The sequence below is a fragment of the Talpa europaea genome (genome assembly GCF_964194135.1).
Source record: "Talpa europaea genome assembly, chromosome: 12".
NCBI lineage: Eukaryota > Metazoa > Chordata > Mammalia > Eulipotyphla > Talpidae > Talpa > Talpa europaea.
In genome coordinates, this window is record NC_140079.1 from 91,463,335 (window position 1) to 91,532,780 (window position 69,446).

Here is a 69,446-nt window from a genome sequence, read left to right on the forward strand (position 1 = left end):
GTTTTTCAAAAGGGAGTTTCAAATAAGCAAATATCAGGTTCTGGGCTACTGCCGCTTCAAGGGCTATGGCTTAAGAAAAAAGGAATCAGTTTTGTTGTCTGGCAAATGGACATCATTAAAAGTTAGGTTGCAGGACTCAGTCTGTGGCTTGTGTTAAGTCTCTACTGTTCAGGTGTTTTCAGGGTCTCTTTCATCAGATGAGGAAAATGGCTTATGCTCGCTAGAAGCTTGAAATAGGTGCCCTTTGCACAGGGACTGGATAGGGGACGCCAGTAGGATCCCACAAAATCCGGTACCCCTCACCTGTCTGTTTAGTGGGAGACAGATTAAGTTAGCATCGGTCACACTGGTAAGGGAGTGATTAAATCCAGTAGACCCTATGCGAGGAAACTGTTGATCACTCACAGTTAGAGCTCCAAGTTTAAATGGAGGGACACCTCCGGTAAAAAGGCAGGGGAGAAGTGGATTGAGAATTGGGTTCAATTTGACCCTAAATCCATAATTTGACCTGTCTATAGGTTTTCTCCGCCTTTGGGGAAAGAAGCAGGTGTTGGACACCCGCTTTCATTCCTTTTTGCAGATGGGAGCCTCCTCGTCAGCCTTGCAAAAGAGGCATGTGTCTCTCCCATGCTCAGTGCTAATATTCTGACAATGCTCGAAAAAGTAGCACTTATGGGAGGGGGTAGTTACAGGTCAGACTTAACGCAGCTTGAGAGCAGAGATCTTAGTCCCTTTCAGTCCCGGTGCTTTAGGTGAGCTCAGTGTCTGAACAGCCTGGCTTTTCAGTAGGGTTTGCAAATTGATTAATATCTGGGGTGAATAGCAGATTCTAGAGGCATCTGGAAGAAGAGAGATTCACTCTGATAAAGCAGCCACCACAAGAAGGCAAGTAGGGTTTTCCTTGTGTGTATCTCCCACAACCATTTTTGCTGTTTTGGATTTAATTGAACACCAACATTCACCCCCTTCCCTCTAGGAAAACAAGTTACTTTGAAATTTAGGGCATGGGGAGAGATTGTAATCTGGCATATGGTGAGAGGGGGTGCAAAGCTTCTCCTAGTGCCTCCCCTCCCCAAAGCCAGGCCATGATCTCCCAGGATGCATGAACACTGAATGTAAAGAAATGTGCAAAACCCTCCCAGACTCTCATTTTCAAAATCAGCACTTGTGTGATGTTTACCAAATGCCAGGCATTGTTCCAAATACTTGACAGGAATTGACTCACTTAAGTCTTACAAAAATCCCCCCAGATAATAGCTGCTAGTAATATGTCTGTTTGTATTCAGGGGAACAGAGGCAGAGAGAGGCTCAGTTGGGCCTGCACAGCTAGTCGTAGAGCTGAGATTCTGGGCTGTCATCAGGCCACAGAGGCAGGCAGTGCTCCATAACTTTGTCTTTCTGCCTCTTCAGTATTAGTCAGAAGAAGTAATGCTGGCTTCTATGACAAACACTCCCTGCATCTCCCTACATTTCGACAATAGTTTATTGCCCGCTAACTCCCTGGGGTACAGTTCTGAGCCTCAGGTCATTAGGAATTTGGGTCCTATCTTCTTTTTTTTCTTTTAAAGATCTATTTATTTATGCATACAAGAATTGGGGTGTAGGCCAGAGGTATAGTGGGTGAGAGGATTCACCAGAGAGAGTGGGGAGCAGAACAGTTGGATCTACTGAAATACACTGCTGAGGGGAGCAGCAGGCGAGACAGGAGAGGTCTGCTGCGCCATGTGGGTTGCTCTCTGGCAAGCCAGGGATCAAACTCGTGCTTCAGTGGCTGGTGATAGCTTGATAGCACTATCTTTAACCCCTGCGTCAGGGAGGCCCAGGTCCTATCTTCTGGTAGCTTCTGACAGCTCCATTATTCCCTGCCAGTCCTATGCTGGTCTTCTGCCTTTGTTGCCCTTGCGCACCAGAAGCCAGGGGGCTGGTTCTCTTTCGCTGCTGAGTTCCAGAGCCTGACACCTAACACGCATCTCTCTTGCATTTCAGGATTCCTGGTGGTCTGGCCCATGCTCCTCCTGCCTGTCCTCCTAGCAGGGCTGTTCTGAGAAGTCACTGGGTAGCAGCCTTCACTTCCCTCTGGCCCTGGCTTCCCATCACCCTCTGGCTCTGCCGGTTCCCTCAGATCACATAGACAGTGTCAGTGTCCACAGACTCCAGGCTGGGCGAGGCTTGGGGAAAGCGGTCATCTTCCCTGGCTTAACTCTCTGCATGTCTTCCCTTTTTGCCCCCGTGTTGGGACCCTGCTGCCTCTCTTGGGCTGACTTCCTCATTCATTAGCAAGACCTTGAAAATAAACTTGCCAGGTGTCTCTGGCTCCATCTTCACCAGAAGCTGGCATGTGTTGTAACTCCAGGGCAGAGGTGTGAGGTTGCTGGAGGGCAGGGAGGGGGTGACACCTTCTCCAGTGCCCCATCCTGATGGCTGACACATTGAAGGGACTGATTTGCTTTCACCCTGATTCCTCTGATGCATTTCTGTCATGGTCACAAAGATTCCAATGGGAACTTATCGGGGGTCATTTTCACAGTCCCTGCTTCAGGGAAGACAGGTCTTCATTGCTCCCCGGGCCCTACTATACCACAGACATGCTTCACTGTGCCCACAGCTGCACTCCCTGCCCAGGGCCCTGGGTGCGGGGGCACTGCTGGCTGTGGGTGCAGGGACACTCCCCTAGCTGTACGCAGCAGGGCTTGCTCTGGAAGGTGAAGATGGGAGTGCCCATGGAAATCACCCATGGGGATGTAGCCACAGAGCTTGGGAGAGCAGACGCCCCTTTTGGAACTCTACAAAGTTCTTCACAAAGATGCCACAAACAGAAAATATTTCTTCTCACCTGCACATATGAGGCCCCTCCAAGTTGCTGGGAAAATGACAGGCTTGGGGTCAGGGCTTGGGAGGGGGAGCCTGTTTTTCATCAGGGGAGGACTCTGCAAGGTGCTTCCCTGCTCAGAGGAGGTGTGGCTGCAGAAAGAGGAACCACCTTTGCGCCTCTCTCTTCCTGAAACCACACAGCCCTCACTGCTTGTCCTGCATGCCCCCTTCACTTCGCCCTCCCTCTCACACCAGCTCTCCTTGTTGGCGCATCAGCTCTTGATTGGATAAAGACATTGCAGCTTCCCCTTGGTCCTCATCCAGGGACACAGAAAGCCCTGGTAGGCACACCCAGAGACCCCCCCGGGAGTCTGGTTCCCACTCACCCCAGCCAGAGCTTCCCTGGCCCATGTTCCAAGGCCCGGCTGAGTGGGATCACCCAGCACAAACATAGCGGGCCCTGAACAGAGGGGGGTGCTTCTTGGGCAGACACCCCAAGGCCACTGTGAGAGTCATCTCTTTAAAAGGAGGTTCCTAGGAGGCATTGCTTCCTGTTTCCCAGTGAGTTAGTGGGTTCACAGCTAGCACATCCCAAGACAGGGATTCCTGAGCAGGAGTAAACTAAGAGATGCCCAGAGGTCCTAACCTTCCGTCTCTGGGCCTCATCTTCTGCCTTCTGTAGAGTTAAGGGGTTTGGCCAGAACAAGATCCTCGAACATTTATTCTTGGATAGTTTTTACGTACATCTGATTTGTCCCAATTAAAGGCTGATAAACTCATGTTGATGTCAGGCAGGCCGCTCAGCTCCCCATTCTGAGAATCCCTGCCTCTACTCCAAACTCTTTTTCATAAAGGATTATAAATCACCTTTTATTTCTTTCCTAAATATCTGGGTAGAGGTTTCACTTTTGTAAGAAACATTTCCATGTATGTCTCTTGCAAAACTGAAACCTCTATCCAGCATTCAGAGCCCCTTCTTGCCACGGTCAGGACAGCCCATGCAGTTCTCTGCCATTAATGAAAACTCAGAGTCTAAATGAATTTGCAGCAGGGGGAGGCTGGGGAGAGAGCCGTCGAGAGTAGCTCTGCCTTTCACTTGCCCAGCCCAAGATTTTATTGAATATATGAAAAAAGGAACAAGAAAATAGCACGCAATTGTGTTTATACTTATACAGATTAATAAATTACTGCTGAAAACAAGTTTTCTAGTTAATAGGGAACATGTGCACAAGCCAGCATGTCCTCAGAGCCCAGGAGTCAATTCTGTAAGAAGTTCTGTTTGCAGAACTTTTAATGCCTGGAACTCCACACACAGAGTAGACAGGTCCTCTCCAAAAACTCCAGCTCCCTTCAGGGCAGCAGCCTCCCAATACCTTCTATAATATGTTTGCTATTTCCTAAAACCACCAGCCTAAAATAATCCTTATGGCAAAGAGACATTATTTCAGAGAGGCAAACTTTGCTCCCTTACACCTTCCAGCTCCTCCCTCTAGTGTAGAGCTGACCAAGTCCACTTTGTCAAGTCTTAATAGCACATTGTGGACAAGGAAACATACTTTTATTACTTCCTCTCTAAATTCTCAACTGAGACATGCTCTGTAATAAAAGACAGATTAACAGGAGAAAAACAAGCAGAAGTTTAATAATGTTAGGGAAGAAAGGAAATTTCCCTCACCCCTCTGGGTTCTTCTTGAGCTGGTCAAGCAATCCACATCAGACAATTTAGCAGGATAAAAGGACAAATTTGATTACATATGTATGGTGAATTCACACATAAGTGGATTCTAAAGCTATATACAGGGCTATATATCCTGAGCTAAGGAATGGGACAAGAGCTGGGTTTCAAGGTGAGAGGAGGAATCTCAGGAAGAGAAGAAGGTTTCACGTGACCAGATGCTCTGTAATTGAATGTTTGTCCTGCCATCCAGATAGGTTTCTCTGAAAGAAAGTCTGTATCTGGTAAAACAAAACAAAATTTGAAAATTTTCTTATAGGTTTTATATTTATATATAATTTGGTAATATACCAAATTTTCATTCATTTCATTAGTTAGGAGAGACATGAAAGTTTCTCATGAGCCTGCAGGGGTTCATTGACCTTAGCTATAAATAATCTACATATCAAATCGGCATGTCTTGAGGTGCATACTTCCATCACATGTATACCTCCTATGTTCCTGGGAAAGACCCCAGAAAAGGAAAACGCTACAAAGTAGCCCAAAAGAGTTGAGAAAGGAGGTTCATTGAAGGAATATCTATAAGATAAAGTCTCAGGGCTAATTAAAATTTCCACCAATAGTGGATATGTCAAATAAATCATGCATTTGGTGGGATATTGTGAAATTAATAAAACTTTTGTCATATAAGATTAGTTGATCTGTGAAAATCATGAGAAGTAAAAGAGCAAGTTTCACAATATCAGGTAGAAGTGAAAACACAATTTCATAAAACAGTATATATAAACAAAAAATAATAGAAGGAGATATACCCAAATATTAGCAGTGGGCAATAATTGCAGATTATGAGTGAAAAGAATTTTCTTCCTTGCCTTTTTCTGTATTTTTCAACATCTTCTATATTGAACATAGATCAGTTTTATTGCCATAAAGGCTGACTACATTATATATTTATGTTTAAGAATAATTAAAAGAAAATTCTCCATTAGAAGGAAAAAAAAGTTCTTCTTTGTAGAAAAATGCCACCTAATTAATGCATGAGGAATGGCAGTTTAAAATCACCATTTTGCATCCTGCATGTTAATAATTGATCCAGGAAAGAATCAGAAAATTACTGGATGACAGTTGATTGGAGAATAAGATAGTCATGGAATTTCACATGGTTACTCCACATATTACTTAATAATCATAAAAGAGGGGGAATGCATCTTGACAATGGAGAGAATTGGTAGTGAAAACCTTAACTCAAAGGATCAAAATTATCATGTTCCAAAGTGGGATAACACGAAGTTTCCCCAATTAGAAGAAATAAGAAATATGCAACATCACCTAAGTAATAGCCTTGCTAGAAAGGGATATTCCAAGTCTCATTATGAGGACACAATAGATAAATCTAGAATTAGGGACATTTAACAAGAAAACAGGTCTCTACTTTTCAAGAATGTTTATGTTATCAAAACCAAAAAAAAGGTCAGCTTTGTTTTAAGGCAAAAGAACTGGACACACGAAAACCAAATAAATGATCCTTGATCACATTTTGGATTTACAAAAACTTAAGATAAACAAAACTTTTGTAAACAAAGATTTACAAAAACTTGGATAAACAAAAAATTAAGAAATACATTTTGATGACAATGGGAAAAAATAGAAATATACAACAAATATTAGATAAAATGAAGGAACTGTATTTAATTTCTCAGGTAATGGCAATTCAGGACAAAGTGTTGTATTTGCACTGTCTCCCAAATAACTCTTCAAAATCATATAAATGCAAATGAGGCAAGATACTCACAATGTGTGTATAGCTGAGAAGCATGCAGGTGTTCATTGTGCTATTTTTAAAAAAATTTTTGTAGGGCCTCCCCTGGTGGCGTGGCGGTTGAGTGCTGGGCTGCAAAGCTGCCCGCAGGCTCTGCAGCCCTGGTTCGATCCCCGGCTGCCGGTATGGGTCCCACATGGCACGCAGACCTCTCCTGCTGTGCCCACTGGTCCCCTCAGCAGTGTATTTTGTCAGTCTGCCTGTTCTGTTCCCCGCTCTGGCTCTGGTGAATCCTCTCACCCTCCCGCTCTTCTGACTGTACCCAGTGCTTGTATAAATAAATAAATCTTTTTTTTTTTTTTTTGGTGGGACCCTCATCGGTGGCCGGGGAACAAACCGGTGCTGCAGAGGCTGCAGGCAGCCTCGCAGCCTAGCGCTCAACTGCTGCACCACCAGGGGAGGCCCAATAAATAAATAAATCTTTAAAAAAAATTTTGTAGATTTGACAATTTGCAAAATTAATGTTGACACAAAAGTATCTGGCAAATCATGCAATGGTCTAGATTGACGACACCATTATTGTAATGACAGTGGGAGTGTTTAGAGAAAGGAAAGTCTTCCTTACCATGTGTGGAAAGTACAGTGAGCTGGGTTGCTTCCACTGAACACGAAAGGCAATATTCCCTTCTTCTCCTGGAGGCAAGGTATTTGAGTTTTCATCCACAATCTGAAATTCAGAAACCATGAAGGGATTTTTCCTTGCACAACATTTGTTCTGTTCCTAAAACACCAGGAGCTCTAAAGCCAAGACTATCACCTCACTGTCCCCACAGGGATCTAGGAAATTGCTCGGTTGGTTGGTTGGTGTAGAGACAGCAAACTGAGAGGCAGTGGCTACTGCATCAGAGGGACAGAGTGGGAAAGAGCGGGGTTTGACTGTCTACTCTCCACCGCTGACATTGACAACCTGGATCCTTCAGTTCACTAAAGCTCAATTTCCTCATCTAGAAAATGAACACTCTGAATTTTATTCTGAGGATAAGATGAAATATCCAACTAGTACAGACTATTGGGAAGCAGGAATTGCAGGGAAAGAGCAGGTGTGATCATGGAGTGAAGTGGCAAAAGTTACATCCTGACCTCTACTCAGTGATTTTTCACCTCGTAGCAAGTATCTCCAGACTTCTGATAACATTTTGGAATAAATGTTAAATACACACCCAATTTTAAGGGTTATACCCTTCCAAGTTGTCACCTTGGAAAGAAATATTCATTCTTATTCTGAATTGTCCTTGCTGAATACTCTAGATTTTTTTCTATAGGAACAGCCAGCTCTAAGAGTCAGAAAGTCTCTGGGGCAGTAAGAAAGACTTCATGCCTCGAAGACAAACTTGCTTTATGGGGGAAAAACAGGTGTCCAAGTCTAGCAGACAAAATGAATTATCTGGCGAATCAATTTTCAAATGAGATTTGAGAAGTTGATTTTATGGTAAATGGAATTGTTTCCTTAATTTCATTTTTGGATGTTCATTGCTAGCATATGGAATTTGCTGATATCATTTATTACGTGTGTGTGTGTTCCTTAAAATGCTCTATTTGCAAATTGTTATCATCTTGAATTGAGATAGTTTCACTTCCTCTTTACCAATTTGTATGCTCTCTATTTCTTGTTCTAGTCTAATTGCCCTGGATAAAACCTCTGTGCTGAATAAAAGTGGTAAGAGCAAACTCCCTTGTAAATCCTGATCTTGGAAAATTTCAGTCTTTCACTGTGAAGTGTGATGTTAGCTTTGGGCTTTTTGTAGATGCTATTTATCCTGTTGAGAAACTTCTCCTTTATTCCTTTTTTTTAACACTTTTTTTGCATTAAGTTTATAATATTGGTTTATATGGTTATTTGTGTTTCCCTCCCTCCGCCCCCTTCTGCACACACTTCAAGTATTATTGCTATGGCTCACCCATCACCAAAGCACCTGGGGATCCACCACCTCAATCCACCCTGCTCCCTTACCACTTTATTCTCATCGCTCCCTTCTTTCTCTGGATTCCTCAGTTCTAGAACCAATTTTTCAGAGTTAGTTTTTAAGTTTGGTTTTATCTTTTCCTTTGTTTAGTTTCTCTATATTCTACTAATAAGTGATACCATCTGATATTTGTTTTTCTCCTTCTGATTTATTTAGCTTATCATAATCTCTTCCAGCTCCATCTGTGTTGCCAAGAGCAGCATCAATTTATCTTTTTTGATCGCTGAGTAGTATTCCATTGGATAGATATACCACCTCTTCTTGATCCGCTCATCTGCTTTTGGGCATTTAGGTTGTCTCCACATTTTGGCTATTTAATTAGTGCTGCTATGAGCATGGGAGAGCAATATTTGCTTTGAATTAGTGTTTTTGTGTTCTTTGGGTAGATACCTAGGAATGGCATTGTTGGGTCACACAAGAGATCAGTCTGCATTCCCACCAACAGTGTAAGAGTGCTTCTGTTTTCTCAACATCCTCACCATCATTGATAGTTGTAATTTATCAAATGCTTTTCTCTTCATTATAGAGATGATCATGGATTTCTGTTCTTTGATTCTATTAGTATGCTATGTTATATTGATTGATATCCATATGTTGAGCCAAGCTTGTATGTCTAGAATAATCCCACTTCCATGTGGAATATAATCCATTTATATGCTACTAGTTATGTTTGCTAGTATTTTGAGGTAGATTACTGTGTAGTTTTCTTTTCTTGTGAGCTCTTTGATATCGGCAGTTGGATTGTCCTGGCCTCATTTGATATTCTCACTTTGAGACCAGCCATCAAAACTCCCCCTCATATTTTTGGGAAGAATTTGTGAAGAATTGCTGTTAATTCTCCTTCAAATGTTGGTTGTCCTTACACCAGTGAAGTCATGATTGAAAGTGGAAGTTGCTACTTATTAGCTGGGTAATCTTGGTAAAGTTACTCTAACCTGTTAAGCCTCAATTTTGTCATCCATTAATTGGGGATAGTAATGATACTCTTGTGTTAGGATTGTGGCCATGAGCAAATGAAATAACATTGCTAAGTGGTAAGGACCTTGTTTGGCACTTAGTAAGAGCTCAATTAACAATAACTGTCATACTCATTACCTATGATTTCTTACCTGTACAATATAAGGTGGCAGTGGCTTCCCCAGAGAACCTGGCTTTAATTTCATTTGTTTGGAAGTGGCACAGAGCAGCCCCTGCATTAAAGAAATACAGAAAAGTTTTTGCCTTTAAAAAGGGAGTGAATAAATTGACCTAGCCATTAATCACCAATATCTGATGTCGCCAGGAAAAAAAAAAGATAACCACACCTTACATGCCTCCTGATGGAAGAATATTATATGACCTAAGAAATAGTATAGGAAAAGAAAAAAATAAAGCAGGGATATGATTACACCTCCAGATCTATCTACCAATTGTAAGGAAATACAGAGGAGCCCCAACATGTTAAACACCTTAAGGGTGCAACTAGCAAAACCCAGACTGGGAAATATTTGAAAGGACCAACATCTCAGCAATTTGTTACCCTTTTCAAGTAACAAATTACAAAGAGAAAAAAGAGATAATGAGGAAATCCAAAGACTAAAGATATGTAAGACTATCAACTCATCACAGCAGGTGGACCCGGAGCAAACACATAGCAAACAATAGAACATCACAGTTTCGCTTTCTCCACATCCTCTCTAGCACTTGCTGTTGGGTGTCTTTAAACATGTTCCTTTCTCACCAGTGTGAGAGGATATGTCATTTGCCCATAATCCTTTGTCTTATGATCAAAGAAGAGTCTCTCTAGTTTAAGCCATTTTTCTCCTCATGTATTTAAGATCCAGCTATCTGCACTTGCACCTGGTGCTTTGACCAAGTGTTTACATAGTAAATGGACAAGTGTGGTTAAATGACAGTATTAACTGACTGACCGGCCAGTATCAACCTACAGTTTCAGTCTTCGCATAGCCTTCGTAGATGTTCAACTTAGTGATGCATTTCCAGTTTGCTATCATCCCAGGGCTTATGGGTCCTCCTGCAGACACACAATGCTTCAGGCTCTTGGATCTGTAGCTGGAGGGTCATCACAAGTTATTCTTAGGCTTGGTGAACATTTCTACCAATAACAGGTCTCTTGTAAGGAAGACTCTTGCGAAAATGATACAGATATTGCCAAATACATAGGAGGTACTCATGAAGTGGTCTTGATGTTTTTATTTCTAGTTTATTAAATAAATCTATTTCAGACCTTCCACTTGGATCAGTCTCCATGAAGACTCTCATTTGTTTTTCTGGAGTAGAAGCATTAGTGTTAAAAGTGAATGGATCATTTAACTGATAGAAATGATTGACTGATAGAAAGTGGCCAGCCTTCTGAAGGAAGGTCTAAGGTACAATGTGGAGTGAAAAATACAGTGTGATACTCCCTATTTAATCTCTCACCAGAATTAGAATATATTTCTATGGAGGTAGATAGAGACATAAATTTATTTTTTAAAGGTCTAGAAGTATCTCTATTCACTAGAAGAGTTGGCCTTTGCTTTAATGCTGACCTATATTTTACATTCAATATATTTGTCTATAAAATTTATCTTGTTGAAGGTAGACATACAAATTAGTTAGCCACACCCAATCTTTTGATTACAATCAAGTCTTATATTCAGGAGCCAGAAGATATGGACTTTCAAAGTCATAAGGGAAGAAAATCCCTGTACTCCTAAATGGATTTATTGTTAAAAATGGCAACAAGAAAGGTGAATGAGTGAAGGGTAGAATTGGGTCTACTTTAATAAAGTGAAGGTTCCTAGTCTTGTTTGTGATACCCTGAGTAGACATGGACTCTCTCTGGGAAGGTCCTCTCTTACCTGATGAAATGTTTGTGTTGAAGCAATTCCTGGTATACCACTGGATTTCCAGATAGAGTGGTGATGGGAAATCTGTGCAAGGCCTGCACCCCAAAGAAAAAGCCAATCAACATGTAAAGATGGGGATGAGAATGTTGGAGGAAAAGTGTAGGGGAGAGGATCACGGACTTCCAGACTCAGCTGGGACAACTTCCTTATCTTGATGAGCTAAGGAAGAGAATCTCACTTTACCTTTTTGGATCTAAGAAACACTGTGTTCATCAGATGGTAACTGAATGGATACACAGCTAGACATTTACTTCTGGATCCCAGGAACCCCTTGTTTAGAATAATAGGCCTAGATGTTGCTAGTAAAACTTGGGATTGTGGAGGTAGTTTAGGGATCATGGGATAGGGTGCAACAGACCAGGGTTTAAATCCTGGTTTCACCACTATGATTATTTGAGCTAGTTACTCAATCTTTTTAGGCCTCAGTTTTCCTAGTCTCTCCCTCACTGTTGCTGGGGAGATGAAATGATGTTGAAATGAGTTTCAACAGCAGGTCAATAAATGATGGCTGATATTAATATTATATCATCTTTATCATTATTGCTTTTTGAAAGTTTATTTTTCGGTAATTCACTGAAGCAGCCAAGTCCTGACACCACACATGGCTCAGAGAAGTAAGAGGACATTGTTCTCAGAAGTAGTGAATATCTTCAAATGACATTCCAAATTTAATTCTTGGTTCACCCAACTTGGGACATTTGAGTCACTGGGTCGTTGCCAGTGCTTCCCTTCTGGCCCTTGCTCCAGCCCACACTGGGAACTGGTCTTACGTTTAGAACAGTCTCGGGGCAGAAGGTTGGCATGTGATGCAGAAACACGCAGGCCCCCCGGAGCCAAGCTCCCAGCACACTGCTCAGTGACAAGCTTCCGCTGAGGGCATCCCCCAGATACCAGAAGACATCTGTCGGCTGGAGGTCCATCCACTGTCTAAAGAAAATAAAAAAAAACTTCTGAGTTCCCCTGTGGCAGTACTAACAACAATATAATGATTAGCTATCAGGCGCTAACCACTCAAATGAGAATAAGTACAGGCTATTTATTCAGAGCCGTGGCAAAGGAGTCAGCCACCATCACCTGCATCTTGGCAGAGATGCAAAGGCTGGCAGAGGAGTGAGAAGGCTCTGTAGTGGGAAAGGGGAAGACTTCAGGCGTGCCCTGTGCCCTGGCTGGAGGAATTTGGGAAGGACAGGAGTGTGGGGGTGTGTGGGGGGGGGTGGGGGTGTGAGGGGTTGGGGGGGTTGTGGGGGTGGGGGGGAGGGAAAAGCAAGAGGTGGGTTAGCTAGAGGTGAGTTGTTCTGTGTGATTGGTGTGACTTTCTCTGCTGGTTCTAAGTTACAAGGGAGGAAAAAGTAAGGGAAGGTGTCAGTTATTAATCAAGTCTTGACCGTTTGGGGCTCATTATTACAGGGGTTATTTGACTCCCTGCCAGTAGGAGTCTGATGTCCTCCAAGCCTCGCTTAGAGCCAGCAGCTGGCTTCCTGGGCACGTTCTGCATTTGAAGGTTTGGATTCCTGAGTTGGTTGCTACAGATGCTGGGTCAGAGCCTTGTTTCTCTGCGTGGCCTGGCCACTGTCGACGTGTATGTGCAAGCTCTCACACCATGTACTGGTACTGTGACAAGTGCTTTACATGTGATAAGAAGCTGCATATTTTCCTCTCCACAAATAGCAACATGCTCAACACTCTCTCCTTTACTCCTTGTTTTCCTGGCCAATTCATACCAAAGGTCTTTGCATAGCAAGGAGATAGAGACATAATATTCCATTGGATAGTAATGCATTATTTCTTTCTCCAGCTGTCTAGCACAACCCTTTTGCTATTTCAGTGTTACAAGAATATCTTGTTCATGGAATCTTGACATTTTGGACATGTGGCTGCAAGTCTATGGCAAACATTCCTGGAAGTAGGCTGATGGTAAAAGGGCACGTGAGTTTGTAATCTTGAGAAATGCTGCTAACATTTACCTCCAGTAGACCTGATTCTTAAATAAAGCCTACTGGATTGGCATTTTGATAGATGCGGGAACGTCTTCTAGGTATGAAATAGCTCGTTCAAGGCAGTGAGTGCAGACTTGGGATAGGAACCCAGGTCTAGTGAATTCCATTGATAGTCTGGGTTCCATCAGTCTTGTCCATGTTATGGTAGCTACTGTGAATTCCGCTCCAACTACATGCCGGACACAGAGCTAAGCATGCTGTTTTAATAGCTCACTTAAATCTGACAAGTCTAGGAGGCAGATATACTGTTTTTATTCCATGGAAGAGACTCAGTTATGCTTAAGTCATGCCATTACTCTCACTGACAGCACTGCCAGCTAAACCTGGACATGCTATTGGTCGTAAGGTACTTGCTGAATTTAGAGAGTGAAATGTAAAAAAAAAAGTGCATCTGAGAGTCCATAAAATGCAGCATTATTCCATTTAACACATGAGGACACTGGAGTGAGCTGAGATGACATGCCTGAGTTCACACCAGTCATTGACATAATTGAGGTTTGAACCCTTACCTGTTTAACACCTGAGCTACCATTTAGTGCCGACACTTTCCTCGCTCTTGTCCTGGAAACAGGTACCTCCTGGGACTTAGAGCTTCTTCAGAGTAAAGTAGTGGCACCAAAGAAATATCCAGGTTTAGCAGGCAGAGAAGAAGACTAGAAAATGTGCACAGCTGTTGTGCTGGCTGTTAGAAGCTAAATTGCCACTCCTTCTGCCTCCTGATCTAGTCATCGCGCGTTCTAGAGTATTGTTATATGATAATATATTCCTGCTTAAAAAATCCTCAGTGGCTCCTTCTTCTCTTTCCACAACTTCGACTGCAGTCAAGGGGACCCTGCGCTCTCTCTAGCCCCTTGCTTTTTCTCTTCCATGCTTTGCCATTTATACTCTGCTCTGCTTTGCGTGCTCTTTGGCACCCTCAGAGCCATATGATGGAACTCCAGATACAAAGTTCACTTCTAATCCTTTATATGCTCCTTTCCTCTGAAAATGATGGCTCTTTCCTCTGAGCCCTGCTAGTACTTTCTCTCTCCCATAGAACCCTGACTTCTGTCATGTATTATAGTTACTCACATACTACGCTTTGCTTGCTGATGAGTCTATGGACTTTTTGAGGGTAAAAACACTTGACTCATCTTCAAATGATTCATCGCAGGCAGGATTGACAGTATGTTTGGGAAACTAAGCCCTCTCAAAACCAAGCTAAAACATCTAAATCAATTACTTCAATGAGTATCCCACTGAAGAGACAGAAATCCGTTTTAGTGCATTGGATTTACCGAGAGACGGTATGAAAAACATTTAGAGCTATTAGAGATTTTTTAAAAGGCTTGTCTGACATGGGATTTTCATCTTAGATGCTGTCTCTAGACCCAAACCCTTCATTAGCTGTGACTCTACCTCTGTGTTTGTCACTCTTACTCATCCCGGTGCCTGTAACAGAACAGGCAACATATAGCAGTGTATTGTTTTGGGATAATTGCCCTGGGCCCCTCCCTAGTTATACGATCTTACTGCGCTTCCTTTGTCTCTCAGAGTCTTAGATTTCTGGATCTACAATAATTCACTTTTCATCTTTTTATGTACACCCTTCCACTCTTTCATCAGTCCTATTCCTTCTCTCAGTATTGACATTTTCTGCAGTCATGGGTAAGAAACTTCTTAGTTCTAGTCCCATGAAACACTCTCTTGCCTGTACAAGGAAAGAGCTCTCAGGCCTGTAAAGGTTGTGTGAGGAGCGTACCTTGAGGTTTGGCTAAATCCCATTCCCAAACCATAGTGGGATAATGCGACCATTTGGGGAGAACTTGTTGTTCTGTTGGTGAAAAAAATGGCCATTGGCTCTTGACTCTTGGTCCCCACACAGGTCTGCTTAGGAGGGGCGACTCTGTAGGTCACAAAAGAGGCAACAGTGAGTTCTACATGCAGGTTCTCTCTGGTCACCTCACACTCATAAGAACAGCCTGTATCAAAAAGACTGGAAAACAGCCTGTGTTGGCAAGGGTGCTGAGAAAGGGACTCTTGCACACTGTTGGTGCGAATGTATATTGGTGCCCAACCCAGCACTTTCTTGACTCACCTCACTTGATCACTCTAACCCATCCCTGGATCCAGAAACACTTTATTTATAATAATAGGTAGCTAGGGCCTCCCTGGTGGCGCAAGGGGTTAAGCACAGCACTGTGAAGCAATCCCAGCCTCTGCAGCACAAGTTTGATCCCTGGCCAGGGAGCAACCCACATGGTGCAGCAGACCTCTCCTGTCTCACCCGCTGCTCCCCTCCGCAGTGTATTTCGGTCTGTCTGCCCGTTCTGTTCCCCACTCTGTCTCTGGTGAATCCTCTCATGCCCCCCCCGCACCTTTGGCCTGTACCCCAGTTCTTGTATGCATAAATAAATAAAAAATCTTTAAAAAAAATAAGCAGCTAGTCCAAGGACGGTAGTTTGCCAATTTGATTTTCTTTAATTTCAGAGAATATTAAAAATTAATTGGATTTTAAAAGACTTCCAAGACGACCTTGTAATTATAAACTTTAAATCTACAATACAAACATCAAAAGTTAGATACAAATATAGATTTTAAAACTTCAAATTGTTTTTTGATTGTTTTATAAACGCATGCATGTTTAAAAATTTATTTTAAAGTTCAAATGGTATTTCTCTCTGTCACTGAGTACTTGGGTGTTCCTTTTCGTTTAGTGCCAGAGGTGAGTCCTGTCAGTTTGCTCCATCTTGGCCAAGGTGGCCTCTCACCCGGACAGCTGCACCAGCCTGCGTCCCGGTCTTATTACTCCCTTTTTTGTGCTCTATTGTTCCTCCAGCTGCCAGAGTGTGGTGTCAACAAAATAAATCCAATCAAGTCCTTCTCTCCAGGGTTTCCCAGATGGCTTCCTGCATAATCTACAGGGCATCTAGTGTCACTGTCTCTTTCTCTTCAGCCCTGTCCACCCACTCTCTAACTCACCGTATTTGGCATCCTTCCTGTTCCTCAAAACAGATCCAGGGCACTCCTGTCTCTGGCCCTCCTTTCCCTCAGTGATCCCTGTGCCAAGGACATGGTCCCCATGGATTTTCAAAAGGTTGCCATGTTGGCATTCAAATCTCAGCTTAAATGTTCTCTCCCCAGAAGCCACTAAATCTAAAGTAATGCTCCCCTCTCACATCAGGTTACTCCTTCTCATTGCCCCGCTTTGTTTGAAGCTTCTTTTGCAGTCTGTCTTGCTCATTTATCATTTGTCATTTAAAAAAAAAAAAATCCCTGAACAAAGACCTCAGTGGGACACAATTTGGGCTAAGACTTGAATTTGCGCTCTCCAATTTTCAGATCTAAGGCTCCCAAATTAATGCCATTACTTTATTTTAACCTCTTTGTGTTTTTCTTGGTCAACCTTCTCCCAGAATTAACACTCCCAATTTTGGGAGGTAAGACTTTCACTAAGACTGAGAACTTGTAAGACAGATCAGGCATTCCTGTGTTGGGAGTGTTCTCCCGTCAGACAGACATTACTGACCAGACGTTACTGACCTGCTCCCCTCTCTCCTTCCACATTACCCACATTGCTTCTCACATATGCCTTCCAAAGTCGGACATTTTCTTGATTTTAGTGCCCTGTTTAGTATCAGTGCCCGCTCACCGCATCAAATCCCTGAAATCCAACCATCCATCATAGCTCTTATCTGATACCAAGAGCTTGGTCTTCAAGGTGGGGCAGTTGGACAGCACAGAGTCAACAAGTGGAACCACAGCCTCGTTGACCACAATGCATTGGGCCTTAGATGTGTGCAGCTGATAGAGAATCTCCTTGGCAGTCATTTGGGGTGTTCCTGGCACAAAGGTGATTCCTACAAGAGCCACAAAGGAAGATTTTATTCATATTTTTTAAGTGAGAATATCTCCTCGAGTATTCTGGCAAGCACAGGTGGTCTCTTGAATACTATCTCTCTCTGGGATATAACCTCGCCATTGGGCCAGCAACAAAATGGCAGCCAGCGAACAACTGAGAAGTGGGGGGGCACCGACCTTTGTTATCATTTACCTTTTCCCCTTCAAGCAGCCCATAATTTCCATGGGCTACTTTTCATGGGTCAGATAGTTATTTGAAATGTAGGCTGATTTTGAAATTGAGTGATGCAAGGGGGTTACAGAAAGGCCCTCTTTGTTCTTTCTCCCTTGCCCGACAATGGCTGGTGTGTGGGTTCCTGGATTTGCATTAGACACAAAATGTCCTTCCTCTGTTCATGGGCTGTTCCTTAATCTTCCTTTCATCCATATGATACTTATTTTGGGCTAACTAGGTGAGAGGCACAGACTGGGTGTGTCTGCTGCCCCAGATTGTTCTACGATTGTGTCAAGCAGAGGCTTCCCTTGACTGCTCAGGTCTGGAGAGTTTGAATATTTCTGGAAAAATTGATTATGATATTGCCTGTCTTACCATAATGCTTATACACCCTGTTACAGACTTACTAATTTTCTAAAGGATCTGGTTTACCAGTGCAGACATTTCCCACCTCCTCTAAAATGGATAAACAAAATACAATACACACATACATGGGTATATATGTAAAATGGAGTACTATACATCCGAAAAAGAATGGAGTATTAATACATGCTATAATACGGGCAAATCTTAAAAACATTGTGCTCATGCTCTACCAACTAAGCTAGCTAGTCAGAGCAAATGATGAAATTTATTTTGAACTACGGAAGGTCCTCGTAGCAAAACAATCCTGACAATAAAGAACACAAACGGAGGTGACATACTTGCTGACTTCAAACTATGCTACAAAGTGAGAGTAATGAAAATAGCATGGTATTGGAATAAAAACAGTCACACAGATTAAAAGAACAGAGTTGAGAGCCCAGAAATAAAATCACACATATAAGGACAACTTGTTTTTGATAGAAAAGCTAAGAACAATGGAACTAGGAAAGTCTCTTTAATAAAGAGTATTGCATTTCTGGCAAGAGTATGAAATTACACCACTATCTAATACCATATACAAAAGTTAATTCAAAATGGATTAAAGACCTGTATATAAGACCTGAAACAATAAGATATGTAGAAGAAAACATAGATGACATACTCCTTGATATCAGCCTTCAGATGAGTTTTGGTACTCACTACAATGGCAAGGCAAACAAAAGTAAAACTAAACAATTGGGACTACATCAAACGGAAAAGGATCTACACAGCAAAAGAAACCAGCATTACAACGAAAAGATATCCTACTGAGTGGGAGAAGCTATTTGTATATTATATATCTGACAAGGGGTTAATATTCAAAATATACAAAGAACACATAAAACTCAATAACAAAAAAAACAGTCTTATTAAAAAATGGGCAGAGGATCTGAATAGACTTCTCTAGAGAAGATGTCCAGTAAGCTCATGAAAAGATTTTCATCATCTGTTATTATTAGAGAAAGGTAAATCAGAACAAGGACATACTAGCATACAACCAATAACATGACTATTATCCAAACGACAGGGAGCAACAAGTGTTAGGATGTGGACAGAAGGGAGCCCTTGTAAGTGCTGGGAATGGAAATTGGCATAGCCCTTATGGAAATTCTTCAAAAAATTAATAACATAATTACAGGGCCTCCCTGGTGGCGCAAGCGGTTAAGCACAGCACTATGAAGCTGTCAGAAGTCTCTGTAGCACAAGTTTGATCCCTGGCTGGCCAGGGAGCTACCCACATGGTGCAGCAGACCTCTCTGATCTCACCCACTGCTCCCCTCAGCAGTGTATTTCAGTAGATCCACCTGTTCTTCTCCCCCCTCTGTCGCTGGTGAATCCTCTCACCCACCACACTGCTAGCCTGTACCTCAGTTCTTGTATGCATAAAAAAATAAATCTTTTTTAAAAAAGAACATAATTACAATATGACCCTGAGATTTCACTTCTGGCTATTTATCAGAAGACTAGGAAAGCACTAATTCAAAGAGACATAATGTACTGCCAAGTTCATTACAGCATTATTTATAATAGTGAAGAGCTGGAAACAAACTAAGTGCCCTCTGACCAGTGGGTGAATAAAGAAGATGTGTTGTCTATACACAATGGAATAGTATTCAACTTGTAAAAGGTGAGATCTCGCCATTTGCGAGAGTATGGCTAGCCCTAGAGGGGATTAGTGAACTTAGCAAAATAAGCAAGACAGCAAAAGATACATGCTGTATGCTCTCACGCATACGTGGTATACCAAAAAACCAAACAGATGAACTAAGCAGAACCATTCATGTATCCATTGATCACTGTAAATCATTTTAATTATTACCATGTAAATGGCCCCTACCCTGCTTTGGACTGATAGCTGCAGCCTCCGCTGGACACGGCCACAGAAATCCCTTCATATAACTTGACCTCAAATGAAAGAGCCGCTGGGCCCGGGCCAAACGGGTCCGTGCCCCTCAGGATAACCTAGTCCAGTGGGAACTGGGAAGACTTTGGGATCCCGGGTGTACACGAGCGTAGGGCTGGCGCACTTCTTTTTTTTTTTTTTTTTAAGATTTATTTATTTATGCATACAGGAACTGGGGTGTAGGCCAGAGGTGTGGGGGGGTGAGAGGATTCACCAGAGACAGAGTGGGGAGCAGGACAGGCAGATCTACTGAAATACAGTGCTGAGGGGAGCAGCAGCGAGACAGGGGAGGTCTCCTGCACCATGTGGGTAGCTCCCTGGCTGGTGAATCCAACTCGTGCTGCAGTGGCTGGCCATAGCCAGGTAGAGCTCTTTAACCACTGCGCCACCAGGGAGGCCCCGACTCGCTTCTTTCTCTTCGGTCTGTGCCACCACCTGGCATTCTCAAGGGAATTTGCTCTTTGAATCACTTTTTTCAGGTTTTCCTGACTAACAAACCTGTTAGCAGGCAAAGGCAATAATCAACTACGTCATTTGGACAACTCCTAATGATGCAAGCTTGGACCATCTTAGAGACAATTATTTGAATTTCACGGGAGTCTCCCAATTACTAAAAAGAAAAAAAAAAAAAAAAGGATGCCTGTATTCTGTATTGTGAGGGGAGAAGACAAGGAGGCCTGAATTAGAGTGGGATTTTTCATCAGTACCCTCACATCAGTACCCCTGCGAGATTGCCCATGATGGAGGCATTTCCTGCTGGTGATATTTTCGCTGGAGAGTGAGTCTCAGAGGCCTGTCAGATGCCACAAGGGGAAGGACATCCTAAAAGCATCCCAAACCTCACCTCAAGATCATTTGGGGGTTCCCCAGGACTGTCCAATACGGGAATGGAGAGGGCCCTCTTAGGACTGTCCCCACGCTCTTTACAGATGTGGGAACTGAGACCCCAAGAGGGCGAGGGGTGTTTGTTCTGTTCCTTGATGTTGACTGTGCTTGGACAGAGCTTCATATTTCCTTGAAGCCACGAATGGCCTGGTAGCCTAGCATGCTACATGGATTATTTGCTTTTTAATTCTCATAGAAATGCAATAAGACTGGTTCTATCTCTCTGCTTAGTTCATAGACAAGGAAACTGACTCAGAGTGGCCTTACAGTACACTGTAAGTGTGGTCAGTGGTTGAAGTGGGGTTCAACCAAGGCCTGTTTAAAGACCCCGATACCATGAGAGAAATTCAGGAATTGAGGGCCATCCCTTTAACACCTCTCCATGGCGTGAATGATTTGAGGCCAAGATTCCACCTGAACTCCCACGTGGGGTCCCTCCCCAGCCTCACCTAACCGCACACAGGCCAGGAAGATGTAGTAGGTTTCCGGTGCGGGGCCCAGGATTATCATCAGCCGGTCCCCACGGTTGAGGGCGCAGGTGTCTGAGAGGATGCTGGCTGCCTTCTGGGAGAAATGACTCATCCTCTCAAAGCTCCATTTATCCTCTTCTCCTTCGGTATTGACTTCCCAGAGAGCAGGGTGAGCCTCCCTGTGTCCATCCTAAGCGGGATGATATTCAAAATATTTGCTATTAGTCAACATGGACCATGGCTCCTGGAGGCCCATACTGGTCAGATACCACTCTTGAGTGGCCAGATCTTAAAGACAGTCCAGGATGCTTGGGGCCTTGGCAGCAGCGACTATTTCTCAAGAGGCATGAAATATTTTAATGTTTAAGCAACTGGCCTGCTGGTACTGAGGGGTTTCAACAAATGTAGAGGAAACTCGACATTGGCGGTGTTGAAACAGCCTTGCCTAGAAGACGGCAAAGACTTCCCAGGGCGCCATCTTGTTTGGAGAGAAAGAGCGTCTTCTTCCCGACCCATTCTAATTTTATTTTGGCCCCCAAACATACCTTATTGACTACTGCAATTTATTTTTCAGTGGGGCAATTTTTGAGAAAGAAAGCCTCTATTTTCCAACACTGCTTCGTGGGGGCACAGATGAAGGATCCAGCCCTTGTAAGCATCTCCTTCCCGACGAAGCTTTCCTCTCCATTCTAAAGGGTGGGTTTCCCTTCCCTCTGGATGATGGAGGAAGAGAAGTGGCTTCCTCCTCCCACCCTCTTCATCGGCCTTCCCTTCTGTCCTCTCTCTCCTCTTCTCTTTTCCTACTTCTTTCCTCTTCCCTGACCCCACTTCTTTCTCCCTTGTCAACCTCTTTCCTCCCTCCGTCTCTTTATCTCACCTTTCTCCTCTTTCCTGCACTGACATTGGCCTGGTCCACAGGATCCTTCTCCATTTGGCCATTTTAGAACCAATCATTACAACAGGGGAAATGGGGAGTGGGCAGGGTGTTCCCCAATCTGTCCTCCACACATGATGAATAAGGATAACACACCCAGACCCTCTCTCCATCAATTTTCTGTTTGCTTATCAATGATGGGTTTTTTTTTTTTGGTGGTGGCGGGGGTGGGGGGTTTTGGGGAGGACTGTGGGGTGGGGGGGTGTTCCAGGGCCAGGCCGAGAACCCATAGCTATTTCCCCAGTTTCCTGAAGTTTTCATGTGAGCTGTTAAATATGAAACCATCTGCAATATGATTTATTCCTGAGGCCGTGGGAGTACTTCTCATGTTCCTGATCTAATATCCTCATCTGACCTCTGGCAACTCTGTTCCAACTCAAAATCCTTCGGTAGCTCCCGACACCCAATCACACCAGTTCCAAACTCCATCCCTCAGTCTTCAGGCCCTTTTTGGTTTCAACAGCTTCTTGCCTTTCCCCCCTCAAAACTGACTACTTTTTATATATTCATTTATTTTTATTTTTTTTCATCATTGTTCATTTTTCAACAATATTTTCTTCCCCCCCCCCCCGCCCCAGGTGTAGTCCCCATAGAGTTTCCTTCCCCAATGCACCCGTGCACCAGCCCCTCAGTCCCCTGTGTGCCTCCCTCCCTCCCTCTGATCCCTCTCCCACCTCCCCTGCAGGATGTCTCTGATTTATAATTGTCTGCTTTTGTTTTGTGGTGTTTTGTATTGTTATTATTTTAAGACATCGGTGTAAAAAAACTCACTACTTTTTTATATGACCCTATACTCAGTCAATATACCCCTGAATATTTCTCATAGTTTCTTATTGTCCTATTTCTACTCACATTTTCTTTGCCTACAGCTTCTTTCTCCATATGTCTTTGTTGAAATTCTACCCAATCTTCAGGATCCAGTCTTGTCTCCCCGCTTTACAAAATCTTTCTAAATTCCATCACCCAGATGTAAACTTATTTCCCTTTGTCCCTCCTGCCTCTTACCCTTTGTGGTTCTCTCTTGCTTAGAGGGAAAAAAAGAAAGCATCCAACTGTGAGCAACTCTGGGGTTGGGTCTCTAAAACTTAGTGCTGGGAAATGCTCAGAATAGGTTTGTTGAATGAGAAATAAATCATATCATTCTGACAATAATATTTACAAGTGGTGATAAAAACGTTAAGAGTATTTGAAAGCTGTTAAATCCTATGCTAGGCACTTTTTATTAATTGTTTCCTTTAATCTTCTCAACAACACTTTGAAACTAACATTTACATTTTACCAATAAGAAAACTAGGCTTTAGGGGTAAAAAATTTGCTCAGATTTCACAAAGCCAGAATTTGAACACAGGTCTGTCTGGCTGTCACGCCTGTGTTCTTAGCATTTTGCTATAACATCTCTCCTCTGGATTTATATTTTCTAGCACCAGGCACAGAGAGGGTTTGAATTTTATCATCTTTGGTTGTAAACCCCTCCAGTTGGCCCTGGCCAATATTTCGAAGTTAAAACACAAGTTTTACCTTTTCCAGTTGGGACCAATGGTCCAGCACATCCTTTGCAAAATTAAAGTGCTGGGGCACTGCTTGGCCGAGGGTCCTGTGGTCAAGAGATCTGAAGGTCCAAGTGGCAAATTTTCTCTTTGGCTTGCAGCAGGCTCCACGTCCCATTCGGGCACACTGGACCAAAGAGAAGAGCTGGAGCTGGCCCCTCATTTGGTTCAGACGGGGAACTGCCTAGGCAAATGGAAGAAAAGGCAGGGTGGATGGGTGGCTCAGAGAGATAAATTTGAGGTTGGGGTGCTGAGAATGAATCCATAAAGCAACATTTCTCATGTGAATGCATGCAACAAATCTCTGAAGAGGAAGCAGATTAGTGTAAATATTTACCAATGTCAAAAGTCTGTGTGGGGAGCTTCCGGTGTTGGAAGGAGGGTGGAACTGTTGTCTTCTGTCCCCTCTACTTACAATTTGTAAAGTGGCTATTAGTTCCGAGGAAAGAGGCATCTTCCTGACCATAGAACAGACAAGTCTTGGTGGACTTTCATTGGCTCCTGAGCCCAAAAGATAATCACCTTTGCTTTTTGGAGGTGGGGCTTCAGGACAATGAGGTAAGAAGAAGCAACAGATGCAACTTGATTTTTAATATAATGCCAGGAGAAGTAGGTCACAGGCTGCAATGCCAAGTGTGATAGGCTATAAAAGACAGAACTTACATAGGATTTTATCACGCAATATTGTAGAACAGGAAGGAGATTGATCAGCAGGTAAAGGGAATTAATGGTATTGAATCCAAGTGGATATTTAATCCATTAAAAAGTGATGTTTTCTTTTAGAAATGTGCCCATTTCTAAATATGGATTGCTTATTCTAAAATAGTGATTGCCTCTCCAGACAGAGTAGGTGGTGGAAATTTTGGGACATTCAGGTAGGGAAAGGAGACCTCACAATATTCATCAGAAGAGGGGAGGGTCAAGTTAGCCAAATCTAAAAAGCTTATTTGAAAGGTATTGATATTACATACTTGTTTGTCCAATAAAATATTAAAGATGTATTATTTTGAAGAGATTTTCACTTTACTTTTCTATCTATGGGATGTGTAACCTTGTTATTGGGGGTTGATACTCTTCACCCCAATTCCTAACCATGTCACCAAACCCAGGAGAGAATAAACAATGACTGCCTTGGATGATGGGTGGACTTGTTCAAGTTTCAGAAAGCCAGGATTACTGGTTTTAGTTTGATGATACTGGCATATCATACATTTACTTAACATTAGAGTGGAAAATAGTCCTAATAAATGTAGTTCAAACTATGTTAATTATTTAAAGAACTATTCATAAACATATTTGTAGAACATTTCCCCACACAAAGAAAGTCCTTATTTCCAAGAAAATATCACTTAAAAATCTCAGAATTTGATTCTCCTAGACCTGAATTTCATTTTACCTTTGACCCAAGGTACTGTTCCTTCTAAACATTTCCATGCCTTGGGTTACTCATCATGAGAATGGCCTAATGCAATTATTTCCTGATTTCTTGTCTGTTTTCCCCACAGACACTTAATTTTGTCCAGTCACATTGCCAGCACATAGCAGAGAAGGCATTCAGTGAATGCTTATGGAAGGAATAAATGAATTAACCTGCTAGTGGATGACCTTTAGAAAGCTGCTTAACGGCTCTGAGCCTCCAGTCACCTGTAAATTGTATGAGTCAAGATCTTTGAGTCCTTATCTCATAGAGTCACCATGAAGAGTAAATTTATTCACATGTTAAGTGCTCAAAATGAAAACTAGCACACAGAAGTATGTAATGAAAGTCATTGTTATTCAATTACATAGTGAAAGTCAGGTATTGTTCTAGGATTGCTTACACCCAGGAGATTCTTGACACATTTGAATCTTATGAAATAATGGATGTAACTGCCAGCCAAAAATGGGAGCACTTAAATAAGTGTATAATGGACACAACAATAAATTTAAAGATTTTCATCCTGAATTAAGAAATGAGTGTTCTTGACCCTGTTCAAAGAATTTCAGACTTTCGCAAACTAGCAGAGTGAATGTGTCTCTACATAGCTGTCAGATCTTTAGCCTACCCTTATATGCTTAGGAAAAGGAGAGATTTTGGGACAAGTCTGGTTGCACAAAGGCTGAAATTTTTTTTCTTTCAAAAGATTCATTTATTTATGCGTACAAGAACTGGGGTACAGGCCAGAGGTGTAGGGGGTGAGAGGATTCACCAGAGACAGAATGGCGAACAGAACAGGTGGATCTTCTGAAATACACTGCTGAGAGGAGCAGCGGGCGAGACAGGAGAGGTCTGCTGCGCCATGTGGGTCAGCTCCCTGGCCAGTGTTTGAACTTGTGCTGCAGTGGCTGCAGATTGCTTCATAGTGCTGAGACTTAACTCCTTTTGCCACCAGGGAGGCCCTGACAAAGGCTGAGCTTCTAGTACTAGAAGCTATTGGAGGAAAAGAATACAAGTCACCAGTTTTTTCGAAGACCAGGATACCCTATATGGTAGATTACAAAAAATGGCAACAACCCTTAGAAGAGTCTCCTATTAAGAGGTAAATCCTATTTTTCTACTTTTTGAAAATGGGAGGGTGTGGGTGAGACAAAGCCTGAAGGGTTAACTTGCTCTCAAACCCTAAGAGTACATTAAAAAAAAAAAATCTTACCTAACTTATCAAACTTTCTGAGACTTGATTACAGACACTGAAAAGAGTGGAAATTTATCAAAAAATCTTGAGCTGATCTCAAGGCTGGCTGGGAATTGAAAACCCAGAAATCAAAATGACACAGAAATCAGGAGCTAGTTCTCCTATCTCAATCAAATGCCCCGAGGGAGGAACTGGCTGTTTCTAGCACTTACAATAACAAAATTCACCAGAATTTTGCAAACTCTGCAAAAAAGCGGTGTTGTCTAAGACCTTAACAAGGTTTCTAAGAGAAAAGCAACCACAGATGCCAGTAAGTCAGCACATGTGACCCCTCCCCCTTCATAGTAAGCCCTCACTGAGCCTAAGGAGGCAAGACGGTTGCTTGGGACCTGCCATCTTCTCAGGTCCCCAGTACCTGGCTAAACTGCTTTCCTTGTAGCAATCTCCTCTGGTGGCTTGGCTTTCACATGACAAGTTGCTGGGCCTTGGTCTCCATAACCTTGTGACGTGCTGTGGTCCAACAGAATGCAGTTGTAATGATTCCATGAACATTGGATATCTGAATCTAATAATATGATAATGGTGGAAATCTGATTCTCCTCCTTACCTGGGATTTGCAGGTGTTTTCTTTTTTTAAAAGATTTTTATTTATTTATACAAGAGCTGGGGTACGGGCCAGAGGCGCAGGAGGATGAGAGGATTCACCAGAGACACAGCGGGGAGCAGTACAGGCAGACGGACCAAAAGCACTGCTGAGGGGAGCCGTGGATGAGACAGGAGAGGTCTGCCGGGCTATGTGGGTATCTCCCTGGCTGGCCAGGAATCGAACCCACACTGCAGAGGCTGCGGATAGCCCCACAGCGCTGCGCTCAACCCACTACGCCACCAGGGAGGCCCTGCAGGTTTTGGCAGGGCCAAAAAAAAGAAATTGTTTGGCAGGGCCAAACAAAGAAATTGTTTTGGCTTTCTCTGTACTGAGGCTCAATCTGAGGCATAAACTGAAGGTTTTCTCAGTTTGGTTTGTGCCTTTTTGTGGACATACACAGTGACTTTTATCATTCAGAATGAACAAGATCTGGTGAAAGCAAACTGTAAGCATTTATTTGGAATTTTATTAGACTTCAGCCTAGGACACAAATTCAAAAAACTCTTGAATTGTGTTTTGATTTGCCTGAACGGGATAAGGCTTATATCCACACAGAAAAGTTGGCATTATAGTCACTTCTGTCAGCTGTTTGAATAAGGATTACAAGTCCATCAGGTTCCAGAATGATTGCCCATTATGAAAATGAGGCTATGCTTGAGTTGGGTTCCAACTGGGGCAATAACATCCAGATCAGGTGAAAAGTTAGTTGAGCAATGATTGGTCGAGTTGCAATCCTGAGTGGTTTGTGGTGGGCTGGCTTGTTCACATTTCCTTCCAGTAGGTCTTTGTGTCTATACATACCTGCACATGCCTGGACATGGGGCCTGATTCTCAATAGCCACCCCCGGCTTCCACTTCATTTTAGTTACCCAGACTCAAATGAGACCAAAATGCTTCCTATTTCTTATCTCTAACTTTCCCTGCTTATATGGTGGCTTTTAAATATCTGAATCTTTAATGGCTGTTTCCCCAAAGGAGAAGCTCCCTGGCTGTTGTCCCTGAGCCTCCAAGAGGGAAGCTGGTGAACTCTCTTAAAAAAAGTCTCATTCCTTGAGATGTATTCTATTTTTTCTGCTTAACATAAATACACTAAAAAATAACATCTCAAGGAAAGAATGTTAACAGGAGTATTGTGTAGATGAAAGTGTCAAGATGTTGACAATATTTGCCTCGATAGTATAATGATCATTATAAGTAATTTTTTCTCTTCCCAGACACTTTTGCATACTTTCTGTATTTCCACAGAAGCATAGATAAGTGCAGCTTTCAGGAAAAAATAAAACATAAAGGAAAAAAACCTCACATTCCTAGAGAAACTGGAGATCACCCAGGAGAGTCAGCTGGATTGTTTCCCATTTAGGTTCATGGTGTAAGGGCTGGGCTGGCAGGCAGCGGGGTGACACAGGGGAGTGCCCTGTCCATCTGTGTCAGGTGTTAAGATGTCTAGACTGAGAGAGGCGTGTGGAACCGCCTCTGCTTGCATCCTTGGTCCTCTGCTGGTTCTGTCTCTGCTTTGTTCTGCAGCCGCTGCCCAAGGGCAAGGAAGAAGAGAATAGCCAGAGTGGCGCAGAAGCCACCTGGGGCAGGAGGGGCTGGAACTGGCAGTCTGTGAGGCCTGGAGCTGTTCATCGGGGTGGCAGGTGTGTGGGGAGGGCGCCAGGGAGCCCACAGTGATGGAAAGGGGCAAAAGTTGGAATTGGTGGGGAGACTATATAAATCACCCGGGTAAGGCAGCAGCCAGAAAGGAGAAAGAGAACAGATCCCGCCCCCTCCACCTGCTCCCAAGAGTCACTCCCAAGAGTCCCAGCCACCTGTACTTGTGTCCTGCTGACCCGCTGACCTGAGTCCTCCTCCCTCCCCTTGAGGGCTTGATCTGACCCTGCTCTTTCCCTGACCCTCCTATTCTCCCAGTGTCCAGCACCCCATTCCTGCCACACGCACCTCAATTCTGACTCTGCCCCCCTCCCTTCTCAGACTCTTCCGAACACCTGCTTCCTGGCCCTCTCAGTGCCCCCAGAGGACAGGTCATGGGGGTGCAGAGCCTGGTGGGCCTGGTAAGAGAAGGGCTGCAGCCTGGGGGCGGTTCATAATGGGCAGTGAGGAGTGACAGGACCAAGAGGAGAACGTGGGCTGTTTTTTTCCTTTAAGAAGATGTTTAATTGCATGCGTTTATCTTTTTTGATTGCTGAGTAATATTCCATTGCGTAAAAATATATAAAATAAAAAAAGAGAATTGAAAAAAATTTTAAAAATGTACACCTGTCTATCATAGAAGAAGATGTTTAAAGTAAAATGTGCAGATTTGATTTACTCAAAGTAGGAAGACCTTAGACCTTTAGGCCTTAGAATTGTCTGTATAGAAATGTCAGAATCCTGCTGGGAAAATTTTCACTCATTAAAAAAGCACCTCTACCCCCAGAGGAGGAGGAGGAGGGGAGAGAGAGAGAGAGAATCTGATAACAGATCGATAGGATTGTTTTTATTGGCATATCAGATTCCCAGAGAAGGATCTGGAAGGCCCAGGGGTCAGGAACAACCCTTGCATTGAGGCCGAATCATCCCACATAAACACCTCCAATCATAGGAGTGTATATTGCTCTTTTGTGCCTAAGAGAAAATTTCTTAATCGTCTTATTAAGACTTGTTGTGTCTCTACCTCAGCGGCATAGTCTCCTCTTGCCTCGTTTTGGAGCACTTGGACAGGAAACGGTTGCATGGAGAGGTGGAACCGCTCAAGACTTCAGTGCTTCCCGGATAGGGGGTCTGTGCTCTTGACCGTGCTTAGCCCTTGACCTGGCCCAGTGCGGGCAGCCGGCCCCTGCCTGCTTCTTTCTCTCTGACTCTCTGCTCCCCTTGAAGCGTGTCTAATAGTCTTTTCTTCGACATCGTTGCTCTTTTGGAATGGCTTGAAAACAATCCAAGATGCTTTTCCTTTCCATGAATTTTCATGACGTGAGTCCCGGGGGCTAATTCTAGTCCCTAACATTGCCCAAATATTTCAGGAAGCCCCAGATGCTGACGGTAAACCTGGAAAAAGCCTCTCAGTGCTCGGGTAGGGTTTCCTTCTCAGAGTGGCCAGCTGGGCCCAGTCCTGAAGCCTCCCTTCTCTGCTCTGCCCTGGGGTGGAAGTTTGTCCAGGTGTGGGGGCACCTGGCCTCTGAGTCCTTATCCCGAGCCCATAGTTATGGAGACAGACTGCACGCACTGTAGCCCATGAGAGCGGGGAGGAAATCGCCTTAAGCTCCGAGCATTCACCATCCCCACCGGGGCTTTGCTGGAGCATCCCTGCTCCAAGCTCTGGGCCCACACCACTGTCCAGCCAGTTGGCTAAAGACTCTTGGCTGCTGACTGCAGAGGTGCCTACACAGAGGTAACAGGTTAGAGGTGGATAGCGAGTGTTTCCATGTAACCTTTATCCTGCAGCAAAGGCTAAGTGTCCCCTCCCATCCAGTGCTGTGGGGCTGGCCGTTCCCGTCCAGGCTGCTCCAGGCGTTGAAGAACTCTGGCTACACATCTGGATCCAGCCACCCACCAAGGTCTCATGGCGAGCTACAGGAGGCAACACCACGCAGGTGAGGCTCTTGGTGCAGGATGAGGGCGAGTTCTCTTAGAGGCGTGCGGGGCACTGGTGGGGGGTGAGGCCGAGGTGTTCGCCACTATCATCTCCCGCCAGGTCCTTACCTTACAGGTGATGCTCTGGACACAGCCCCGCCTGCCTCCTGGTGGTGGTGGCAAGATGTGGGGAAGCGAGGGCTCTTGGTGTGCCAGTCACAGTGCTTGGCAAAGCATCTCCAGCCTGGGTACTGCTCAGCGGGCAAGTACGACTAGGAGTTGCTGTCACTGCTGCTGCCAGGCATCCAGGGGGGAGCCCGCTGCTGGGACTGCCGTGCGGTCCCCGCCTATGGGCTCCTAAGAGGTGGCAGTGCCTCCCCTGGCTTGATTTCAGTTTTTTGACCTTTGCTAGTTTCTTGTGTCCTGAACCTGCTTTTGCTGCATCACAGCAGGGGAGCGCCCTGGAGGCTGGGGTTTGCTGCTCTCTGGGGCCAGAATGAGGCTCTTCCTCTGTCCGTGCGCAGGGGCTCAGCGCCAGTCCCAAGAGGTGGGGTAGGAGGCCTGCAGTCCTGTGCACGGTCTTTGTCCTTTTTTCTGTGCACCTGGCCTGTACCCCAGTTCTTGTATGCATAAATAAATAAACCTTACAAGAAAAAAGACTAAGAAGGCACCAAAGCCTCCACATCATATCCCCAGGGCGGGGGTTGGGGGGGGCAGAAGCTGCTAGAAGCACAGCTCCTGTTCTCAGGGTGAAGCTGCTCCAGTCCCTAAGGCCCAACTATGGGGTGCTCCAGCGCTGGCTGGGCCCCTGGCTCAGAAAGGAGAGTGCGGGCGCCCTCTGCCGGACATTGCCGCGCACGGCGGGGAACGGCCCGCTCCCCGCGCATGGTGACCGCGCGCCCCCTCCTGGCCATTCTGGGAAGCACCTCTCCAAGCCGCGGTGCACCCTTCAGGCCAAGCCTGTTCTCTTGGCTGGGGTGCGAATTCCCCACGGGGTCCGGGAGCCAAAGAACTCTTATTTTTGAGTGTCAAAAGAAACAGAGAATTAATTTTTTTTTTACATCAATTTAACACTGAAGCACAGTCTCATCAACAGAGACTACAATTTCTCCTGCGCTAAGCAGCAGATAACCTTGTTGATTCGCCAGATTCTTTGGGTGAAATAAAAAAAAATTGGCGCCCTTTACACTGTTTTTCAAATTTCTCTTTCCTTCATCAAAAAAAAGAGAGGGGCCTCAAGGGGTTAAGCACCGCACTATGAAGCAATCTGAAGCCTCTGTAGCACGAGTTCGATGCCCAGCCAGGGAGCAACCCACATGGCGCAGCAGCTCTGGTCCAGGCCCCCAGACCACACCCCCCTGGGAAGACCCATCCTCGGGGCTGCGATGGGACACCCGCCTCTTCCCTCAGCCCAGCAAGCTGCCACTTGGACTTAAAACCATTCCCGCCCTGGAAAAATGGTGAGTGCCCTGGGGAGACAGTGTCCATGCCCCGACTCTGTGCTCCCTTGTCAGGAGGGCAGCCCCTCGGGTCTGACCCGGGGCCGGTTTCTCTCGAGGGACTTCACTCTGGTGTTGGCTGTTTCTTCAGCTTTCACAGCGGTTGTGACTTACAGCATCTGCCCAACGAGGGGACTGGTTTCCCTGTTGTCTGAAACCCCACACTTGCCTCGGGCCTGCCACCAGATGAGGCTGGCCTGATTCCAACCATGTTTCCGTGCCATGGGATTTGTATATTTCCTTGTGAATGTGTGTGCACCCCAGAAATGGAAGTTGCAGAGGGAACGTCCCTGAGGGTAGCACCCCCGAGGGGCAGGAAGGGGACTGTAGGTGCTTCTCCCCGCCCAATCCCCCACCCCCGGGCTGGGCCCTTCCTCCTCTGCTCCTCCCAGGCGCCTGTGGCCCCATCTCAGGCCCCGGGGATGGATGGGGTGAAGGGTCAGGCTGCAGAGCCCCAGGGCAGGGGACAGGAGCAGGCTGGACAGCGGTGGGGTTTGTTTGGGGAGGGACTCTGGGCCCTTGCGGAAGGCTGGAGGGATTCCTGGGCCCTGGGGCAAGATGAACAGGTGAGGAGTCAGACTCCAAGGGCTCTGGGTAGAAATGAGGGACTGGGAGCCCCAGGAAGGGCTGGGAGAGCCACGAGGTCCTGCTGGATCGCCAGGGCATGTCCATCGCTCACCCAGGGGGTCCAGGCTGGGACCTAGAGGAGCAGGAGCTGCTCAGAGCCTTGGCCCTGTGCCCTATGCGTCTACTGGGCTCGCAGACCCCCATGGCCAGCAGTGGGGAGCCCCGCTAGCTCTGAGGGGAGGGGTGAAGCCCAGTGGGGCAGAATCTACCACAGGCTCAGCCACAGGATGAAAACCCAGCACGGGGCAAACTGACACCGATGCCAGTGCCTTATTCCCTGCGGCCTCGGCCCCGGGCCCTCTGCCATCCCCCAGGACAGGAGGCGTGGAGGCAGGAGCGTGACTGCTGTTTATTCTGGAGAGCTGGGCCTTCTGATGTGCGTCCTAGTCAACTTCAACGCGCCCCTCCTCACCCTCCCCCGGAAGGGAATCTGAGGCAGCCCAGGATCTGGCCGAGGTCAAGGTGGCTTCTCATCTGCTGCAGGTTACTTCTGACCCAGCTCCCTTTTCCGCAGTTCGCTCCTTCGAATCTTGCCAGTGACGGTTTTGGGCAACTCTGGAACAAACTCCACCTGGTTGAGGATAAAGCGAACCCATCATGGCTTTAGCACCATTGGAATTCCCCCAGGCCCCCGCACCCCTCTTCTGCACCTGCACAGCCCCCCAGACAGACTGGCACCACATGGTGGCCTTCATGGTCCCCCCACCAAGCGTGCTGGGGTCTCTTCTGACCCCATGAACTTGGACGCAGCCCTGTGACCCGGCATGATAGTGGGAGTGACGGGGTCACCTCTAACTGAGGAGCTAGGCATTACCGTGACTGGACACCCTCTCTGGTGATCTCTTATAGCACCTGACAAGTCCCTTTATGGTGGCCGCTCCTTATCCTTTTCCCAGGATAGGCTACGCGGAGCAGAGAGCCAAGGTGGACTCTGGCACTGGCAGGGCAGCAGCCTTCCTCATCAGCCACGCGATTGGCCTGTTACCCACAATGGCAGCTAGGTGTTCCCAGTGGGGACACACCCTTTTCTACTCTCTCTGGCCACAGGCACTGAGACTTTGGTGCCAGACACATGTGGGTTTGAATTCCAGCTGTTAGCAGCCGTCATTCAGCCAGTTCAAGTCTCTGAGCCTCAGTTTCTCTGGACAAGAGGATTGTTATACCATCTGAGGCTGTGGAAGGATTGAATGAAATAATAATGTACTTAGAGCCAAAAGCCCAGGGCCTGACACTTAGGAAGTAGTGCTGACTACACAGCAGCTTCATACATATTGCTGCATTGTCAGTATGGTAAATATTCACACAAGGCAGCAAAGTATGATTTAAAAAGAAGGAAATGTTCACTCTTCAGCCTCAGTAAGCTTTCAAATGTTAATGTTAAATGAATAGGATAATATATATTTTTTCATAGCCTGTTTTTCTTAGTAATAATTTTATTACATGCTTTTATGTTAAAAATAAAAGATACAGTTCATCATTTTAAATGACAGGGTAATATCCCATTTTATGAATAAGTTAATCAATTCTCTATTGTTGGACATTGTTGTAGATTGCAAGTGACATTTAAAGCAAATAAAGTAGAATAAAAATACAGAATGCATTGCACACTGTAAGGATAAATATCATTTTGTGAATTTTCTTTGTGTATATATACGTATATGTATAGGTATTTATTTACAAAAAGAATGTGTTTCTTACTGTGAATAGTTTTTAAAAAATTTGGAAGTTGCCAATTTGGATTTCTTTTTCAAACGTTGAAAGATTATAATAAATCTTCTTGGACAACTGGGCATACTTTTTTAGGTTAACCTGCCAGCAATGCATTCATTTGGCTTCTGACACAGTGAACAGTTTCCATCACATTAAGTTGGTTGCACCCCCCACCCACCCGCTAGCTGAACTGTCTCATTTGCAGAGGAAAAATCCTAGTGCGGTTGGCCCCCTAAGCTTCATCCTGCCACCCTGTGGGATTGGGGCTCACTGGGAACAGCTTAGGGTGACCAGACTCCTTGCTCACCTTCCTGGGGTACTTGTATGGGGCCGTCACTGACTTCACGTGCTCCTGCAGCTCCTTGGTCAGCTGGGCCTGGTCATGGGTCATGAACTGCTGGGTCAGGACCACAAATGCCTTCACCACCTGTAGAGCAGAGCAGAGCAGAGCAGAGCAGAGGCACGGGGTGAGTGCCAACTAGTGACAGTTGAACGTTTGTAAAGGACAGGACTGGAAAATTACTTACCCCCCCCTTAATCTCAGTATCCTTCTCTGCAAAATGGAGACAATACAGGTTCATTGCTGATCAGGTTTATAGAAAAGTTTGGCGAGATAATACATATAAATGATGAAGTTAGGGCCTCCCTGGTGGCGCAGGGGGTTGGGCGCAGCACTGTGAAGCTGTCCAAAGCTGTCCGCAGCCTCTTCAGCATAATTTGGATCCCCAGCCAGCCAGGGAGCTACCCACATGGCGCAGCAGACCCATCCTGTCTCGCCTGCTGCTCCCCTCAGCAGTGTATTTCAGTCAGTCTGCCTGTTCTGCTCCCCACTCTGTCTCTGGTGAATCCTCTCACCCCCTGCATCTCTGGTCTGTACCCCAGGTCTTATATGCATTAATAAATAAATCTTTTTAAAAAATTATGAAGTTAGCTTGAACTTGTTATTATGCCTATCGTCACCAATTTTACTACTACTCTGTATACAATTTATGCCTGGAACTTCGTGGACATTTCATAATTGTGGTTAATTTACTACTTTTATATTATTACTCATGATGCCACTTAATTTCGCAGGGCCCGGTGCACAGTAGTGCACACGGACACTTTTTAATCGATGCAGGCTCTGGACAGGCTGCGGGGATTCCCTTTGTGCCTCGTCAGTATTAACGGTGTTATCTGGCAAGTTAGCCAGCCTCTTTATAGCTCGTTTTCCTGTCATTGAAAAGGGTGTAGGGGCAGTCCCAGACCACTAGGCTGTCGTGAAGGATAAATGAGCCCAATAGTAATTCATTAACTATCACCGTCATCATCAGCCCCTTAGATCCCAGAGGCGCCCACAGTGCCCCCTGGTGGCCACAGCGTGCACGTGCACACGCCCACCGCCGCCCCCGCGCTTCCCGGGAGCAGGCTGGGGAGACAGGCCCCGCAGGCTTCCCTGCGCCTGCAGCCCAGCGCCCCCGCAGACGCGGGGGCATCCTCACCTCCCCGCGAGTCGGGTCCGGGCTGCCCACCACAGCTGACTCGGCCACCGCTGGATGCTCCGCCAGGGCGTTCTCCACCTCTGCAGGCCCGATGCGGTACCTGCGGGACCACTGGTTCCGTCTCTGGTTCCGAGCAAGCGCTCAGGGGTGACCCAAGCCCCCCAATCTCATGTTTTAGAGGGTCACATCTTCCCTTGGCACTGAGGGAGTCAGAAATGGCTGTGCAATATGACGCAAGATGGAGACCCGCCTTGCACCCTAGAAAAGCGAGGCTCAGGTGCTCAGGGCGGCTCGCCTCGCACCCAGTGGGTGTGCAACTGGGGGTGGGGTGGGCGAGGACTCGGCTCTAGCAATGCCACTCGCAGGAAACCTCTCCGAAGCCTCAAGTTTTATCTCCAGCATGCAAAATCTGCGTCTTATTCCTCGTCCTACCTGCCCTTGTTTTAGAAATTGAAAATAAAATAAACTTCCCTCCCCTGGAATGTCCCAGGGAACTTGCTACTGGTATGGGCCGTTATTCCTCTGAATCCAGAAGGGTTAGGGACAACGGCCTCGGAGCCAGAGGACCTGGGTTCAAATCCCTGGCTGTCTGCTGCGCTGCCTTTCAAACCGTAGGAGACTCTCTTCACTGCCCAGGGGCTCAGTTTCCTCAGGAGAACGACACGCAGTGACTTGCACAGAGCAGAGAGAGGGGCTTTCCTTACTCAGCTGCCTGAAGGTGACCTGTTACTGTTACTACTTCTGCTGCTCTGTTTGGCTGTGAGTTTACAACCCCACAGAGCAGTGCAAACACAGAATAAGCGCCTCCAGCAAACAGGACCAAAGTCAGGCCTCCCTTCCCAGATCAGCTTTAAATTGCAAGATGTCTTATTATGATTTGCCTGCAGGACCTTCTTGAGCTTCATATTGCTTGATTCTTCTGGGTGAGGGATTTGGGGGAGGTGCACAGACGCCCCAGGCCAGGACCCCAGACGAGGCCTTGCTGGGAATGAGGCTGAGGGTGGTTACCAGGCATGGGGGAATGTCAGGGCATGCGAGGGTGTAGCTCTGGGCTTGGGGTCAGCAGCACCTACCCGGAGGCATTAATGACATCATCAGACCTCCCCAGGAACCAGAAGTAGCCCTCTTCATCCATGGTCGCTCTGTCCCCAGTGTTGTAAAAGTCCCCACACTCCACCTCGGCTGTCTTGGCTGGGTCGTTCTGCGAAGACAATGGCACCCCTTTGTTGAAGAGGTGAAGAGTCACCAGTTGGGGTTTCTGGATCCTGCTTCTGGCACCTTTTGAAATTTCTCTTAACCAGTCTTCCTTCCTAACCCTAACCCTAACCTTTTGAAATCTCTCTGAACCTGTCTTCCTTGCACTGCCCGCTCAGTGGACAGGGTTAAGATGGCTCAAGAACAACGAACAAAATCATAACTCATTTTGTTTGGCACCCCGACAGGGCAAAATCTCGAGTAGAACATAAACTCTGTTTATCTTACTCGCTGTCAGCAGCTCAGTTACACAGAGCGTCTGGTGGTTGGGAGGTTGCCATAAACACGCCCAGTGAATTTTCTTCCCCAAATACCACCTCAGGTGATCCTCACAGAAAGTCTGTAAGGCTGGTATTTTTCAATTCAACTTTTTATGTTAAGATAATTGTAGATTTGCATGCAATTAAAATAATGCAGAGATCCATGTATCCTTCACTCAGTTTCCCCCAGCAGGGGCAGCTTATAAGACTACAGTTCAGTATCACAACCCGGTTATTAACATTGATAACATTTTTTTACTTCCTCTGTGTGTGTTGTGTGTGTTGTGTATGTGTGAGAGAGACAGACAGACAGACAGACAGAGAAGTTAGCACACTGCGCTGTAGCACGTGTGTAGGGCAGAGGACCCACAATCAAGACACAGAACAGTCCCATCATGCCAAGACTCTCCTGTTGCTCCTTTGTACCCACAGCCACATTCCTCAATCCCCTCCCCACCCCCACCCTAAGCCCTTGGCAATGATTAATCCATTATCCATTTAATAATATTGTCATTTAAGGATGTTATATAAATGGAATCTTATACTATGTAACCTTTGGGGACTGGAGATTGTCCAGGCCTCTGTGGTCATCAACACTTGGATCTATTCGTTAGTGAACATTATTTCATGCTCTGGATGAAGCCTTGTTTGTTTAATCATTCACCCGTTGATGGGCAGCTGGGTTGTCTCCAGTTTTTAGCTATTATGAGCAAAACGATTGAACATTTGTGTACAGGTTTTATGTGACACTGGCGTTTTATAATCCATTTCACAGAAGAGGAAGCTAATGCTCCAAGGAGCGCAATAAGTTGTTCAAGGTCACTCTGCGCGTCACAGGGGTGGCATTTGAAATTACTTCTTGCTCAAAAACCCATGCTCTTGACAATCTATTAGGACCTTCCCTCGTGAAGAATGTGAAATGATGTGAGCAGTTTCCAGAAAAAATAACTTTTAGAAACATCAAATCATATCTCTTTTTGGATTTCCTGACAATTGTTTTGATTGTGCCAAGGAGACTATTTGACTCTGACATGTACTTGAAAGCTCTGGAACTGCCACGAGGAAGTTAAGTTTCAAGAGCAGACCTTTTAGTGAGAACGGGATTTAGCCACAGTTTAAGGAATTCGTTTTGTTTGCATTATAATTATAATCGCCTCCTATTTTGGCAAGTGACACTGGTTTTCAGCTGTGATACTAGATCAACTGTTTAAAAAACAAGTGTTTTAAGGTCAAAGAATAAGTCGATTTCGAGAGAAAAATTCAGCAACCACAGAGCAGCGCATGGATATAGCAAAACCATGGATGTGGACTGGAATGACTAAAATTTTGGAAACTGTGTTCAGAGCTCAGCCAAGATCCACCCCAGGCGGGGACCCCTTGAGCTGTTGCCAACTCTGTGAGTTGGGTTTGAATGCCAAGGGCCTGACACACCCTGGGGTGAGATTTCCCTGAAGGGAACAGACTTTCTTGATGCCAGTCGTCAAGGTCAGAGGCTGGGACCTGGAAGATGGGCCTCACATTTCCTGGGAAGGAAATCTTGTGCGTCGGGCTCTGGATTTCTCAACTCTCAGGGCTAGAGAACAGCCCCTGAAGCTCAGGGAACAGCATCACAGAAAGGCCTCCACAGAGGCTCAGAAAGTCCACAAAAGCATTCAAGTGAGTTCTCAGCCTTGAGCTTTTAAAACATGCTGCTGGGGAGGATGGCCCTCTAAGGTCTTGTTCCCCCAACAGAAACATAAAACCCCCCAGCAATTGTCGGAACTGATCTTGGAGGAACGCTGGAATAGAGTCAAAGGTTCACCACCACCCGCCAAATACCCAGACATACAAGCGACCAATAAGAACATGAAAATCTGAGATCGACTTCAGGGTCTGTCCACGCTTCCCTGGTCCATCTTAAAAAGAGCTGAGAATTTCTCTGAGTGGCTTCTACCGACCTGGGCTCGCTTAAGTTGTTCTGATCAAGAGTTTCAGCAGGTCACCTTAGAGCCAATCCCTAGATTTCTCATTTGGGATTTGGAGCCCCAAACAAATCCATTTAAATTCTAGACCAGGGGCCTCCCTGGTGGCACAAGGGGTTAAGCACAGCACTATGAAGCTATCAGCAGCCACTGTGGCCTGAGTTCAATCCCTGGCCAGGGAGCTACCCACATGGCGCAGCAGACCTCTCTTGTCTCACCTGTTGCTCCCCTCAACAGAGTGTTTCAGTCAATCCGCCTGTTCTGCTCCCCACTCTGTCTGTGGTGAATCCTCTGGCCTACACACCCAGCTCTTAAATGCATAAATAAATAAATCTTTTTCAAAAAAAAATCCTAGACCAGCCAATCATTAGATAAATAAGGTTTCCAATCTGCAGTTCCTTCTTCTGTGAAGTGTGGACAGTGGTGCCCCTTGGGGCTCAACTTGCTTAATAAATTTGTTTGCTCCCTGTTGGTGAGTGGGAGGCTAATAGCTGAACCCAGACCGAGTCTGCGTTCTCAGCCACAGGAGGTGTTAGAACCCAGGCCTGGTGGCCCTGAAGCCAGGCTTCTTTCTACCCCGTCCTGTCCTGCTAGAGGGCGGGACAGCATGAGACGCAGGGGCACAGGATGGGCTTTGAGGTTAACGGGAACAGACTCACTGATTGAGCTGGAGTGAATGAAGATCTGAAGTCTCAGAAAGCAGAGTGATCACTCCCTTGTCACCTACACAGCTCCTGGGGGGCCCTTGGGGCCTGAAGGGGAGAATGGGGTGATGGGGCAGCTGGGAAGACAGGGCGGCCTTACCTCGTAGCACATGAAGAGGCCTATGGGCTTGATGGGCTTCACTCTGATGCCAATGTTCCCTTCAGTGTTGGGGGGCAGGACGTTGCCTTTGCTGTCGATGATCTGGAGCAAGTGGCCTGTGAATCCCCCCAGCAGCGTACGCCCAAGTCCCGCCCCACCCCAGCTTATTCTGTGACGCTAGCGGGGGTAACGAGGGCCGGGGCTGTGGTGGAGAAACCCTGCCAGAAATGGAATCAGATGATCAAAAGTCTTTGAAAGCCACAAGGGCCGAAGCCCGAGCCAAGAGTCTCTCTGTCTCAGACAGACAGACAGACACCGCAAATGTGTCTTTGGGCTAAAAAAAAATAAATAAATCAGCAAAAACTAAAAGCTGGTAGAGGAAGCCACACACACCACCCGGAGGACACCTCTCCACTCCACAACCCGGAGGACACCTGTCCACCCCGGAGGACACCTCTCCACCCGAGGCTTCTGGCTGTCCCGTGAGCTGCCCTCCTGCTCGTGGCCGGGCAGCAAAACCTCCCGGGAAATCAGAGGTCAAACAGCAGGAGGGGAGGAAGGCTGGGGGGCAGGGGCACCGGCCTTCACGCCACAGTCCGAGTCCAGCTGAGCCCTAGCCAGACCTGCCGGCACCCCGGGGGCCAGACCTGGACGTCGTAGGGCGGGATGGCCTTCCCCATGGAGCCGGGCATGGGCTTCATATCCCGGAGATTAGCACAGCTCAGTGCCTGTCCACAAGAGAAAGAGGGTCGGAGTTGCCCACGCGGCCCAGGCTGGTGACAGAACAGCCAGAATCACACGGTGGCCCTGCTGTGTCTGACGCGGTACCCCCAGGGCAACCTCTCCCCAGTGGACCTACGCGGCGCCCCACCTGGACCGGGCCTGTGCTAGGTGTGGGATTACAGGGGCCAGAGGGGTACCTGGGGCTGTGGGCATGTCACTTGGGGTGCGGGGTACCCACTGTGTGCCAGGCTTGTGTCCACTTGCCAGGGGAAGCTGCGAGTCCACTTCATAAACATTTACCTGGGACTGTTGAGCAGTGATGGGCTGCGGCGCGGTGGTGCTCTTTGGGGTCACATTCTGTGGTGGGTGTGTGTGTGTGTGTGTGAGAGGGGGTGGGGGGAGTGTGTGGTGTGTACAGAACATCTCTGTTCCCTATTTACTCCTGGTGGTGTCCCACAATCCAACTTGCATGCTGTCTTCATAAACACCCAGAAATGAACTTTTGAGGTCCACTCCAGCCTGCCGCTTGGGCCGCTGCCTTTGGAAGGGGTGTCTCAGGGCTTGCAGGTACCGGAGAGTGAGCGCCTCCTCGTCCTGCTGCCCCTGACGATCACAGGGCGGCGGTGCATCACCACCTCAACCCCCTTTTAAAGTGTGTCCAAAATGGTCTCTTGATTAGGCAACAAGCTGTGAATTGCCATTCTGCAAACTGATGTGGGACATAATTAGCCTAGAATTCTGGAGCCTCCCAGAAGCTCCCAGCAGCACCTTGCACCCAGCGGGGCCTCTGAGCTCCCTGGTGACCTGGCTCAGCGGCTCCATCAGGCTGGGTCACCCAGCCCGTACTGACTGGCCCAGAAAGGACCACCCACCTACCGTTTCTGACTGTCCGTAGGCCTCATGGATCAAGATGCCTGTCTGCTGTCGCCACTGTTCTTGCTCCTCGGGCAGCAGCGGCTCCCCACCAGTACAGCAGTGCTCCAGGCAGGGGAACCTGAGGCTTAGGGGACACGGGTTGCTGACAGCTTCAGGTCAGAGGGCCTGGGCACCCTATCCTGGCCAAGCCTCTCTGCGTGTGACCTGCACCATTTATACTGTTTCACTTTCTTGCCTTCTGGGCATTTTACTGATGCCAAGGCCAAGTGGAAGTCTCCCACGTCCTGTCACCTCCTGTGAGCTGGTCACAAGTGGGTGGTGGTGGTGAGGCTAATGGGTTCACAGAAGCTTTGGATGTTAAAAAGGTGGAAATGTGTTTATTGGAACTCCTCTTAGGGAAGCGTTCAATGTGGCTAAGAGGGGTGTTCTTATAAATCATAGAGGGGTGAGAGATAACCCCCAAGTGAACGGCACTGCCTTCTGTGAAGAGTGGAGTTATGTGAACCGAGGGTTTTTATCTTTCCAACTGGAGGAAATAAATTAAGGGTTGGAAATAAATTGCCCAGGACACGCAGCAATATTGGGCTGAGTGTGGGGAAGGAAAAGAAAAGGGTGAATGGTAACAGCCTTAGAGAGAGAAGGAATTGCAGAGAAAATAGAAAAATCTGATGCGAACATTTCTAGTAGTTAGATAGGTACAGCCTACAAGTTCTCTCCTCCAATTTTCCCCTGCAGTTTTCCATAAATAATACAAAAACAATCATAAAAATAATGATGGATTTCCTGGGGAGAGTGACTAAGGTGTGGTAGCAGCTGGAGTGGGCTGGGTTCTCCCTCCTGGCACCTGCAGAGAGGAGTGAGGGACAGGACGGTGGTTGTCGTGGGGAAGTCTTCCTCATTCTTCTGCAGCTTTAGCTAAAGGAGATCAGGTGGGTGGAGTTTCCCATGTAGTCATTAATTACACTCCGGTTGGATTTTACTGGGTTTGGACAAAGTCATCATCAGGAATGCCAAGCTTTGACATCTAGAAGGAAACAGGATCCAGCCAGATTGTGGCTTCAGGGATAAAATTATGCTCTATTTCAGAATAAGCTTCATAAGGGCAGTCATTGAACTTGATATTTTAACTCTGAAACGTGTTAGTTCTGATTTTTGAAGGCACTCTTTCCAATTTATGATCTCTAAATGATACATAAGTGCCCACAAATTTCAAAGAGCAGATTTCAAGTTAGCTAAAATTATGCACAAATATGGAGGGATGCAAATATAAAACCATAGCAACAGTACACGTCCATCAGATTGACAAAAATGAAAAGCTCTGACAAATACTGTCAAGGAGGTGGAACAATGGGAATTCTCTTATTCTGCTGGTGGAAATACAAAGTGGTTCAAGACTCTGAAAACCAGGGTGATAGTATGCAATGTCAATGTGACCTAGAAATTCCTCTTCTAGAAAAACTCTACAGAAGTACATGCTGATAGGCACTAGGGTACAAGTGCAAAAATTCAAGGCAGTATTAATCCATAATCGCAAACTGAAATCTACCCAAATGCCCATTAATGGTAGAACTGATAAAAATGTGTGCCTTGATAAAGTGAAATATTATACAGCAATGAAAATGTAACCACAGCAATATTAAACAACGTGAACCCATCTTAGAAACATAATGTTGAAAAAAAAGAAGCCATGTATTACAGAATAATATGTGGTTACACACATCAAGTTCCAACACAAGTAAAATAGAATCATGAGTATTAGGAATATTTCCTTCAGAGGAAAACTCTCAAGGAAAGGAAGGAATTGGACTTAAAAGTCAAGACCATGGATTCCTTTAGGAAGTGAGAGATATCTGGGGTGTTGGCCATGTTCCATTTCTGTGATTTCGTGAATGGTTACAAAGGCGTTATGTTTTCAACAACTCACTCATCTGTAAATTTATGTCATCATTTTTTCTTTATGTTTATTGTTTCAAAATAAAAATATTTACAAAGATTAAAACCCACAGTGCACCAACACTAATGATAAAGGACTGATCACAAAAATCTACAAAGAGATGATGAGACTCAACAAAAACAAAGAAAATAATCCAGTCAAAAAATGGGCAGAAGAGCTAAAAAGAAACTTCTCTGAAGAGGAAATGCAAATGGCCAACAGGCATATGAAAAAATGTTCAACATCACTTGCAATCAGGGAAATGCAAATCAAAACTACCATGAGATACCATCTTACACCAGTGAGAATGGCACATATTAAAAAAACTAGCAACAACAAATGTTGGCAAGGATGTGGAGAAAAAGAAACTCTCCTGCACTGCTGGTGGGAATGCAAACTGGTCCAGCCACTATGGAAAGCTGTCTGGAGTTTCCTCAAACTACTAAAGATAGAGCTCCCATATGATCCAGCAATTCCACTCCTAGGTAATTACCCAAAGGGCACAGAAACATCAATGCCAAAGAGCACCTGCACCCCTATGTTTATAGCATCACTGTTTACAATAGCTAAGCTTTGGAAACAACCCAAATGCCCAAAAATAGATGACTGGATCAAGAAGATGTGGTACATAGACACCATGAAATATTACTCAGCATTCAAAAAAGATAAACATGCAATTTGCAGCAACATGGATGGCGCTGGAAGGGCTCATGCTCAGCAAAATAAGCCAGAAAGAAAAAGAAAAATACCAGATAGTCTCACTCATAGCAGGAATCTAGAAAACCTAAATAAGGGACCAGGAAAAAGAATAACTATAAGAAAGAAAAAATCAAAATCAACAAATAACGATGAACCAGAGACACACTATAGGGAGTGGGGGAGGGGAAAGGAGGAATTGGGGTCAAAAATAAGGGGGTTGCAATTGTATGGGGAATATAAAAATAAAAACAAACCCACAGTGCAAAACTAAGGATGCTTTTTTACTCGTATCTCTGAGTCCGCTTAATGAAATAATTAGTCTGGATGATAATGATCACCATCAACACTTCACACACACGTACAAGCACACACCTAAAAAAACCACACTTAGAAAAAATTAGATCACAATGCATCAGATTCCTTAATATCTTCCTTCTAGAAATCTTCCTCCTAGAATCCAGCCACAGCTACTTGTACCATACCTGGGAAAGTTCTTCTGCAGAATCATCCGGTACACCCCTGGCGCAGCAATGCACTGGGTGATGGGATATTTGAAGAATGTCTAGAAAGTGAAAAGTTATATTTTTAGGTTAAGACTAAAATTATTAGCTGATGATTAGCATTTTCGTTCTGATCTCTTCTCTAGGAGAGCCCACTTATTTATTTGTTAGTTGTGTCATGAGTTTTGTACGTAGCTTGCCTTGGGTACTGTGGAGGGAGGTCAGAAGCGTAAGATGAAGTCCCAGCTCTTGTGCAGAATAGGTGCTAACTGAGGACATAAAACAGGACTCACATGATAAGGCAGACATTGGTAAATGTCACAAGTGAGATTTGAAGATAGTTCTGGAAGTTCCTTGTGAATAGGTGGCCCAGGGGCTCAGTGCACCAGTGGCATTTGTTGGAGGCATTCAACACATGAATGCAGTGTGTCCAGGCAGAGCAGCGGGGAAGGTCCTTGAAGACAGAGGACAGCAGGAGCCAAGTCTCAGGAGCAGAAGAAACAGTAAGGATGTAATAAGAAACAAAAAATATCATTTATTGAGATACACAGAAGAATAAGAGGTGAATTTAGGAAAACTGGGGTTAGGAGAAGCCAGATTATTTAGGGTCTAATTCACTGTTATTTAGTTAGAGATGGGGATCTTTCAGAGTTCTGGATCAGGGTAGAGGTGAGAGCAGGGACTTGAAAGGGAAGCAAAGGTGAGTGTTGGTGTCTGCCTGACCTGAATTCAAATCTTATCACATCATTTCTCTGCAGCTCTGTTTCCTCCTTTATATTTTCCACATAAAACCACCATGTGGTGCAATGGACACTTTGGAGAAAGCGACCTCTACTCTTGGTCCCTCTTTCTGAGCCCAGCCTGCATTTCTTCTCCCTCTGCCATAGTTCACAATCACGTCCGTTTTGCAAAATTTAAGTCTACCCTTACCACCCAAGCCCTACCCTATCCCACTCCGTGCAGTCTTGTGCCTGTAATCTTGCCCGGGAGTAGCTCACTGGGCTGGTGACTTGGGTCACTCAGTGTCTAGTCTGCTGGTCATCTGGAAAGGGGGGGCTGCCAACCTGGGAATGCTGTGTCCTCTATGTTGGTCCTGACTGCGTGGAGAAGCACAAGCAGGCTTATACATAAAAAGGAGCAGAGGGGCCTCCCTGGTGGCGCAAGGAGTTAAGTTGCAGCACTATCAAGCTATCCTCAGGCACTGCAACACACAAGTTCGATCCCCTGCTGGCTAGGGAGCTGCCCACATGGTGCAGCAGACCTCTCCTGTCTCGCCTGCTGCTCCCCTCAGCAGTGTATTTCAGTGGATCCGCCTGTTCTGCTCCCCACTCTGTCTCTGGTGAATCCTCTCATTGCCCCCCCACACCTCTGACCTGCACCCCAGCTCTTGTATGCATAAATAAATAAAATAAATCTTAGGAAAAAAAGAAAGGAACAGAAACACAGAGAAAAGCAGAGAGGAAGCTGCCTTGACTCCTGGTGTCTTCCTGGTTCCCGTTCTAGACTCTCATCATGACCAGCCTATCTTCACTTCTGCAGTCTTAACAAACCCCAGTGTCCTTCCTGCCTATATTTCTTTTCCCATTAAGCCACTTCAAAGTGGGTCTCTGCTATGTGCACCCCAGGGAGCATTGCTCACACATAAGGATTAGAGGCAGAGTCTTGTCCACATCCTGTGTTTGACTACGTCCTCACCAAATGTTGGCTCTGGTTGTAATCACCTAAGTTGTACTTTATCCCCTGTCTCGGTGTTTCCAGGCTTCCCAGGGAGAGTGGCACCGGGAACAGGGGGCTCTTGCAACATACTTGGCAAGAAGGGCTGGCTGAGGGGGGTGGGCAGAAAGGAACTGGAAGGTGTGCCAGCTCAGGAACAGTACATTTTTAATTAAACGTTCTTTGTTTTAGTCAACAACTCCTGTCTTCACTAAGAGAGGCTAGAACAATAGATATTTCATTACTGAAATGAACAAAAGTAATAAGTAGAAAATAAAGCACAATAAATAAACTTTAAAATGCTATGGGCTTTGGGAGAGGGAGAAATGTGTGGAATACTTTGAAATAATTCAAGCTTAAAGCACACTAAGACTTTGGGGGCAGCTGGTGATGGGGGTTGGATTCAGGGTTGCTGGGGGGATTTCACCCGCAGCAGGAGGTAATGATGGAGTAGGGGAGTGGAGTGGAGAGCAGATATTGACCAGGGTGCTGGAGGGACACAAGGGGAATTAGCCTCAAGAGAGAGGCTAGACCCAAAGTGCACCTTTGAGAGCCATTGGCTGGAGAATGGAAGCGAAGGAGGCTGCTAAAGAAGGACGTGCAAGATGAGGGCAGACACCTGGAGGACTGTGAGGTCAGCTGGATCAAGTGGCCACAGGGAGGGGAGAAAGTTCAATGGAGAAATTTGATATTAAGGGAGGAAAGAGGGCAGGTCCAATGTGCACTAGGGTAAAGGGAAGCCTTTCAAAGATGGGGAACTTTGGGCATGTTTATTGGCTGAGGGAGCAAAGTCAATAAGTGACAGGTAAGAGATTGAAGGGGCAGAGCAAAGTTTTCACAAATTAAAGATTAATGGAGAGGAACTCCTCACAGGAGGGGAAGGAAAGGATCAGCAGGGGTTCAGATTTTGAGGGGGGCAGCTCTGCCTCTGAGAAGGAAGCAAGTGGGGAAGCAAAAAAGCAATATCAGGGGCAGGGACATGCAAGGAAGGAGCCCATTATCACCACAAGACAACAGCCACTGCGGCCACTTACTTGGGGAGTGTGGTCCCGGTGCCAGCTTGTGCCACATCATCACTATTCCCAACAATTTTGTGAGATAGTAATTATGGAAACACCCATTTCACAGATAAGGAAACTGAGGCTCAGGGTCATAAGTAAACCACTAATAAATGTCCAAAGTGGACTAAGAAACATGATGTGTCATACTCCAACCACACACTGGCACAGCCGGGAGACATGACCTTACTCTGGTTTGCTTTCATTTCTCAAAATGTGTATTCTGGGTTTCGAACCCACACAGTTCAATGCATGGGTCTGGGGAATCTAAGCCTCTTCTTCAAGGTTGCCTCTTGATGTGAGTCTAATGCAATGATCGTATTACTCTGTGCTTCACACTTTGAGAAATCCAGGCTGGTGTTAGATTATGCTCATGGGCTCCTTTGCTAAGTCAAATCTTTTCCATGAAGCCCAGTTTTTAATCTTGAAACATGAGTTTCTTCTGGGAGTTTGTGATGGTGGACGGTACTGAATTCTTACCTCTACAATGACTTTGGGCTCAAACTGGGACAGATGGTGAATGAAGAGTGTAGACCCTGCTGTCCATGGTTCAAGCAAGCACCCCAAAACAGCCAGAATCCAGCCTGGGTCTGACAGACACCAGAAGACATCAGACGTCTTCAGCTGCAGTAATCTCCTGCTAACTCCAAAATACAACAGCCTCACTGTGTGCTCCCAGGAGGATGTAATCCAAGGCGGGGGACTCTGGGTTTGGGGTCGCGATCCACCTGCCACTCCATTCATGTGATTTGTGTGGGCTCAAGATCTGTTCCCACCCAGCCCCCCAAAGACTGTAAAACTATAGTTCCTGGTCTTGAGTGACATCAGCTGGTTCGATCATAATGAACCTTTAGACAGGGAACACAGAGTCAATGTCTGTTGTTCTTTCCCTGGATTTGAATCTGATAGAGTCCCAAGTGATGCCAGTGGTCATTTTTGTATAATAAGGGATGAGGCTTTCTCAGAAAATCAAAACCTAAGAGTATCAGAGCTGATAGATGGAGAGATAAAAACCTAATCTGGAGACTCTCCAGGCAATTCCTGGAGAACTCTATTTCATGATCCAATAAATTCCCTTAGTCAGTGTTTGGCTTCAAGAGGTTTAGATTGGGCTCTCTGTCATTTGAAATTGAGAGAGACAGGGAGAGAGACAGAGAACTAATTAATACCTCATATTGGCAAAGGACTGGAAACAATCATAAGCCAAAGGAACATGAAGTGAGTGGAACTTTATTTCTCTACCTTCCTCTTTCTGTTTCCGAGGGATCTCTAGATGCATAACTTCTTGAGAAATCACAATTCTTCATTAGCAGGCTAAGGCTTTGTGGAGATTTTCTTGGTAGGGAGGGTTTTGATGAGACACCCATATATTCTCATCCCTTTTCTGAGGATTATGGCACACCCACCAGAAATTTCTAGCTAGGGCCATCTCTCTAGCTAGTAATTGGACCCAGGTACCTGCTGGGTATCTCTTGTGGGATGTCTCACAGGCACCTCACGCCCAGCAGAGCCTGGTCTCTCTTGCCTCTCTTGGACTCATTCTCCTGTGGACTCTGGATTTCGGTGCCTGTCAACACTGTCTGTGAAACTGCCTAACCCTCAAACCTGGTAGTTAACCTTCTGTCCGACATCTAGCCCAGTGGGTCCTGTGCACCTCTTAAAATATCAAATGTGCTAACACCCTTCTTGTGTCTGGCACTCAGTTAAAGCAACTGCCATCTTGTACCAAATTATTCTAAAACCCTCTAACCGTTGTTTCTAATGACTTTTCCTCCCTATCACCCCACACATCCTCCATCCTGCCTCCAAGGTGATCTTTTCAAAATGCAAATGTGATCAGTCCTCTCTATGCTGAAAACTTTTCAAAATCTCCCGTGTTTTTCTAATCTGTTCCAAATTCTACACCAATGTCCACAAGACACACCTGATCTGGGCTCCACTCATTTCCCATCTCCAGGTCTCTGTCTCTCACCAGATACCAACTATTCTCAATCTCTGTATGCTACTTTCCATATCTTTGTTCCTTTGTATTATTTTTGGCTGCCAGGAAAGCCCTCCTCTACTTCCTACCCCCATCATGGAGGACTTGGCTCCACACCCATGATCATCAATGCAGATACCTGTTGTCCACAAAGAGCCTTCTCTGCAAACTTATCTGGTTAACGAATTGCAAACTATGTGGAAATTGGCCTGGTGTGAATGTTGCTACTTGGGGGAGGGAGAGCGTGAAGAAGAGGTTTGGTTTAAAATTGATTAAATGATTAACCCAAGGTTTTGGCCTCTGTGATTTTTTGTGCTAGATTAGTGTAGTGGCTTGCATGACTTGGTTTCAAGAATCACTTTTTCTAACAGCACGTGATTGGGAAACTCCACATCTGATTTTCCTATGATGGGGGAGAAGAGAGGCTCTATCACTTTGGGTCACTTTGCTAGAACATTTTGTCTTTCTTTCACCAAACCCTGGAATCACTGACAGCAACACAAGAGCTTTGTGTGGCTTGTCTGTGCTTGCTGACTCCACCCACATTTCCTTCACACCCAAAAGTGCCTCTGTCATGCCTTCAGGGTTTCCAGTTTTTACCTCTTAGACCCTTAGCAATATGAACCAAAGAGAGCAGAAAGGAGAAACAGAATGGAGTTGGTTCTATTCAGGTCTCCACACACACATGCACATGTGCGCGCGTGTACACACACACACACACACACACACACACTTTGTCCCAGAATGTGGCCCAACCTCTGAGTTAGATTCCTCTTTCCTACCTAGAAGGGAAGGAGGATCGTAAAGCAAGTCCATGGCTGTGTTTCGCCATCTTGGGGTAGCCCGTGGTCCCGCTGGTGAAGAAGATGACCATTGGGTCCGAAGTCTTTGACTTAACACAGGTGTGCTCAGGGGATGCTGATCTGAAAATAGGGTTTAGTGCAAAGGAGAGAAGTCACAGTTTTGATTTGCCCATCAAAAGAAACAACATGACGTTTGGGGTCATTTTTTTCTCTGATTTTAGAATCTAGCATAAGATGTGACTTTGCTGTAATATTAGCCTATGGGGCTGGAGTAAAACAAGTTTAAAAACTGAAATGAAATTTCAAGAAAACAAATCCAGCAACATTGATGTGTGATATGAAAGATGCCTGAAAGTTTTCTGAATCAGAACTTTGGAGATAGAAGAGGCCTGTCTTCTGTCCATTAGTTCCCTAACATTTCCTGCAAGGTACTCCAGAAGGCACCCAGCACCTGGGACACAGAAAGTGTTTGCTCCCCAAACTACCTGAGACTCAGACTCACATTTCACCTTAAAAAATTCACTTTCTTTCAACTTCTTCACATACTTGTTTTTATATGAAAATAGTACTTCTAATCCCTCATCCAAAGGAAGACACAACACAATAACCCTCTGATTTTTCCACATCTCCTTTGTGCAATCCAGAGGTGATTATACTTTAGTGAGGGAAGCAATTCCATTTTCTTATTTTAAAGTTAAAGCAGTCACAGCAAGAGAGGGGAAGGAATGAGCCAAGGGTCAGGCAGCAAATCAATGACAGATCTGGGAAGAGGTTTCTGGTGTCAGACCTGGGGACCTGCCTACCATGACTGTCTGTTTCCAAGAACTTTGGGGTGAATAACTTTCTCTCAACATTTCTCAGAAAGCACATTTATTAGACTAGAAACTCACTTCATCAATGAGCGGAAGTCCAGCCACCCTTCACGGATATGATCGGACACTAGGAGCTTGGTTTTCAGATTGGGGCACTCAGAAGCCACGGAGTCCACTTCAGGGGCAAGGGCTTCAGTGGTCACGATACTCTGGGCTTTAGATATTTGTAGTCGGTAGAGAATGTCCTTGGCCTTCAACTGGGTGGTTCCTGGCATGAAGATGATTCCTGGGAAGGAGAAGGAACTGTTGTTTTTTTTTTTTCTTTCACAAACATGAGTTTCAAGCCCAACTTATCTGTATAAAAATCCTCTAGCCGCTTTCAGATGTGGTCCACAGACTCACAGCACCAGCTGCACCTGGGACACAGACTCACACCCAACTGCAAACTTGCTGAATCAGAATCTGCATTTTAACAAGAGCCGCAAGAGAACCTTCTGCATATTAAATTTTGAAACACTGCTAGAACCTTTTCTATTCTCGAAGGACCTATCCAGTAAGCAGGTGGGTCCTATTTTATGCCAGCAGGACAGTTTCTCTGACATCAGAACTGGTTGCCTCCCTGCCCTGCCTCCATCTTTCTCCCTTCACGTCTCTTTCAGACAGTCAATTTGTTGTCATCTTGAATCTTTCTCTTCATTCCTCACACCCCAAATTAATTACACTATCCTTTGAATTTTCCTACATTCTCTTCCATCTTCCAACACCAACATTTAGTCAAAGTCTTTCTGTGCCCCCATTGGATTCTAACCTATCCCTGGATGCTGTGTCTTGAACCTTCCTACTACCTATCCTCCATATTATTATTTGCTTAAGTTCCACAAAGTACTAACATTTCCCTCCACATGTCTTCTCTTCACTAATACTTGTACCCTCTCTTTGAGAAAACACTGCACTCCTCATCCTGACATTGAAAGGCTGTCCAACCTCCAGCTTTCTCTTCCACAACTTTATTCTCTACTTCAAATTACCCAGTTTTCATACAAACTTCTTCTGACTCTAAGCCTTTGCATGTGATATGGCCAGTCTTAGAATTTGCTTTCTTTGCTTCTACATATTTTTAATTCTGCTTACCCTAGGGGGCTCAGCCCATGTCTTAGCTTTCTTGTGGATTATCTCTTAGCTCTACAGATGACATGGCTTCTCTATACTCCCTCTGCCATTGCAGTTACTTCTTGATTCCACATGATTTTGATGTCTGCATCAACAATTGTATTGTGAAAGAATGGGAGAGAGGGAGAGTATGTATAAATATACATATAACAAGAGCATAACAGAGTGTGTGTGAGCATGCATAATAGAAGGCCTGGAGTAATAAATCTATGAATCCCATTCTGGCTCTACGTTATACAGATAAACTGAAAGAGGAAGGGAACTCTCCACAGAAGCATGAATGATAACTAATAAATGTAGAGTGAGTGCTAGAAATAGAAAATTCTCATATACAACCACCTTAAAACCATGCCATTCAGTCATGAATCATCAACGAATAACCAAACCATAGGGTAAAAAACTGTTGGGGTGCAAGATATTCACATAGTCTTATTATATGTTACTTATTAATAGCAAAGGGGAAAGGCAGCTTTAAAAAGGTGGATATCACTTTATTAAAGTGATAGAATAATACAACTCATATTGGACCAAACCACCATCATATACTTCCTGGTGGGATGCACTGAGAAAGACAACTCCTACAAAATAACTCTCATGCAGAAACTGCTAGGGGATACTTTCAGATTAAAAGAACTGAGGAGACATGGCAAGTAAATGCAACATATGATGCTAGTTTGGACTTTTGGGTTTAAGGAAGAAGACTGTCTATAAAGAACATTATTGAGGCAATTGAGGAATTTGGCTATGGCTGTATTCAGGCATCTACATTGTATCAATATTAGACTTCTTGTGTGATAACCCTATCATAGTTAGGTGAAGGGAATGTCCTGGATCTTAGATGTATGCTCCAATGTTTATGGATGTTGAGCTGGAATTTATAGGTGTTACAATGTCTACAACTAATTCATAGAGTGTGGCACTTGGAGAAGCAAGCCAGAGGGACACTATTTGGACAGACAGTCACCCATATAGGAGTAGGATTGATTATTCCTTGGACAGTAGGGCCTAGTGCAGATTTAAACATGGCTCACACTGAAGATATTCATGATATATTGAACAAGAGGTAGATGGAAAAAGGAAGCTGTGGGTTGTGGTCTGAAGTAGGGAACATTGGTAGTGAGGCTGTCAATTCAACCAGAATTCTTGGGCAGGGAGCAGTGAAGGTTGCATGGAGGCATACGCCCATGAAAAAGGGGAAACATTGTGGAAGAGCTGGGGTACACCATATAGGATGGGTCCCCAACAAAGATAATAGCAGAGCAGGTTTTCTAACCTGCACTCCTCCTTCCTGCCCTCTGGGACTGGTACTTACTTTGGGAAGCACACAGAAAACACAGGGACTATGGAGTCTCTCATTCCAAACCTAGAGATGAAGGATATTGGAGATACCACAAATATGAGCCAGTTCCACCCTGACTCATCCATATCAACACTGAATCTCTCCAAGTTTCTCCCCACCCTACTGACTCAACAGCTACAAAAAAAGATCTTAGTACATATAGAAACCAGCAAAGACTTAAATAACCCCCAAATCTAAAGATATTAAAACAATGATAACATAGGGAAACTTCAAGTAACAAAATGGGTAGACAGAACAACATAACACATTGAAACATGAGACATTGAGAGTATGATATCACAAAGTGAGAACAATTCTCCAGAATTCAAACATGAAAAGATAGAAGATTCCATCTCTCTACTAGATAGAGCTTATAATGTAATAAATTGCTTTAATAAACTCAGAGATAGAAAAATCATAAAAGCAAGCCAAAGAAATACAAGAAAACTCAGAAAAAACAAGTCAAAGAAATACAAGGAAAAAAAGTTAATCAAAGAGACACAACAAAGCTCACAAAAACAAATTAATGAGCTCAGAAATAAAACCAATGAACAGAAGGTAGAAATCACAGTTTTACTAGGAAAATAACAGAAATCCAGGAAGTAAAGAGTTCAATAAATGAGAGGAAGTACTCTAGAGAAAGCTCTGAAAGTAGAATAGATCAAATGGAGGATCAAATTAGTGATCTTAAAAATAGTAATGGTCTAATGACACAAGTGGAAAAAGACAAAGAATATGTTTTAAAAAAGGAGGCGGTAATTTGAGAAATATCTGACACCTTCAAGAAAGCCAATATAAGAATAATGGGTATCCCAGAAGAGGAAGAGAGAGAGGAGAATAGAGAATCTATTGAAAAAAAATGAAAGAGGAAAACTATCCAGACCTGGGGAAGGAATTAAATATACCAGTCCAAGAAGCTGAAAGAACACCTAAGTGCAATGAAACCTATACCAAGACTCACAGTAGTGAAACTAGCAAGAATTACAGAGGCAGTAAGACTATTGAAGGTATAGGGGGGAAAAACAAGTAACATATAAATGTAGTCCCATCAAGTTTACATCAGACTTCTCAGCAGAAACTATAAAGGCAAGGAGAGAATGGAATGATGTACTCAAAGATACTCAAAGATAAAAACTGTCAACCAAGATTGCAAGACTCTCTTTCAAATACAAGGGGAAAATAAAGACCTCAAATAAAAGTTGAAGGAATCTGGGCCTCCCTGGTGGTGCAGGTGGTTGAGTGCAGTGCTGTGAAGCTGTCCGCAGCCTCTGCAGTGTGAGTCCAATCCCCACCGGCCTCGGAGCAACCCACATGGCAAGCAGACCTCTCCTGTCTTGCCCACTGCTCACCTCAGCAGTGTATTTCATCAGTCTGCCTGTTCTGTTCCCTGCTCTGTCTCTGGTGAATCCTCTCACCCTCCCACGCATCTGGCCTGTACCTCGGCTCTTGTATAAATAAAATAAATCCTTAAAAAAAAAGTTGAAGGAATTTGCAAACACTAGATATTCCCCTACAATAAATGTTGACAAGAACACTCCTTGTCAAAATCCTTTGATCAAAATCAAAGTAAAATAACCCACAAATATTAGATAAGAAAATAAATACACAGAGCCAGGAAAGTAAGGCAAAACACTCCTATGTTCATTGCAGCACTATTTACAGTAGCCAAGCTATGAAAACCATTTAAGTTGCCAACAAAAGAGCATTGATTAAGAGGATGTGCTATATATATATACATACATCATGAAATACTACTTAACTATTGAAAGAAAAGATGAATTCTTGCCATTTGGAACAACATGGTTGAAACTGGAGAGGATTATGCTAAATGAAATAAGTCAGACAGAAAAAAGACAAGTACCAGCTGATTTCACTCAGATGTGGATATAGAGAAACAAAACAAAGGACCTGACAAAACTAAACCAAAACAAAGACCAGAATTATGAGTGCAGAATTGAGGCTACTAGAGAGGGAAGGTGGAGGTTGGAACAAATGAAGGAGGAGGACCAATGGCTTATGGTAAAGACCTAGGTCCTGAAGAGATACAGTGTTGTAAATCAATGCTATCTCAATAATAAATAAATATAAATAAATAAACAGAATGGGGGTGATAGTACCTACCTCAAATGTTCTTATGGATTTGAAGGTTTTTATCTGCAGGTTCCTATCAAGTATTCAATAAAAAATAGCTTTATATATATGTACATGTACACTTATATATAATTTGAGTTCAATAAAGGGAAAGATTGTATAGGAGAAAGAAGTTTAGGCAAGAGAAAATACCTAATGCTTCAGGACTAATTAGCGCTAGGCCACCTCTGAGGGTTACCAGGATCTGTTTGAGTCACTGACCTGATCGGATGCAGCCTAGGCTCACCAACCACCACTCAGGCACCCGAGGCAGAATCAAGGCTAGGCGGTCTCCACATTGCAGGCCACAGTTCTGTGTCAACATGTTGGCTGTACGGCAGCTTAAGTCTGTTATCTCTCTGAAACTCCATTTCACTTCATCTCCTTGGTTATTCACCCACCATAGGGCTGGGTTTGGACCTCTCTTGCCCTCCTGTTGAAGATTATACATCATATATTACTTCTTGTTTCAAAGGAAAAGGGCACTTTTTTTTTTTTTTTTTTTTGCAAATGCTCTGCCAAGTCATATTTTGTTGTAAGCACAGTTCAAGGACTGGGACCTTATTTTAAAGTATATGTAGAGAAAAGAGAATTTGGAGGATGGGTGTGATTTAGTCAAGTTCTTCTGACCTACTGTAGTCACCTCCTCTCAAGTCACATGAAATCATGAACAGACTTCATGTAACCTACGGAAGACTTAAAATTCATTCTCCCATGTGTCTCTCTTAGTTCCATTTAGACAGTAGGTTTCTTTCTGAGGATATGCCTCAGTTTTTTCATCTCTGAGATGGGAACAATAATACTGCTTAGAAGGAGTCAAAGTTCACTAAATTATTTAGTAACTTAATAGTCAAGTATATATGACAGTGCCTGGCACATAGTAAGTGCTCAATAAAATTACCATGACTATTACAAAAATTAAAGCAGGCTAATTTAATTCTTGAACATCTGGGAGAATTTGCATTTTAAATTAAGCTAACTCTAGAGATGAAATCAGTAAGAAGGCAGACCAAGAAACTCTAGGTTTTCATTCCCTCACAAAAGAGCAAATAAATAAGAACAGACTAATTAAATATCTTTGTGGGAGTTCTAAAAATAGCCAAGTACCCACAGCAATCTACAAGTGTCAAAATAATAAAAATCCATACTCAAAATTCTAAGAAATTTTGTGGTGTATTTGCTCATTCTTATCTCCTCTCTTCTGGTGTGGTGCAGCATGGTCAGGAAGAAGCCACCCAATTTCTGGCTCCTGCTCCTCTTGGGATAAAAAGAAAGGGTGGACATTATTAGCAATGCTCTGGGTTGTGCGAGGGCTGCTTTGAGGGCTTCTGGTCTCACATGACTTGAAGCTCAGATGGGAATAGAAGGTAGTTTAAATACACATTGAATATTTGTCTCTGAAAGTAGTGCTATATGTTAGGTACTTGCTAAGTCTCAGCTGAATGAATGAATGCCATATCAAAGAGGTAGAAAAAATAAATGTGGACATAATATGACCTTTTATGAACAGGTTTAGGAGGTTGCTCCAGGAATCAATTCAAGTTGAATGTAATATCTTAGCAGCCTAGAGTAAAAAAAGATTTGATTTTCAAGGCCACTCAGAGTTCTACATTGGTGACCTGAATGAGAGACTGTATTCTTCCCCTTGGTTTATGTTGTTTGACTGACAAAGCACTTTCTTTTGTTTTATAATGGATTCTTTGCCAACTAAATAAAGGCAAAATATTTCACATAAAATTTCACATTTCACAAGTAAAATGCGTTAAAATGTGGATCAAAATAAATTCGGTTACCCTGATGATTTGAGTTGTTTTGATTAAGCCATGGATCAGTTTCCAGGTGATGCTTTAGTCATAAGATAAGGACCAGGAGCCAGAGTGGACAGCAGTGCCTGGAGGGTCTTTCAAAGCAGCAATTTCAAGGTTCACAATTCTTGTAAAGCAGGTTTCTAATTTAACTTATTCCACTAAAAAAAGTCTGTTTGTAGCCTGGAGACAGCTATTTTATCATCATCAGATTGTGACAGGGTTAAATAATGTGTTATATATTCAGACAGTCTGGAACCAAATCCTGCTTCTTCATTTATTAGTTATGCAATTTCTGAGAATATTTAAACCCTTAGAACTTTGGTTTTCTCATCTGGAAATGGGGATAATAAAAGTGCCCATCTAATCAAAGTCTTAAATGCAAATTGTTTGATGTGGCATTAAAAACATGCTCTCTATAATACAGGCATTCCCACCCCCCTTTGGAGTTTTATAGAAATTCAGAGAAAGGAAAAAGAAGGAAGTAGGAAGGGGACTCCCACAAAAGGTAAAAATGTGTATACACACACACACACACACACACACACACACGTCTTAGATATTAGTACATGAATGCATCTTCCTGGGAATTTAATAATTATTCAACTCATCGACTCCATCTAAGGTGAATGCTCTTTTATGTACAAAGACAATGCTGGATGAATTTTTACACTACTGACATCACTAGCAGAGACTTAGTTACAGGAACACTACCCAATGTCTACCAAAATTCCTGGTGTCACTACCTTACCTTTCTTGGGAAAAAACAAAACCAAAACAAATCAAGCCCTTAGGATTTTCTGCAGAGACAAGTAACCTCCAGAGACCACAGAAACTGATCTTTTGGATATGCCTTAAAACCCCCACTGACAGGGGAGATTGCAGTTGGATTCACCACTCTCATAGGAGGATGGATGACATAACTTAGCTATATATGTCAGACACTCAGGTATGCAATCTGGTAGTTTGTTCCCTTCCTCTCGAATGTAACCTGAAGTCAAGCCCAAGTTTGATGAGATGAATTCCAGTTAGACTTACCATTCAACTTGCTGAGCTTGTGATTAGAACTTTTGCACTTGGTCACAATTATGGAGTGACTGACTGTGTACCAGTCACTTTCACTTGCTTTCTTGTTTTTTATGTGAGATTATCTCTGTTTCACAGATGGCACCACCAACTCTCAGAGACGTGGTGTAATGGATAGGTTGAGAATTGAAGTCCCAGACATCAACTCCCTCCCTGACACTAGTAAGCTGAGGCAGAAACTGCCCTTGGTTTCTTGCCTCCCTGGGCTGCCAGGAACAAGATAAGGCCAGTGAGGCTCATTCCTTTTCTCACCACCCTGTCTCCCCACTCCCATCCCAGCCCCACTCAGGAGGCTTTCTCACCATCTCCATTTGAGTCCAGTAGTCCACTATATCATTTGCAAAGTTAAATTCCTTGGGTCTGTCATAATCATTCCATCTTGGGGCTCCGACTTCTGATAAAGACTGGCAGCGCATGTATTGAGTATAAAAGCCATGGAAGGATTTGTGGATGCCCCGGAACCTCGTCAGCCACTGCATGGTGGGGCACTCCTCAGGATTCTCAGATCTCCACCTGTCATGGGAAGACGTGGCTTATAGACTGATCATGTATTTCCTCCACAAAATGAAGGCACATTCCCAGTTAATTGCTACGGTTATAGCTTTGTTTCGCCTCGCTGGAGTTTGGAAGACATAATTGATTTAGGTGGGAATATCTTCTCCTGGGAGCTTCAAAACCACAAGGCAGAAAAATCATGGGGAGGGTCTGTCACCAGTAGACAAGGTTGGTACACAAGGAGGGTCTTCTCTTCATTCTTGCAATTTAAGCCCAGGATGGCAGCCATGTTGCTATCCCTTTGTTGTGGAAACCCACCATTTTGAAAGCCTTGTGCCCCATGCTGTCCTTACTCTGGAGAACCCTCTTTCCACAAACCCAGCTGTCTGGTTTTTAATGGAAGTTGTCATGTTTTTACATGATCCCCCACCACCCAACCAAAGTTGATTGGTCCAGGGTTAATAGTCATTTCCATGATTTTAAAATCCAAACTGGAATAATCATGATCCCTCTTCAAATTGTGTGTGTGTGTTTGTGTGTGTGATTGTTTGTTACCAATGCTTGCATAAGACAGTCATTCCCTGGTTGAAACCCTGAAATGTGCATTTTGAGTTATGGTTCCTGTCACGTGGAGATAGTCACTCAACAGGAGAAAAGAAAACCATCTACAGAGGCATGCAAATGAGGGGCAAAGAGTATCTGAGAGGCATTCAGGTTGTTGGTTTATATTGTTCTCAAGGTCCATTTTCATCTCTACCCACTCTCTTGTTCACATCCTGTCCTGGCTGGATTTTATGAACAAACACTTTTTTCTTTGCCACAGATTGGGTTTCTGTCACTTGACACCATAAGTATATGACAAGTATCTACCACCATGTTCAGGACAAACAAGGCTATATAATAGCATCTTCCCTACTGGCCCTGGAGTTAGCCTTGGGGTCTTTGCTGGGACAAACAATCCATCAGAGTTGACACATGATATAAAACTTCTTTGCCTCTCTAGGTCCCAACAAGTGTCCCTACTTGGGAGCAGAACCTCATTTACAAGGATCCTTCTTGAAGTTTGATTGTGAACAATAGTTTAAGCTAATCATGAGAATGTTTGAGCAAAGTTACTTTGCAAATAGCTTTCAGATTCAAGCACATGATCATGAGACTGTTGACTGGAGAAAATTACTTTGCGAACAGCTTTGAGTTTCAAATACTTTATCCTTGCAGACAATTGAGTCACCTCCCCTCAGTTTCAACATAAGACAATATTGTTTGACAGCTGAATCAATCAAGAAAACTTGAGTCAATTTCCTTCAGGCTTTTACCATCACCTAACCCCAATGAATTCAGATACTGTGATGTACACCCAGGAGGGGAGGCATGCTGAAGACAGCAGGCTACTATCTGCAGAAAAGAGGAAAGTTATGTGAACAGCCCATCCCTTCGAGTTTCTTTGTCATCATGATTCCTGGGGTCACATGTTTCCCCTTCTTTTTTTATTTTTTAAAAAGATTTATTTACTTATTTACTTATTCAAGAACCGGGGTACAGACTAGATGCGCGGGAGGGTGAGAGAACCCACTAAAGACAGAGGAACAGAACAGGCAGACTGACGAAATACACTGCTGAGGGGAGCAGTGGGAGAGACAGCAGAGGTGAGCTCGCCATGTGGGACCCTTGCCAGCTGGCCGGGATTGAACCAGCGCTGCAGAGGCTGCGGACAGCTTCACAGCCTGCACCACGCTCAAGGCCTGCACCACCAGGGGAGGCCCTCCCCTTCTTTTGTAGTGCCTGTCAATCAAGAGTACCATCTTTTGTTTTATTAGAGCACTTTTGGACAAGAAAGATCCTTCAAAGCCCATTAGTCCAGAATTGCCCTCAGACATATTCCCTGTGGCTCTCAACCTTGGAGGAAAATTCGAATTGCCAACATATAAAATTTGTGGGATATTTAATTGAAAAGTCTGAAATTGAAGGTTTCTTTGAGTAACATAAAAGGTCTGGCAATACTGGATTTTTATTTCAACCTGGCAACAACTGGTTGGAGCTGAGAATAATCTGCCTTATTATTGTGGAGAGTTCTGACACTCCCTGTTTTGTCACACCTATTTACTTCTCTATTTACCGTACCCATTAAGTCCCTGTGGACTTTTGAGCTTAAAATTTCTGGCCTAGGTCACAAGAAAGACAGGGACTTCTTCAAGGTTGCCAGGCAAGGTTGGTAGCTGGTTTGGGAAACCTGAATTACCTGCTGTTTCCTACCTCCCTCCAAAGGCATAAGCTGATTTAAAGCAAGACTATCACTTAGTTGCTGTTTTCTATATACAAGCATATGAATGCCCTCAATATTGTCCTTAAAATACTCAAGGATATTGCAAACAACCCCTTAGTAAATGATGAAAGACCAAAACAAGAGAGAGAAATGAGGAATCTAATTAATTAGTTAATAAATTAATTTATTAAATTTATTTAGTATGGGATAAATATGTCCCCTTATGATTTGTATGTTGAAGCCCTATTACCTTGGAAGGTGACTGTGGAGATAGGATCTTTAACAAGGTGATTAAGTTAGAATGAGATCATCTAGAAGGGTCCTAATCCAACATGACTGGTGTCCTTTTGAGAAGAGATTAGGACACACACACTTGCTGACAGAGAATGTCATGAGGACAGTCATCTGCTGGCCAAGGAGCCAGACCTGAGAAACAACCCTACAAACACTTTGATCTTAAACTTTCTCACCAAAATGATGAGAATAAATTTCTGTCATTCTAGTCCCTCCCAGGTCTGTGGTACTTTGTTATGGCAACCCTAAATACTAACACACCCCTCTTAGTTAAATAAGAAAGGAATTACTGGGCCTCCCTGGTGGCGCAGCGGTTGAGCGCTGGGTTGCAAAGCTGCCCACAGCCTCTGCAGCACAGGTTCAATCCCCAGCTGCTCCACCGGAGGAGGGGCCCACATGGTGCCCAGACCTCTCCTGCCGCCCCGCTGCTCCCCTCAGCAGTGTACTTCGGTCCTTCTGCCTGCTCTGCTCCCCGCTCTGGCTCTGGTGAATTCTCTCACTCTCCCGCGCTTCTGACTGTACCCAGTGCTTGCATAAATAAATAAAAAATAAAATCTTTAAAAAAAAAAGATCTCTGGAACTAGAGTGCAAAGAGTAGAAATGGGGATAAAGTCTTAAGCATGGACACTACAAGTTCCAGCTTCTGCACAGATGAATAAGAACCTGAACTCAGGGTGCTAAGAAGGCTGAAACTCAGAGAGCTCTATATGTCCATTTCTCCCACTAGTTATATGTCTATCTGTCTTTATGACTGTATTTCTATATCTAAATATCAATCTTTGTAATTGTACCAGTGCTTATCCCTGTAAGTTTATATATATAACCATAACTTCATCTATATCTGCACTTATATCTGGAACTATATTGATAACTACATCTATCATTAATATATCTATAATGATATTTATAAATATAGTTGACCCTTAAACAACATGAAGGTTAGGGAGGCTGACCCCCACACAGTCAAAACTCCACATGTAACTTTTGACTCCCCCCAAAACTTAACTCTTAATAACTTGCTGTTGACCAGAAGTCTTACTCATAACAAAAACAGTTGATTAACACATATTTTGTGTGCTATATCTTATATTTTTACAATAAAGTAAGCAAAGAAAAGAAAATGTTAAGAAAATCATAAGAGAAAATGCATTTACATATAACCATGTATAAGTGGACCCTCATGACATCGAACACATAATCAGTACCCAAGAAAAGCATAGAATCTTCTCTTTTTGTCATAATAAGAAAACTGGGAGATGAAAACTGAAGACAGGAAGCCAATATGTCTGCACAATTCTGAATTATAGAAAAACATATTTTACTCAACAGCTATTTATTGTGGATCTACCATGTGCCCCATATGCATTTAGATACCAAAAGAGATTAATTAGACTATAAGAGTTCCTGCTCTCTTGGAGTTTATAGATTAAAGACATCTTATGAAATAGTTTTAAGCAACAATCATTTGAAGTGCTTTAATATGTCGTTTGAAATCAGTTTTGCATTGTGACTTTGAGAGGAAGCTAAGTTCACACTGCATGGCCAGGAAACAGTACAGTGGAGAATTCTTACAAAAGAGCTTTAATTTCACAAGACAGGAGTGAAAGTCTACTTTATGAGGCAACATGCTTTATGTGTTTTAGGGAATCCTGGAGTTAAAGAGTTTGGCTCCACTGCCTATCAGCTGGGTGATATTAGTAACTGTTTATGTCTCTGAACTTGAGGATGCAGTAACAATACCTATCACCTGGTATCCAACAAGGACTTGAAAGATAATGTACAAAAATCACTTTACATGCAGTGAGTGCTCAATAAATGTTTATGTGTCTGAACTTGAGGATGCATTAATAATACCTATCACCTGGTAGCCAACAAGGACTTGAAAAGATAATTTACAAACATCACTTTACATACAGTGAGGGCTCAATAAATATTGAGGTGCTCTCTAAAGCCCAGCAAATTTGAAACCAAAACCTCTCAGTTAGATATTTTCAATAAAGTTTTCTTAAAAGGAAATCACTTCACAGAATGTGAACCAATGTCTTCAGAGTGGAATTTTCTTTCAAGTGTTTATCAAGTGAAAGAGTGGACTCTTTCACTCCCTTCTGCACCCTTCTTCCATGACCCACCACATTCAGAACTGCCCAGCATTAAATTGATTATCTTCTACATGTGAGCTACTGAGCCAGATATGTCACATGTATCCCCCTCACTCAATAGCACTACCTTCATTTTGCATTTAAGGAGATGAAATATCAGAGAAGTTAAATAGCTAACCCAAGTTCCACTGACCTGTAAGTGCTATTGCAGAATTGAACATTGGCCTTCAGCTTTTAAGTCCAGAAACTTGTATATATGCTGCAACTCTGTGCCTAACAACAACAACATACACACACACACCTTTCCCCCCAAATAAAATGTCATTGACCTTCTTCATCTTACCTGGTTCTGTCTAGAAAACAGTTGGGCTTGCTGTTGGATAGGCTTAGAAAAGGAGACTTTGCATGTTCAGTTCTCTCTGATCAGAAGTTTCCAGGATTGTGCACATAACAGAACTTGGCTCCAGCCCACAGCCGGGGTGGAGACCTTGGTAGGAACTGGATGATTCAGAAGGGGGAGGAGGTACTCATTTACAAGTGGGCAAAAAACGAATCACAGCCTCCGTGGCGAGACAGAAAAATAAACTATCGAAGTCACCTTCTCGTAGGGTGACTTGGTGTAGTGGCAGGAATGACCACAGTGCAGGTTTTCTAGGATCCCATGCAGACTGGGTAAAGGAGGAGTCAGAGTCCTCAGTGGCTTTTTGCAGGCTTTTAGTGGGATATACCCAGTACACAGCAGGCAGGGGTGCTGGGGGGCCGGGAGGCTGGCAGGCCTCCCAGCCCCCAGCAAATCCTCACTCTATCTGGGCTCTCCGGTGATCTCTGCTTCTGCTTCTCTGCTTCTCTCTCGGCTTCTCTTTCAGCTTCCCCTGCACTTCTCGGCTTCTACTAGTGTCCCTGTGACGCCGCCCTTAAAAAAGCACCGTCTCAGCCCAGGTGAAGCCCATCTACCTATGCCCACACCCTATTCCAGGTGCCCGCCCTCAGGCCTGCATTCAGGACCGCAAGGATCCATCATCTATCCTGATGGCGGGAGGGCAGAAAAGCCTGACATTTTACCTTACCCTACACTTGGGGTGTGAATGAACAAGTTCACTAGTTCTCTGTGGCAAATCTGCTTCCCTTTCCCCGTCCTCTACCTCCAGTGTTTTCCTTAAATGTCAATCAAGTGTCAGCAATTAAGCCTCCGCTCTGTGTGCAGAAAGATTTGGCCTTAGCCCTCAGGTCTGCCTCCTACCATGCCTTTGACTTTCCTTTGCCTTTTTCTCTTACTTTAGTTTCCTTATTTGTAAAATGGAAATGATAATCGTGACAACACTCTCCTTTGGTTGTCTCATTATTCTTATCACTGTTAGGATTCGATGAAATAATTTGTGAAAAGCTTATTTGAAGTGCTTTAATATGTTGTTTGAATCAGTTGGGCATTGTGACTTTAAGAGGAAGCTAAGTTCACACTGCATGGCCAGGAAACAGTGCAGTAGAGGGTTCTTACAAAAGAGCTTTAATTTCACAAGACAGTTCTTGGCATAATAAATGTGGCTATTTGTTTTAATTTGGGATTCTAAGGGAAATAGTTTGGTATACTAGCAAAATGCATGGCTTGTGGGTTCCCGGAGCCTTGTGTTTAAATCTGAGCTCAGCCACTTACAAGATAGCTCAGGGGCAAACAATTTGCCCCTTTTAATCTTCACTTTCTCATCTGCAAAGTGGAGGGGACTTGTTAATAAGATTTGTTGCAGGTGATCTTTGAAAGGATTAAATGAAGCTGTGAAAATGTATCCCCAAAATTTCACAGACATGCAAATGTCTGACATATTAATAGTAATAAGATACAGGACGGCATGATGTAAAGTCTGCAAATCACCTAGCCAGGCATGCAGATGTTGGGTTGATAGTGAGGTTGCATGACATAAGCCATTGTCTCATGAGTTTGTACTGTTAGTTTTCCACTAGAACCATTTTGGGGGTATGGTTGGATGATGGGAGATCTCCATTGTTCTGTCCCAACTTTTCCCCAGCACCTTTCCCCTCCCAATCTCCATTGAACCTGGAAGAAAAATATCTCACTCAAAGTCACCACAGAGATTGCTAGAGATACCTAGAACAACCCTTACAAAGCTAAGGGGTAAACCTGGCTTCTGAAAGCCAGGATACCCTTTCTAGTCAATTTAGTCTTAATGAATGTCAACTCAGAAAAGGTCTTTATTTTGAGAAGAGTAAGTAGGTAGGACCAGTTGACTAGCCACAGCAAATCAAAGATTAAACACCCAAAGGATCAAAGTACAAAAAAACTTGTTACTCAAGCAGAAGAAGCAGTGACTTTAGAGAATGTTGTGTTGACAACACTGCCCTGACAAACAGGAATCGTGGAGCAAGCAATGGGATGCAGGATGCTGCTGAAGGCAAGATCCTGGCCTTTTTACTGATAGAATAATCACACAGCATCAGTTGTGAGAGGAAGGAGGACAAAAAGAAAAGGGAGGGATGGAACTAGAAAATGTTCTCTGTCGTCTATAGTGTCAGGGATGTGAGTCTGCCTTCCAGGCACTTCTCACTGCTTGATGACTCAGTATTGTAATTGAGATCAAGTTCTAGATCCCCAGCCATGGTTCTAATCTTATCAACAAGGCTTTCCACTGATCAACTTCTGCAGTCCCTTGTCATACATTGGTCCTTGGCCCCCGGGGCATTCCTGGTCATACCTCCTCATGTATAAGTCGGGAGTACATTTATGCATCCGTCATCAGCCCCCCAGTGTTCCAGAGATCACCTACGTTAGCATGACCACAACTGAATTCAATGTTCCCACCTCAGTATTCTAGCCACCTTCCTAACAGAAAATGTCATGTTATCCTTCAGTGCCTCCTCGACCCACCGACCTTACTTAGTCACTAGTCACCCAGTTCCAAGAAGAAGGAATTCTTCAAAGCATTTCTCAAATTATTCTTTAATACATTCACTATTCAGGTATAAGTTTAACTGTTTAGAAATATATAATTGACTGAGTTCATTACTTCCCAGATGAAGTCCAAACTCTCATGTCATGATATAATGGCCAGCCCTTTGTCATTCCACAACTGGAACCTGAGGTTGAAATAATATTGATGAAAGTGAGGCAACTTCCCTTCTCCAAATTACATTCTTCCTTCTAGTTACAGATATGAGTATAAGCCTGGAACAATCTTGCCATCAAGATACACACACACACACACACACACACACACACACACCCCTTAGTTAGTCTGGGAATCTAGATTAAGCCTATAACAACAACAACAATAATGTGTCAGAATGGTGATGATGTTCCACAGCCCATTTTGGGCCATAGGGACTAAACAATCATTAATTTTGGGTTCTGGGGGTTGCTGGGGTTTCATTGTTAAGCAAAAATAGGAAGAATGAGGTATCCTGAAAAAGAAAGAGCTGGAGATTTCATTTTAGTCACAGCAAACAAATGTCTGGGAAAGGTACTGGCTGAATATTGTGATTGCTTTACACAAGCCACGTGGAGAAGAGGCTGGAGTGGAGGCAGGAGGGGCAGATTCTGTACTTTGGGTAAAGTCATTGATTTCCCTTGGCAGTATGAGTTTCCACTATCAGTCATTTCTGAGCTTGGAGAAAGTAAGGAGATCTTGGGCTGGCCACTGAGTAAGGAGTTATGGCCCAAAGAATTCTCACTACAGGATCAAGAGAGCAGTGAATGTGCCAGAATAGACAATCTGCTTGATTTGTAATTCTTGAAAACTGTAATGAGATGATATCCACTTAAACATTGATAGTACCAGACTGAGAAAAACAAAGTTTTGTTATTTGATTAGCATTTGTTATTTGATTTCATGTCTCTGTTAGGTCACATGTAAAAGCACTGGTGTATTTTAGTGGATTTCAGAAGGAATACATCACAATGTCCACACTCTATGGGTAGTTTCAAAGACGACTGTGAGAGTACTTTGTCAAGGACCAAATGAAGGCAAGCAAATTGCAGGAGGTCATAGGCATTGTAGGCAGTAGGTGTGTGCTTGAAATTGATGCATCATTTACCACCTGTGTGACTTTGGGGACTATCATCTAATCTCTCCAAGTCTTATTTCCTCCTGTGTAAAATGAGAAAAATAATAGTACCTGAATCAATGGGTGATGGTGAACATTAATGTACCTGTTTGCTTGGCATCATTTGTGACACTTGGCAGGTGCTTGATATTATTATTATCCTTGTTATTATTGCTAAGCATTCTTTTTTTAAGGTTAAAATAGCTTATTTTTTTATAAATTATTTTATTTTATATAATACTTACATCATTTTTCATTTTTGCAAAATGTATGCATTTTCAATTTGGTTATATTCCCCATACAAATTCCCACCCCCTTTTTCTGACCCTAATCCCTCTTCTCCTTCCCCTGCCCCCCACTCTGGAGGGGGGACACACACACTCTGTGTGTCTCTGGTTGCTTGTTGATCTTGATTTTTACTTTATTGCAATTAGTCTTTTTCCTGGTCCCTTATTTAGGTTTTTTAAATTCCTTCATTTTCTTTCTGGCTTATTTTGCTGAGCATGATCCCTTCCAGCTCCATCCATGTTGCTGCAAATTGCATGAGTTTATCTTTTTTGATTGCTGAGTCATATTCCATGGTGTATATGTATCACATCTTCTTGATCCAGTCATCTATTTTTGGGCATTTGGGTTGTTTCCAAAGCTTAGCTATTGTAAATGGTGCTGCTATAAACATAGGGGTGCAGGTGCTCTTTGGCATTGATGTTTCTGTGTCCTTTGGGTAAATACCTAGGAGTGGAATTTCTGGATCATATGGAAGCTCTATCTTTAGTAGGCAAAGAAATCTCCACACAGCTCTCCATAGTGGTTGGACCAGTTTGCACTCCCACCAGCAGTGCAGGAGAGTTCCTTTTTCTCCACAACCTCACCAACATTTGTTGTTGCTAGTTTTTTTAATATGTGCCATTCTCACTGGTATAATATGGTATCTCATTGTAGTTTTGATTTGTGTTTCCCTGATTACAAGTGATGTTGAACATAAGTTCAGTGCTTGGTTGAACATACTAAGCATTCTTAAGAAGAAGTCATAGATACTTAGAGATTCTTCACTCCCTTCTAGAGCCCACCAGAACCTTCTTGAAGATTCACCCTCCATTACTGAAGCCCTCAAAGCCCTCACCTCCCTCCAGCTCCTGAATCCCTGACTGTTCGCAGGCACCCCAGGAACTAAGTCTGTGGTTTATTCTTCAACACCACTCTCCCCATCTGTGTTTTCCTTAAAGACAAGCCTTGATTTAAAAATGATTTTATTACTTGATTCTAGGAAGAGTAGATTCCACCAAAAACATGAGCTATGGGGGAAGAGACACCTTTTTGAGGCACTTATACTATTCTCACAGCAAAGCTGTCAGGTCTGTAGGTGCCAAACAGAGATTAAATGAGATAGCATTTATGAAATGCCTAGTACAGTGCCTGGAACATGGCAAATACTCAGTAAATGGAGATCCCCTCCTCTTGTCATGATGCCCCCTTAGGGTTTAGGTTCGTTTGGTGATGACTCTAACATCCCAACCCCATACACAAGCTTCTCTGGAGGGAGGTCCAGGGCTGAGATGGAATGCCATGCCGGTCATTTTCTTCCTAAGACCCAGTTTTCTTTCTGACGCTGTCACTGTCTGTTAATCTGCCTATCTATGAGAGTAATTATAAGGTCCTTCCCTCCCTCTTTCCCATCCCACCGGCCTTCCAACATTTTCCTTTATGAATTTCTTTAGCGACTTTTATCCAGCTCTTTCTTTGTTCCTTTCTTTCCTTCTTCACCCTCCCTTCCTTTCTTCCTCCTCCTCCTGTCTTTTTCTCTCCCTCCCTCCAAGTCTTCTCTTTTCCTTCCCTCCTTAGGTAGAAGGAGG

At 44.2% G+C, this 69,446-nt stretch overlaps 1 protein-coding gene across 2 annotated transcripts; it reads right to left on the bottom strand.

Moving 5' to 3' along the window:
• Positions 1-32,633: 32,633 nt before the first annotated feature.
• Positions 32,634-58,868, bottom strand: LOC311181373 (acyl-coenzyme A synthetase ACSM1, mitochondrial-like; the record flags this gene model as incomplete). 2 transcript variants are annotated; one of them, XM_084249800.1, is made up of 13 exons in its annotated part: positions 32,634-32,862; positions 34,309-34,428; positions 35,483-35,582; positions 36,556-36,683; positions 39,762-39,863; positions 40,409-40,489; positions 41,361-41,478; positions 44,475-44,554; positions 47,744-47,903; positions 50,027-50,167; positions 50,938-51,145; positions 55,721-55,931; positions 58,692-58,868. In XM_084249800.1, 13 exons carry the CDS (start codon positions 58,866-58,868, stop codon positions 32,776-32,778), a joined length of 1,713 nt encoding a protein of 570 aa, XP_084105926.1. In that variant the 3' UTR covers positions 32,634-32,775. The 2 variants fall into 2 exon arrangements, with proteins under 2 accessions (XP_084105926.1, XP_084105925.1); XM_084249799.1 differs by having other exon boundaries at positions 41,361-41,484.
• Positions 58,869-69,446: the final 10,578 nt, after the last annotated feature.